General features: G+C 35.6%; 4 protein-coding genes, 1 long non-coding RNA gene and 1 other non-coding gene across 13 annotated transcripts in view; 5 read left to right on the plus strand and 1 right to left on the minus strand.

Moving 5' to 3' along the window:
- Positions 1–23878: 23878 nt before the first annotated feature.
- LOC107812767 (uncharacterized) lies at positions 23879–29092 on the plus strand. 5 transcript variants are annotated; one of them, XM_075247835.1, is made up of 6 exons: positions 23879–24041; positions 24990–25059; positions 26273–26370; positions 26813–28029; positions 28117–28631; positions 28730–29092. In XM_075247835.1, exons 3-6 carry the CDS (start codon positions 26352–26354, stop codon positions 28836–28838), a joined length of 1860 nt encoding a protein of 619 aa, XP_075103936.1. In that variant the 5' UTR covers positions 23879–24041; positions 24990–25059; positions 26273–26351; the 3' UTR covers positions 28839–29092. The 5 variants fall into 5 exon arrangements, with proteins under 5 accessions (XP_075103936.1, XP_075103937.1, XP_016493424.2 ...); XM_075247836.1 differs by having other exon boundaries at positions 23888–24041; positions 26886–28029; XM_016637938.2 differs by lacking the exon at positions 23879–24041 and adding an exon at positions 24321–24598 and having other exon boundaries at positions 26886–28029.
- A 16617-nt stretch (positions 29093–45709) lies between these two features.
- Positions 45710–47536, minus strand: LOC107812765 (uncharacterized). Its single transcript, XR_001654169.2, has 3 exons — positions 47328–47536; positions 46794–46857; positions 45710–45997 (listed from the first exon to the last, which is right to left on the minus strand). It is a non-coding gene; the product is annotated as an uncharacterized LOC107812765 (long non-coding RNA).
- Positions 47537–53139: 5603 nt separating this feature from the next.
- On the plus strand, positions 53140–54105 carry LOC142178030 (uncharacterized). Its single transcript, XM_075247349.1, has one exon. The coding sequence runs from the start codon at positions 53140–53142 to the stop codon at positions 54103–54105; it is 966 nt and encodes a 321-aa protein (XP_075103450.1).
- A 7399-nt stretch (positions 54106–61504) lies between these two features.
- Positions 61505–62925, plus strand: LOC107812766 (uncharacterized). Of its 2 annotated transcripts, none has more exons than XM_016637934.2 (4): positions 61505–61725; positions 61818–61882; positions 62008–62077; positions 62765–62925. In XM_016637934.2, exons 1-4 carry the CDS (start codon positions 61638–61640, stop codon positions 62920–62922), a joined length of 381 nt encoding a protein of 126 aa, XP_016493420.1. In that variant the 5' UTR covers positions 61505–61637; the 3' UTR covers positions 62923–62925. The 2 variants fall into 2 exon arrangements, with proteins under 2 accessions (XP_016493420.1, XP_016493421.1); XM_016637935.2 differs by having other exon boundaries at positions 61509–61725; positions 62011–62077.
- Positions 62926–65466: 2541 nt separating this feature from the next.
- On the plus strand, positions 65467–65539 carry TRNAV-UAC (transfer RNA valine (anticodon UAC)). Its single transcript has one exon. It is a non-coding gene; the product is annotated as a tRNA-Val (tRNA).
- A 742-nt stretch (positions 65540–66281) lies between these two features.
- The window catches only part of LOC107764887 (uncharacterized), a 7352-nt gene continuing 1544 nt past the window's right edge, over positions 66282–72089 (plus strand). For all 3 annotated transcript variants that reach the window (XM_016583470.2, XM_016583471.2, XM_016583472.2), the window contains exons 1-9: positions 66282–66784; positions 67794–67957; positions 68537–68759; positions 68834–68978; positions 69067–69273; positions 69706–69840; positions 70054–70182; positions 70871–71286; positions 71648–71864. In XM_016583470.2, the coding sequence (XP_016438956.1) occupies positions 66405–66784; positions 67794–67957; positions 68537–68759; positions 68834–68978; positions 69067–69273; positions 69706–69840; positions 70054–70182; positions 70871–71286; positions 71648–71864 (2016 nt within the window). In that variant the 5' untranslated portion in view covers positions 66282–66404. The remainder of the gene's footprint in view (positions 66785–67793; positions 67958–68536; positions 68760–68833; positions 68979–69066; positions 69274–69705; positions 69841–70053; positions 70183–70870; positions 71287–71647; positions 71865–72089) is intronic.

Below are 72089 nucleotides of genomic sequence, written 5' to 3' on the forward strand. Positions count from 1 at the left end.
CTACAGGCTTGCATTACCACCTAGTTTATTAGCGGTTTATCCGGTGTTCCATGTGTCTATGCTCCATAAATATCATGGTGATCTGTCCCATGTGTTAGATTTCAGCTCATTCCAATTGGACAAAGATTTGACTTACGAGGAGGAGCCGGTGGCTATTCTAGCCCAGGAGGTCCGACAATTGAGTTCTAAGAGTTATCCTTCAATTCGAGTGCAATGGAGAGGTCAGAAGGTAGAGACATCTACCTAGGAGTCCGAGTTGGACATGTGGAGTAAATATCCACACTTATTCACCAGCTCAGGTACTTTTTCTAACTTTGTTCGAGGATGAACGTTTGTTTTAGAGGTGGAGAATGTGATGACCCAAAATGTTATTTTTAAATTTAATAATTAATTATATGTTCTAAGACCTCGAAAGCACTATTTATCATTCCTCGACTTGCGTGCGCAGTCCGTATAATTTTTCGAAAAGCTTTTGTATGAAAAATAGATTAAAATGTGAAATAGAGCTTTAAAACTCAACCGAGTTGACTTTTATCAACATTTTTGAGCAAACCGACTCGGATCAGTGTTTTGACAGTTCCGGTAGGTCTGTATCCTGATTTGGGACTTGGGCATATGCCCAGAATCGAATTTCGAAATCCCTAGCCCGAGATATGGAATTTTGATGAAAAATTAAAAGTTTGAAAGCTTAATAATTTTTAAGAATTTACCGATATTGGATTTATTGACACCGGGTCCGTATTTTGGTTTCAGGGACCGGTATAGGTCCACTATAATATTTATGACTTATCTGCCGAATTTGGTGAGAAACAGAGTTGATTTGATGTGATTCGGACGTCCGGTTGTGAAAATATAAGTTTTAAAGTTTTCATGAAAATTTTATTCGATTTGGTGTTCAATTCGTGGTTCTAGATGTTATTTTGGCGATTTGATCACGCGAACAAATTCGTATGATATTTTAGGACTTGTGTGCATGTTTGGTTTATAGCTCTGAGGGCTCGGGTGAGTTTCTGATAGGTTACAGGATGATTTTGAACTTAGAAAATCTAGTTTTTGAGCTTTTGCTATCATCTGGTGCATTGTGCTTCGCGATCGCGAAGAGAAAATTGTGAGCCGTGAGTTTTACCTTTCGCGTTCGCGAAGGTAGGCACGCGATCACAGAAGGTTAACTCCCAGTGCACTGCGAACGCGAGGGCCAAGCTGCGATCACGAAGAAGGAATGAGGCAGAAGCTGAAGCACCAAACTTGTGCTACGCAATCGCATAAGCCAGTACGTGATCGCGTAAGGTTGAGAAAATGTTCTCTGTGATCGCATGGCCATTTACGCGATCGCGTAGAGTTAAAAATCTGGGCAGCCAAAAGGTACTTCGCGATCGCGAAGCCATTTCCGCGATCGCGAAGAGTAAAACAGACCTAGGCAAAAGTTGTTCTACACGATCGCAAACGAATTTCCGCGATCGCAATGAGTAAAACATTCGAGAAAACAGAACTTAAGTTCTCGAAAATGGGATTCGTCCCATTTTCAACCATTTCCTATTTTTGATCTCGGGTAAGGCGATTCTTGAGCGATTTTCACGGGAAAATATTGGGTAAGTGTTCCTTATCCTATATTGATTATTTTTCATGATTCCATACTCATTTATATCATGAATCCGTGAAATTTTGGGATAAAAATTAAATTTTTATAAAATCTTCCAAAAACGAAAATTTAAGATTTGAAGGTCCATTTGACATCGGAATTGGATAAATTTTGTATGGTTGGACTCGTCTCGGAGTGGGTATTTGGATTTCATAAGTTTTTCTGAGATTTGAGACGTGGGCCCCACTGTTAATTTTTAAAAGTGAATTTTGGATTTTATTCGAAAAATTAATAAATTCATATGGAATTAATTCCTATGATTCGTATTGAGTATATCGAATTATTTGTGAATAGATTTGACACTTTTGGAGCCGAATTCAAAAGAAAAAGTTGTGGTCGAGTAATTGATTGAAATTGCAAAGCGAGGTAAGTGTCGTGGTTAACCTTGACTTGAGGGAATAGAATCCTTAAACTATTTGTTATGTGAAATGCATGTGAATGACGTATAGGCGAGGTGACTGGTATTTATACATCGTCGAATTAATTATTTGCTTAATTACTTGAAAAATCATAAATCGTTTTAAATCATGAATTAATCGTTATAATAATTGCTTCTCTCCTATTCTTTGTCATATATTAATTCTTGAATTCATGTAATAATTGTTACATGCTATTTGATTTATGTGTCTTAATTGTTATTTGACATTTAACATATTAAATATTAAACTGCCTATTTTCTCCACGATTTTCACAAATAATTGCTAATTGCTATTGTTTGTTTATAAATAAATTATAATTATTGTGTGCCTTGATGCTTAATAGTTTCCCATTGGATGTGGTATTTATTGGAATAATTGTTATTACATTTATGAGTTATTTAAAATTATATTGGGGTAACGGATTGCACGCCACAACGGAAATAAAAGTATATATATATTGGGGGATCGGATTGCACGCCGCAACAGACTTATTTAAAAGTCTATATTGGAGGATCGGATTGCACGCCGCAACAGACTTATTTAAAAGTCTATATATATACTTGATTAAAATAAATATATTGGAGGATTGAAAATGAATATATTGTGGGAGCGGTTTGCACGCTGCAACGGTAATTAGTTATGACTGATGAGTTGGCTTCAACTATTATAAATGAGTTGTCTGATTTATTTCTATTATTTGTTATTGTTACTAATATTGCGTACAATTTATTAATGTAAGTGACCTGCCTTAGCTTCGTCACTACTTCATCGAGGTTAGGCTCAGTACTTACTAGTACATGGGATCGATTGTACTGATATTATACTCTGCACTTTTTGTGCAGATTTCGGAGTTGGTCCCAGCGGCGTACCATAGATTTGCTCGAATTTCAGCTATTAAAGGAGACTTGATGTATAACTGCATGGCGTCCGCAGTTCTGAAGTCCCCGTCTACTTTACTTTAGTTGTGTGTTTGTTTTTAGACAATTTTATTTTATTCATACCTTTATTTGTATTATTCTAGAAGTTCGTGCACTTGTGACACCAATTCTGAGATGGTATTTAGACATCGTTAATTGTATGGATTATTCACTATATTTCAGACCTTACTTTCGCATTTATTTCTATTATTATTAATGAATTTAAAAATTATTTTAAAATGGATAATATTATTCTAACATTAGCTTGTCTAGTAAGTGAAATATTAGGCGCTATCACGATATCGAAGGTGAAAATTTCGGGTCGGACACATATTTTGCTAAGCATAGGACAATGATTGTTTTTTTGCCTCAGAGTTTGAAGTGCTGATGTACAAGAGAAACTACCATCTGTACTAAGTTTCCAGATGGCTTGGTCTTTAGTATTGGGATCTCCCAAATCCACATATTGAATGTTTTCAATAATGTTTTGTGGGATTTCATTCTTTAGATTCAACATCCGAGTTATGACCCTTGATGAAATCCTTCACCTTAGTGTTTCCAGGCTTGTATGTGAGATTGACTAATGAGTTAATAGGTCCCTCATTAGTTCATTCACTCTCCAAAGAACATTGTCTTCTACTTTGTCTCTAATGGTCAACAAGCTTCTCCATTCATTAGAGTCTTTAGAACTTACTAGCTTGGCTACCATATTACTTCTAGGGCAGTACTTGGCAGCCATGAAATTAGTCCATAAGTTCTCCTCAACTTTGAGTCTCTACCATCTTTTAGCGAGGAAGGTATTACTAATGTCATGAATTCTTTTAAACCCTAGACCTCCCTCCTCAGTGGGGTAGCACATCTTGGCCCATGAACTCCAATGGTATTTGTTTTCCCTTCATTCTGTCCCCAAAAATTGTTCGTTAAGTATATCTCGATCTGGTTCATCACAGTAATAGGTGGAACCATAGCTGCTAACAAGTGGAGAGTCTGAGATTGAAGGATATGTTTTATGATCCAGGGGAGAGGAATCTACCTTACCATCCTCCTGCTTTGATTTTCTTCCTTTCGGAGTAGTAATTCTACCATTTTATTTTATGTGTTATTATAGTCAATCATTTTTTGTTGGTTACCATTTTCTCAATAAAAAATTTATATTATTAATTATGTTGACTTAGTGCTTTTTATATAATTCTCGAATACGTAAATTTTGTTTTAAGAAAACATGAAGAATTATGCTTGAATTTACAGTGAAAAATTAAATATTTTGACCTTCGTCGCCCAATACCAAATGAGATAAAGATTAATTAATCTAAGCTTCTACTTATATAGTTATATTACACCTATCTTTTTTGCTTCCATCTAATTAAGTTTTAAAATTTATACTCATCTTTTTTTTTTATATTTAAATATGTATGTAATTATGATGGTGGTTAGTTACCCATTAGTCGTCAAAGTTTCATAAATGTTCGATATCTCATATACAGCTAATCATTCTTCTTCTTTTATTCCAAGAGCTAATCTCATCTGATTAATCTGTCTTGTTCTTAGGGGGTGAAAATCATTTACACCCCCAAATTTACTCTAAAAATTAAACAATTCTCCAATTTTGAAAAATGCCAAATACTTATACGGCCCCTTAAACTTGGCTCCAATTTTCATTTAAACACTTCAACTAAGATTAGTACCTATTGTATACTTTAACTTAATATATTATGTACCTATTAAACACCTCATGACAGGTTGCACGATGTGTTATTTGCACTTAAGAGTTCGGCGTGTGAACAAGAAATGTTATATTTTTTCTGTTTTCTTCTAGACATTTTTTTTATTCTTTTTCTTTCTCCTTTATTTCTCATCGCTACCTCCATCCCTGAGTTGAATGCATGCCTACAGTTTTCGGCTGCTGATAACTGAGGAAACATGAAGAAAGGATCAAGATTCTTGAAGAAAAGGAAGTCGACGTCTACGAATATGAGTTTATCATATTCCTCCTAATTTCCTCTAGGGCCTTTCTATAGAACTTCTAATTATGGAAATAAAAATCTATTAAATGGTTTAATCAAATGCAGCTTCCAATTATTTTGATAGCAAGATATAGGAAAAGTAGCAGGCATGGAAAACGATACCAAAACACAAACCCAAAGATAAATTGTTCAAAAAATAGTTTATTTAAATTCCATCCAAAGATCTTATGCCTAAAAGAAGTGAATCAAATTAGGATAGCGGAAAATAAACTCAGCAATTTCAGAAAATAATCAAGCAAACTCGAGTAGATTTTGCAAAGAGAAACCCAGCAAGAAAAGCGCAGCAATTTCAAATATCAACTCTGTAAAATTGATCTGATTTTACACCGATAAAACTCAATAAGAAAAATCCAGCAATGTCAGACATCAAAAATATGAATTAATTTTGAAGCTACAAACATGGAGTTCAATCCAACAATTTCGCCGGCATCGAAATTCTCCGTCCAGATGTGGAATTTAACGGCGAAGATGTACAGCTACAAACATGGAGATTTTTCAACCAAGAAGACTACAACATGCTTTTTGTTTGGACATAGCTAGAGAGAGGTGAAAAAATATGAATGGGCAGGGAAGAAGCAAATAGCTTCATAAAGGAGAGGGGAAAAGAAATGGCTATCCGGAAAAGATGAGTTTGGTAGGTGGGTGGGGGAGTAAAGTTTTAAATATTTTTTTAAATATTTTCCAATTTGGATTATTTAACCTTAAATAAAGAAAAAAAAAAGGGGCACAACCACGTGTCACTCTTTAATTCGATGTTGCACCACATTATCTGAAAGTGAACACCACGCACTTACCTTTTTACACTGGGTGAGTGCGAGGTATTTAATAGGTACATATTGCATTAAGTTAAAATGTATAATAGGTATTGGCCTTAGTTAAAGTGTTTAAATAGAAATTGGTGCCAAGTTTAAGGGGCGGTATATGTATTTGGCCTTTGAAAAATTGTCGGTTTCATCCTTTCATTCTACACAATGTCTATTTCACCCTCGACATATCAACTCTCCATATATGTAATACCTTTTTATATTAATTAGATATTTTTTAATGCATGTATTTATTCAAAAGTTAAAAATTATTATGTGTTATTATATAATTTAATCTAATTTCACTAACATTATAAATAAAATAATCATCAAGAGGATTGTGGATAACGAGGCGCTCTACCTTTTATTATTATTATTATTATTATTATTATTATTATTATTATTATTATTATTATTATATAAATATTATTGTATACTAAAATGCATATAATGTATGTCGATGTATGCTTGTGATTTAAGATTCACTATTTTTATTATTTTCTATATGTATATTAGATTGATATCAGTAGATTTTTTATAAATTATAATTAAAGTTCATGTAAACTTTAAATAGATAATTTTTGCAAATTTATCAAAAAGAATTACCTCTATTTTTCGTCCATTATTTTTTTATTACCTATACGGTATAATTTATAAATTTTACTCTCTTTATTCTCAAGTTTTTAAATATATTGAGTTTTGATTGCTATTTATAAAATTACTACGAGTGAATTATTTATTAATATATTTTTTATTTTTCTCATTTATTTTATTATTGAAGGACATTAACTTATATGATTGACTACTGCTTCTCACTTTTTTTATGTTTCGAAAAAGCTTTTTTAATTTATCTATAGGTAAGTCAATAACATAAATTAAAATAAAAAATATCATATTATAATAAAGAATAAAAATAAGAGATAAAAATTCTAGAAGGTAAAATAGGCATTTTAAGAAGTACCTTTGATATAAGGAGCAGAATGATAATTGTTCAAAGCTGGAGGATGAGTTTGCTTTTTAAAGCAAACTTGAGGGATGTAATTGATTTTCACCCGTTCTTAGGCTATTAATTTTATTTTACATGTAAACTTTATTTTCAGGAAATAAACTACGTCAACAGCTAACAATTTGACCCTTGATTACCTATCATCTTTGCTATTTTTGGTACTAGCGAGCAGTAATTACAGAAAATAGGAGTTGCTTATAATTAATAGTTCTCTATAAATTTGATCTGATCCTGTATCATTTTAGGCCGATTCACACAAATGTCCCCTTTAATTAGGCCAGCATTTGGATTTTATCCCTATTTTTAAAAGTTGTGCAACTATAGCCATTGGGAAATCGCCCTTCTGGACAACGTTAAACTCCGCTCTAATATTTGCTCATATATTCATCAATCTTACATGCAAAATATTATTATTGTCTAATGTTTACAATAACTTATCAAATTTTAGATCATGGTCTAATGTTTTTAATAAGATTTTTAGTTTTTCGAAATCTTTGAAATTGTTTGTATTTACAAACGATGATTCATTCTTCTTCTTTGAGTATAGTACTAAATAGTCTATTTGGTTTTTATTGAAGTGTATACATTTATAAACTTAAGGGCAAATCTAAATACTCATAAGGCTAAGTGAGCAATGGATTCGTCACATTTCAAAGAAAATCAAGGGGGAAATGAAAACACAAATATTGATTTTCTTATTTGAAGTTCATATGCATACAATAAGAACTAAATTATAATAGCAATTGCTAAATTAAGTTGATAAGCTTCTTAATTTGTTCAATAACTATAAATCAGATATGCTATTCAATCAATCCATAATAATCAATATTACATCATATGAGATGTATCATCTCAATCAAATTATAATATAATAAGATAATTCCTATGCATTTCATGAACTTTAAGGGTAAGAGTTCACATAATAATTGTGCCTTTTGGATGGTGCAGAAGGAGGAATAGGAACACCTTTTGGTAGCATATTGAACCAATTACCTTTCAGAAATTCTTTCTTTTCATCATATAAGTTTTTCACAGGCTCTGAGAACATTCCAGAAGCTTCCTCTTTCGTCGTCGTCGTTGTCGCCATTGTTCTCACTGCAGCACCATAGCCAAGAACAAGAGAAAGGGTAAGAATCAAGCACATGAAATTCCATGAAAAATGAAAGGTTTTAGAATTAGTAGAATAAGCCATTGGAAGGTTTTTCTTTAAAATTCTGTGGGCTAAGTATGTATTTATTTTCTTAGTTGAAAAATATAAGGTTTAATTTTACGTAGGGGTATATATAGTGCATGTATATGTGCATGGAGAAGTGCAAGAGTTTAACTAATATGGAAGTAATTAAAAGATTTTGAGAAATATAGTTTTTGAGGTGAATCATACGGAAAGACTACATTGAATTTTGAATAATAAATTTAGCGGTTCTTAAAAAGAAAATTTTGATTTGGGATGATGATAATAGTTTATTCTATCTATATTTTAATAGTAAATTTATTTATATCAATCTAGAGGATATTCCTTGTACGTATGTGGGAGATGATGTGCAAGTTTGAAATATGTGTTTGTAGTTTGGAATTAGGGGAATTTACATTTTCTATGTTAACGGTGAAATTGGTTATTGTCAAATATGTACTAAGAATACATCTAAATTTACATGCTGAATGCTATGTTTTATTTAAAGATATTGCTAATATTGGAATTAAGCCTTGCATGGTACGCTTAAGTGCTAAGTGCGCTTTAATTTTATTGTGATTGTATGAGATGGAATCCATTAAATTTCAAGTACCAACTTGAATTTACTATTTTGCTGTTGTACGCTTTAAAATTGGGGAAAAACATTATCCAGTCACTACATAATTAAGTAGAAATAAGCTTTTATATTTAACATTAATGAAGACAATCAACACTTAAGCTCTAGGAAAAAGATTATACAGTTGCTTTGTTAACTCGGCAAACAAACTCTAACCGGAATTAGTTAAGACTTACTCCCTCCGTCTCATATTGTGTCGTGTTTCTCTTTTACACGCCCCTTAAAAAATATTAATTAGGAAAAGGATTAGACTATTCTACACTTATTTATGTCTTAAGATACAATCTCTCTTCATTGAATATTTATTCTATTTATGTGTTATCTCTATCTTCAAGAACAATTATTACTAAAGGTAAACAAGGGTAAAATAATCAATTTTGTCTTAAACTTCTAAAATGACAAATAATTTGAGACAAGTATTTTTAGTAACCATGACTATTAATATGAGACGGAGGGAGTACTAATTAAGATGCCAGGTAACTAAGGAGGGGCACTTGCACAATTAAAACCGAATGTATCATTAAATTAAACTGAATTAGACATTGTAATTCCTAGTTTTTATGAATTCTTTAGATGCACGAAAATACAGTACGGCGAATTAAATTTCAAATTGTCAAACAGTACTCATTACATAGTTCAAGGAGCGCTGTATGATATTTGCAATTTTGGCTAAAAAGTTAACTTTATAAGCAACTTTGTTTGGCTTTTAGCTGAGGATACAAATTAAACTTATTGTTGCTTTTGTCAGCTGCCTTCGAGAAGGATACCATCATTCTCTGCTACAATATCTATGTGCTATTGGTTTTCCAGTAAATAAATACGGAGTTAGGATTTAAAATTTATGGGTTCGATGTTACAATCCTTCAACGAATTGTTTAAGATACTTGCATCCAACACTGTGGCTCTGCCCCTGCCTCTAAATACATGTGATTCTCTTTTTAAGGAGGTTCTTAATCATTCAACCTAAAGTCCATTTAACTTTCCAGGGAATACAGGTTTTGGCCATTAATTACGGTGATTAGTACAAGAAATTACAGTGATCAGTACTTTCTAGTCGTTCTTCAGAATTCACCTGGTGTATTCATATCTCTACGAGTTAGTAAGTTTATTTTATCTATTCAAGGAGTACTCATTATATTACTGATTGCAGCGCCATGACTACTAATCTTTCAACTTAATTAACAAATTGAAAAACAGATTTCAATAATTAAAAAAATAATCAAGGAAAAAGTAACGATTAACACATAAAATCAATTGCAAACAAACATTTGTTGGCCAAATATAAAAGCGCAAATATTGATCGCTTTGTAATGTGCACAAGCAGTAATCCATATTGTTTGAGAAAGAGTTGCAGCTGAAATGAAAGAGATTTGGAGGTGTAGCAATGGCGGAAGTTTGAGAGAGGGAGAGTTAGCTGAAGAAGAAATGAAATCACTGTTCTATTGAACATAATAGTCGGTACATTTATACACCTAACTAGCCAACTAATTTAAGTTAAGCAACTAACTATTGGACAACTCACTAACAACTTTCACATAACAGAAAGACATGTGACTAATACATGTGCTATTTAATTTACATCACAATATGCCCCCTCAAGCTGGAGGGTATAGAATGTTAAGCACTCCAAGCTTGTCGAGTAGATGCACATGTTGAGCAGTTCCTAAGCCTTTGGTTAGCAAATCAGCCTGTTGCTCCTTTGTATTCACATGTATTGCTTGAACTACCCCTTCTTTGATCTTGTCTCTAATGAAATGGCAATGGATTTCTATGTGTTTTGTCTGTTTATGTAGTATGGGATTTGCTACAATCTGAATAGTAGACTTACTATCACTAAGGATTGTCACTGGTTGTGTAATCTTCACACCCAACTCTTTAAACAAACCAAGTAACCATATGATCTTAGCAGTTGCAGCAGCCATGCTTCTATGCTCAGCTTCAGCTAAGCTCCTTAACACAATTTTATGTTTCTTTGATTTCCAAGACACCGAGGAACTCCCAAACTTTATCACATAACCAGTAACTGACCTTCTTGTGTTGGGACATACTGCCTAGTCTGAATCATACCAGCATGTTAACTCCCCTGTGTGATCAAAAGCCATTAAGATTCCCTGTCATGGTTCACCCTTCAAGTACCTTACAACTCTAACTGCAGCATCTCAATGAGACTTCTTGGGTTTTTGCATGAACTGACTTAAGATTTGCACAACATAAATTATGCCAGGTCTTGTAATGGTGACGTACAGCAACTTGCTAACTAGACTTTAATAGGAACTGATGTCCTGCAATAGGGAATCATCCTTGACTCCATTTGCCTGATCATATTCCACTGAAGTGAGTTTTGCATTAGCCTCCAAGGGTGTGCAAGCAGGCTTAGCCCCACTTAACCCCATCTCTGAGATGAGCTGCAGTACATACTTCCTTTGGTTCAACAAAATGCTAGCCTTGGATCTTAGTACTTCAATTCCCAAGAAGTACTTAAGTTCTCCTAAGTCCTTGACTTTGAACTCCTGTTGTATGATATCCTTGTCATGTTTAATCAAGCTTGCACTGCTTCCTGTGATAAGAAAATAATCCACATAGACTAGGACAATCACTACTTCATCCTGGCTCCTCAGAGTGAATATAAGGAATAGTCATTATTGCTTTGAACAAAACCCGCACTTAGGAATGCTTCTGTTAACTTGATGTTCCACTGTCTTGAGGCTTGTTTAAGACCATATAAGGACTTCATTAACTTGCAAACTTTCCTGTCACCTTGTTAGCTAAATCCCTCAAGCAATTCTGTATAAACTTCCTCATACAAATCACCTTGCAAGAAGGCACTGTATACATCCAGTTGGAACAGGTTCCACCGTTTTGAAGCAATAAGTGCTATGATTGACCTCACGGTGACCATCTTTGCCACCAGAGAGAAAGTGTCATGATAGTCTAATCCTTCTCTTTGACTATACCCCTTTGTCACTAGCCTTACCTTATATCTATCTATGTCTCCATCTGCTTTATACTTAATCTTATATACCATTTTGAGCCTATTGTATTTTTACCCTCTGGTAAATCAACTATGCACTATTTTTGTTGTCTTCCAAAGCCTTTATCTCCTGCTTCATAGCCTCAATCTACCTACTGTCCTTGACAGATTCTTTGAAGGACTGTGGCTCAACCTGTTGAGAGAACTTAGCCAAATAACACTAATAATTGGAGGATGTTTTGTCATAAGACAAATAGTTTGAAATTGGATAATTGCAGGTAGCAGCTTTTTTGTAGTGATGTAATCTTTTATCCACAGTGGCTCCTAAGTCTGTCTTGAAGCTTTTCTGCATGTGTTTGGTGGTACATTTTCATTTTCTTCTTCAAGTGATTACTGCATTTCATTGTGCAACTCATTCTGAGCCTCTACATCCTGGAATTCTACATTAGGACTTTTGAGCTTTTGCATCCTGAAAACCTGCTACATCAGAACTATCAGAACATGCCCCCTCAACTTCATGTTGTATATCATCTTCAGCATCTATGTGATCTACACTTGCTATTATTTCTGGTAAGTTTGACCCACAAGGAGTACTACTGTAATTTGGTATCTTCATATGTAAAGGAGAAGACATAGGCAATTCAGATTCCTTGCTCATATTGGTGCTTCCTTTGGCAAAAGGAAACTCAGACTCACAGAAAACAACATCCCTGCTAGTAAAGAAATGTGTAGTTTGTAAATCTAGAAGTATATATCCCTTATGTGTTTCTGAGTATCCCATCAAAACTGTTGCTTTGGCTTTCTCAGCAAAATTGTCTCCCTTGGGCAGAGTTATTGCATAACACAGACTATAATCCACTTCTCTCTTTACCAATCCCCTTTGAGGCTCTTGTGAGCTTTGAGGCTGATAATAGGTTAAGCCTAAAATCGGGTACATAAAAGACATATTCACTATTTCTTTATCCAGCAAATGCGCACTACTATGTGTGATATCAGCCCTTCCCTCTGTAGGTAGATGTACTTTATCATTGTTAGATTCGTCTGTAGCTCTAGTGTTAGTTAATAACTCTAATTTAGAGGCAATATGATGAGTTGCTCCTGAGTCAACAATCCTTTCCTCTTCTTTTTGGTTGGAATTAGATATTAAGCAAGTAACATTACCTGCCATGTTAGCCTGGTGGTCACCAGAATCTTTGTTTAGTAAATTCAGAATTTGATTGTATTGTGCATCAGTGAAGTAGTATCGATTGTTCTTAGTGGTTTTATGTCCATGTACATCTACTTGAGAGCATGATCTAACATCTGCTTGGTTCACAACTGCAAGGGGTTCTCTTTTCCAATTATCTCCACCATGATTCTGATTCCCATTACCAGAATTTCTCCAGTTGTTAGAGTTTCATGCACCCTGCTTCTTCTTTGGAACAAAATCTAATTGATATCCAATGATTTTGTAACAATTCTCCTTGGTGTGACCTTTCATCTGGCAGTGCTCACATTGCAGAAATTGACTTTTGCCTCGAAATCCTTGTCCCCTGCCCGTTGCTTGCATAGCCAAGGAAGGATCACCTCTGTCAGTCACAACATTAGCACCCACACTCTACTGACTTTCATCTTGTACAATCAATGCATAGGCCCGATTTAGTGTTGGTACAGTTGTCTTCATGAGAATTGGTCTTATCGCCTGATCATAATGACTCATTTAATCTGCTGAGGAATTTCATAACTCGTTGTTGATGTAGTTTTTCCATATTTTTCTTAAACTTAGGGCATTCATAATTAGAGAAAGGGAATAACACATCATGCCCATGCCAAAGTTCCTTTAATTTTGTGAAATAGATTGAAATTGAGCTGGTTCCTTGTGAGAGGGTTGCAATTTCACGATGCAATTGAAACATTCTTACTCAATTGACCTTATCGAATCTCTCTCGTAGCTCTTCCCAAATGAGATGAGCATCTGATGCATACACAATGCCACCAAGAAGCTCCTCACATACATTATTCATGATCAATGACAAAATAATAGCATTACAGGTCTCCCATCGCTCCTGTAAATCAGCTATCTTGTAGGATTCTTTTTTGCATGTGCCGGTCACAAACCCTAGCTTCCTCTTCCCCAAAAATGCAATCCACATTGACCTACTCCATAACCCATAGTTTTCTGCCCCAGTGAGCTTTACCGAAATCGATACAGCGCTCGGAGTGTCTGAATAACCCAAAAACAGGGGATGTGTGTGGTTAATTGTATTCTCTCCCATTATCTTGTCAATATTAGTAATTGATCAAACAAAATTGAGAGATTTAGGCCAGCAATCAGTTTGAGTGTGTCACAGTGTGAGATTCTAGTATCTCCCGCTCTGATACCATGCTGAAATGCATGAGATTTGGAGGTGTAGCAATGGCGGAAGTTTGAGAGAGAGAGAGTTAGCTGAAGAATAAATGAAATCACTGATCTATTTAAGATAATAGTCGGTACATTTATACACCTAACTAGCCAACTAATTTAAGTTAAGCAACTAACTATTGGACAACTCACTAACAGCTATCACATAACAGAAAGACACGTGACTAATACATGTGCTATGATAAGTTATGTGTCCTGCTATACTTTGATGATCTGACAAACTTAATGTTAAGAACCAAACGGGGAACCTGTTCTACATCCTCTGAGTGCTCAAAGATCAACAAGTCTCAAGTCTGGGACATGCTCCAACTTTCAGAGTCCAAGAAACAACAGAGGGAACAGATCGACATCAGTTCCCTTGTTGACAGTACCAGTCAACTCTCCACAGCTGTAAAGTGACTGCAACTGTTCCTCTGCACGCACGCAATAGTGCAAACAGTGGAACAATCACTTTATGGGGAATGCCTTTGTACCAAACATACTTACATCATTCAAGTGATGTTACTTATGCAATATTAACATGAAGGAAAGGCAAAACAACACTTGCACACTCTAGATTTCATCAAGCTTTCTCTCAAGTGTATTGCCAACTTGCAAGTGACATTCAAGGCGTCAAGAACAAAGAGCAACATAACGAAGGACTAGTTTCCTGCATTGAGTCATCATATGTCCTTAGTTGTGTAGCATCTTTGTCAAAGCAATTTACTTGCAATTCCTACTTAGCTTAGTTAGAAGTATTGTGTAGGAAACCCTTGTAAAATCATAAACCATATTTTTGTGTCTTGGCTAGAGTTAGTCGAGTTTTAAGTCTTTGTAATAGAGTTATTACAAAGTGGCTTGTAATAGAGTTATTACAAGTTAGTGAGGGATTAAGAGGTTAATTCCTAGGTTACAACAGTTTGTAATATGAAGTTTGCTTAGTAGTGAAGTTGAAATCCTACAAGGGTAGGTCGTGGTTTTTAATCCCGTGAGTTGAGAGTTTTCCACATAAAACTCTACTGTGTCATTTACTTACTGTTGTGTGCATGCGTTCTTTGGAAACTGATAGAGAACCTGGTTCTCTATATAGTTTGGCGGACCCTTAGTTTCTATCAATTGGTATCAGAGAAGGTTCTTTCTATTAGGCTAACACCTAGAAAGGATCCTCATGGATACTTCACCAAACTTTGAAGAAGGTCAATCAACCTACAGACTACCACGATTTAATGGCCAATACTATGGATGGTGGAAGACAAGGATGCATGATTTTATCATGGCTTAAGACTTAGAACTTTGGGATGTCATATGCGATGGTCCTTTTATTCCTATGAAGACCATTGGAGAACCAGAAGTGTCAGTTCCCAAGACTAGGAAAGAAGACAACGATGCTGATAGAAAGGCTATAGAGAAGAACTTTCGAGCCAAAAAGATCCTCGTCTGTTGTATTAAACTAGACGAATACAACCGGATTTCTACCAAGGAGATCTGGGAAGCTCTCCAAACAGCACACGAAGGTACTACTCAAGTCAAACAGTCAAAGATTGATATGCTAACCACTGAGTATGAGCTATTCGGGATGAAAGACAATGAGTCCATTCAGGACATGCACACTCGCTTCACTTCTATCATCAATGAGCTTTATTCTCTGGGAGAAATCATTCCAAGAAATAAGCTTGTCAGAAAAATACTCAGCATATTACCTGGATCCTGGGAAAGTAAAGTAAATGCTACCACGGAGGCAAAGGACCTGCAGAAGCTGACCATTAATGAACTCATTGGCAATTTGAAAACTTATGAAGAAGAAGAAGAAGAAGAAGAAGAAGAAGAAGAAGAAGAAGAAGAAGAAGAAGAAGAAGAAGAAGAAGAAGAAGAAGAAGAAGAAGAAGAAGAAGAAGAAGAAGAAGAAGAAGAAGGACAATGAGAAAAGAGATCCTAAAAGGGAGAAGAACCCGGTCCTCAAGAGAAACAAAAATGACTCAAGTGGTGAGGATGCTGATATGGCTTAACTGACAAAGGGATTTCAGAAAATGGTTTGCAGAAATGGAGGTATTCCAAAAGGGGGAAGCTCTAGCAAGCCAAGAGGCTATGACCTATGTCATAAGTGTGGGAAGCCAGGAAATTTCATCAAGGATTGCCCCCTCCTCAAGCAAGATCAACACAAACACAACACAGACAAAGCAGTCAAGAGGAACCCGGTTCCTGACAAACGATTCAAGAGAAACGATGACGCTGAAAATGTTGTGAAGCAAGCTCTTGCTGCATGGGGAGACTCGTCCAGCAAATCTGGAGAGGATGATGAACAAGGTGACAGCTTCATAATGGCAGTAAAGAGTGAAGCAACTGAATATGACTTTATCTTTGCCTTGATGACAAAATCGGACGATGATGAAGGTGATGATGATGAGGTAAACTTTCTGGACGTTCAAAGAAATTTGAAGTCCTACTATCAGAAAAAGCTTATATCTTTGGCAAATATTTTAATTGATGCTTATCATAGTCTTATAAATGATAAAAATGCATTCACTGTGGAATTATGAGAAATAGAACATAAGAGGAATGATCTAGTGGTTGTCGTGGTCGATTCAAAAGAGACCATTGAGTGCTTAAAAATGATAAAGAAGCTCTAACTAAAAAGATTGCTAGCATAGAGCATGAGAGACGTTGGGCGTCACGTCCTCGCCAGTTTTGCAGCTCTCGTTGATAGTGTTCATGAGGTTTCCAGGGAAATCACTTATTATTTTTGTCCTTTCTCCTTGGTTACCTGCCATGTAGGTTTTGTACATACAAAGAAAGAAGATCTCGGGGTTTGTGAGGCGAGTGCGTTGCGTTAGCTGTAGATCTAGAGGAAACTATGAAATCCTCATAGACGACGCAAAATTATTTGACCAAAATATAGATCTTAGTTCAACTAATTAAATTTATACAAATGAGGGTTAATCTTAGTTAATAATAATATCCTAAAGATGAAATTCTCGGCACTGTGATAAATAGCACGTTGATCTGTTCCAAAAGCTATGATAGTGTACAATAGTTAATATTTAAGAATCCAAACAGAAGCAATATGGCATTAAATATTGGTGAACAACAATAAATGACATTTATGTAAATAGAACGAACGAGTCACCTGAGAAAGGATGAAATCAGTGGATGTTCTTTCTGATAATGATGAATGATGGACAAGTCTTTGAATATCTGAGTTATTCTCGGATCCAGTGAAAAAATGTGGACAAGAATCTTAGTGAAAATGTTATTTTTGTAGGCTTGCAATAAGATCGGATTCTCTCTTTAAAATCTAAGTATATTTTACATATGAATATCTCCCCCTCCTATCATTATGTCTCTTTTTATTTATAGGGAACATGTTCCTAAAAACCCTAATAGTTCAAGTGCAGAGAATATTCACTAGAATATACTCTTTAATGTCATATCTTGAAACTAGCCGTTATAACTCTGTCAAGGGTATTCGACCTCGGCCTCGATCTTTGACGACTCCCAGTGGCGGACGCACGTGGTGGCAAGCGGGTTCAACTGAACCCGCTTCATAAAAAATAATATTGTGTATATGTATAAATTAGGATTAAAACTATGTAAATTTTGTATAAATATTTTATTTGAACCCACTTGACAACTACTATTTTACGACTAAAGTTATGTACTTATAAGATTGAACCCGCTTGCATAAAATTTTGGGTCCGCCACTGACGACTCCTCGACTTCAGTCTCTGCTGACTCTTCTACCACGGCCTTCGTTGTTAATTAGATACCTTCGACCCGTGATGACCTGAGAATGTTTTAGTAATGCCATTTCGACTTAAAATATTGTAGAGATAAATTTTGACAATTTTGTTTTTGAAGAGAAAGCAACGTTTCATAGAATATTTGAAGTGGACGGATAGTAGTGTAACGCAGTTGCATAATTGGCCGACATGCAATTTGCTATGTGGCTAGAGCTATATAAGAAGTCCTTTTCTTGGTAAGCTTTTATCGTGGTCAATAATGCAATTTTTTGTCAAAATATATTGAACTATTTTGTAGGGTGGACTGTGGAGGAAAGAATAAAAACAAATATAGAGCACAAAGTTGGGGAGATAGCAGATATTGTCCATTGATGTCCAATTCAAACGGCAAATTGCATCATGTCTCTTAGGGTTGTCTCATGTCTGTGCATTATTAGGCAGAAAATTAATTACTCAGAGAAGAGTTCAGAAAAGAGAAAAAAGAACGAAATTGAATCTAATGATAAACGTAATATGAGAGTAACTTTCAATTTCATATTTAACCTTTGTTATACTATCCGGCTAAATTTACTCATATAGTTAGTAAACTTTTAAAATTTACCTTCAACCCTTAAGAGTTAAGGCAAACCTATAATTGATCACACTATGAAACCTTGAGTTCACTGGTTGAACAGAGTAATTTTTGAAACCTTCGAGATAAGAGTAGTTTTTAAAAGTTTGATAACGATAGGATAAATTTGGCCAGACAATATATCAATATGGGTAAATTTGGATAGATAATATAACAGTAGAGATAAATTTATAATGGAGATTAAATATTGATAATCACCAAAAGTAAAAAGGTAAAATTTTACCCATTTGCCAATAAACTTCGACATGCTTGCATCCTCTTCATTTTCCTAATTTATATTACCGTAATATATATCTTTTAAAAATTTTGTACACTCGTTAGAAGAGATATTAGTGAACATAGTCATAAGATTAATCGTCCTCTATAGAGCACTTAATCAACACTCCTATAACGAGAACAAAAAGGGTAAATTTCAGAGAAATGAATAAATGATACTAAATCGATTAATATTTGTGACAATGGGAGTATATTTTGTCATAGTCATATACGTATTATTTCAGCGATATGTTAAATAATAGTTGTCACTGTTATATATTAATGTCAAAGCCCTCATCATTGCTTTCATTTAGTTTTATTAAATATTTGATCCTAAACATGAACTTAATTTATTTTCTAGGATTTCAGTTTCAGCCACTTCATCTATGAGGTTTAGATCTCAATAAATGTCCTCTTCTCTTCTTTCTTTTACTTTCCCATTTACAGGCTTCCCCCAATCCTAAGAGAAACGAAAAATAGATTTTCTTTGAACTTTCTTATCTTAAGGAATTTGTATATAATTTTCTACTACGCCCACCTCCATTGCCCAAAAAAAAAAAGTTACACATTTGACCGTTTCGATAAAAAATAATTAAATCTTTAAGCCAATATACATATATTATATGGAGTACTAATTATATACAATATGTATATTTGAATTGTCGCCTGTTATTTTTTGAAACGACTATATAGTGTAGTTGTTTCAAAAAAAAATATCTATTGCATATGAAAGGAATTGTTTAGGTATACCTGCTAAAACCTTAACAAAAGACGTGTCTATGTTCCCAATAATTAATGATAACAGCAATTTCTACCAGTTGGAGATGATCACACATTTCTCCACTTGTTTATCCAAACAACTATAATAAATATCAAATGTATAAAATAAAAACAACAATAACAATAATAATTAGAATTTTATCAGCTTTAACTGCAAGGATAAATTGAGTACTAATTACACAAATTCCATATTTTGCATGAGAGAGGAATTAGTATTAATTGAAGGTCATCAATATCAAGCTTTGTCCGCTTAATACCTTCATATATATAAGTACCCTCTCAAGCAATCTTTATATCAAATTTTGTCTAAATTTATCTTCAGTTTTCCTTCATAACAATCATTTTACACAGTTCAATCTGATGTATTCATATGATTGTTTTTTTTCAAATTAAAATTACTTTTATGATTTTGATATATTTACTGTCACGCCTCTGTTTATTGTCATTTCTTGTTCATGTATTCTTTTTAGCAAAGACATTTCATAATTCCATCATACTTTATTCAAAAAATAAAATAATAATTAATCAATTATCATAGGTTAAACCTGATATTAAAAGTTTTTTACATTTCTATGCTTATAACTTAAAGCCAAGTGAAAAAGCTACTATTATTCACTCGAAAGCCCCAAAGGAGAAAGCTCAAGTAGAATAATGTCATAATACAAAGGCTCTCGTTATCATGTAACTCATCATTTACTTCCTTTTAGAAGATTTAATTTTTAAGGTTTTAATAATTAAACTTATTATATTTTTAAAGTTATGAGTTTGTATCTACTATTTTTAAAATTTTAATAAATTTTTACACGTAAAATTTTATTTTGTATCAAAAGTTATGAGTTCAATTGAATCCGTCACTGACACACTACATTCTCCTCTGATCCCTTTTACCTCTATAAAATCAAAAGAATGAAAATATTTTCTATTTCTTTTTTTCGTAGCCAGAAGAAAAAAGGTTTTTTTGTTATATATTGTCCTAATTTTGTATTTATAGAAAAAAAATTCTATATTCTAATTGGGGTCTCTTTCAAATGATAACATGCATGGAATCTTAAACGGTAAGGTATGGACTGGATCCCCGCGCACTATAGCAAAAACCTCGTGAAAATGACACGTGTGCGCCAAAATGATGGAGGAAGACTGTGACTGTAAAGAGCTGTCCCTCTATGTGGGCTTTTTCAATTCTACGGCCCGTGCACACCCCTAAATTGGGCCCAACACGATTCATTACACATTGGGATTTTTTTGGGAGGGGGCGATTTCGTATTTTGTTTTGTTTCTTACGCGATGTTTGGTACCGATATCGAGGTCTTGACTAATTTGAATTTGTGCGTGTAAGGTCATTCAAGGGGAAGCGCTTTTACTAAAAAAAATTCATTCACATGGCTCAACCTGAGACCGTTAATTAAAAATAAAGTGATCTTATTCATCTCATCACATACCTTGGTGGTGTAAGATTCAGTAAATTTTTCAACTTAACCAATGCAATATAAAATTACAAATATTAGGTTTGTATATTTAATCATATTTTTTAATATAGTACTTATGTTATATATACTGATATTGTAAATAATATTTAACTAGCATGATTATTTGATGAAATGATTGCTATTAAAAGTTACATATAATTGTGTTTTAATTGATTTAATTGCATTAATATTATTGGCATTACAAGTACATAGAACTTATATTTTGTTCCAGACACATGGCTAGGGTAAAGTTGAGCTAAATTTTGACAATATAAATTAAGAAATTTCGAAATTTGATATAGCATTGCAATGGAAACCTTATAACTTGTATATATCATTGAAATTTTTGTTAGTTTTTTGCTCAATCTACATTAGATAAAGCAGAAGTTAGTTATCTTTCAATCTTGGCCAAATAGTTACACGGCCCCTTAAACTTGGTTTCAGTTTTTATTTATTATTTAGACACTTTAACTAAGAGCGGTAACTATTAAACCCTCCAACACAAGCAAAAGTGTATCTATTAAACACAAGTGATGACATGGCATATTTGTGTGAGTTGCACCTAAATTAGGCGCATGAAATAATGTTCATCATTCCTTTTTCTTTTTTTATTTGTTTCAAAATATTTCTTTTTCCCCACATATACAACAGCCACCAACATTCACCGTGTAACTACCAGACCACCACCACTCTTCATCCATTACTGCCACCATTCACCATCATTCCCCAAAGATCGATCGGCCGCAAACATGTAGCATCCTATTAAAAAAAACACCATCTTCTTCCTCACCACATTTTACCACCACTCACCATAGTTCAAAGATAAAAGATTTTAAAGTTCGAATGCTATAATTTAAGAATCTGACACTCTTCAAAATTAACCTGCTTTATACCAGAAATTAGAGGCAAAATTACCACAATATTAAAGAAAACAGAGAGAAATCCAGCAAGAAAAACCCACAATTTCACCTACTCAGAAATCAAAATGGATTCTTTATATCAAAATCAAGCAATTTCAAAAGTGAAGAGGCATAATTTCGTGAATCACGGCATGCCCCACGAAATTGAAAAAAAAAATTGGAAACTCGAAAATAATACTGGCCGGTGAAGTCAAGCGAACCATTATTCCTCAAATAAGATCGATCGACTAGAAACGAAAAAAAATAGATTTATCTTTCAATATTTTCTCGTTTTCTCCTTAAAGAAAAAACAATCAAATATTATCGACTTGTGGTGGTCTCACAACAGTGGATATAGCAGGTTGTGGATTTTCTTGTTATTTTTGCTGGCCATGAAATTAGGTAGACATTTAAGATGGATTGCATAAGAAAGGGAGGACTTAAGAAATTGGGGGGAATAATAAGGAAGTGGAATCTTAACATATGATACTTTCTTGGGTGATGAAAGGTGGAGAGATATCAGGAAGAAGATGGGTGGGGTGCGGTTGGGGGACAGTTGCTGGGTGGAAAAATAATCTTTGTCCGTTTTTAGTTTAGTTTTTCCTTTTGTTGACGTGTCATTTTTTCATTGGTCTTATTAGCAGGGTCAACAACAAGTAGCATTCACGCACTTATGTATTTTTAGAGTTGTCAAATATGTGTTTAATAGGCACATATATGATGAAGTTAAAGTGTTTAATAGGTACTGACTCTAGTTAAAGTACCTAACTGAAAATTAAAGCCAAATTTAAGGACCGTCTAGGTATTTGGCGTTCAATCTTCATTATTATATTTCATATGATTGAAAGAACAACTTGCACAACCATTTTACATATTTGAACGTTAGGTTTTAAATGTCAACATGTGACAGATAGGTGTAATCGATCTCAAACTTTGACACTCTTTAATTAATTTGTTGAGGGAAAAAATTAATTATACGTACTGGGAAATAAAACAAAAATATGGCGTTGGTTTGATGAATTAACAAACATTCAGAGCAACAGAAGTGGTCACTCGATAGACATTTAATACAACTACCACCACATAAGAGTAAATGATTCAGAAAAGAAATCCCTAGAATAGAGAAAATAATATTATTATAAAGAGAAAAAATGTTAAGAATATTGGCTTGACCAAAATTGGAAAAGGAAGAGAAAATCACAAAAAGGAAATGAAGGACAACAATTAATTGAAGATTAGCTTACAAGTCATTAGTAAATCTTTTTTATATTTTTGAGCCCTCTCTTTCAGAAATAACTTTTACCACACAAAAGGTCGAGTCCGTATACACTTCACCCTTCTTAGACCTCATTTGTAATATCACATTGGGTATGTTATTGATAACTTGTTAATTTTAGAATCCGTCATATAAAGTGTTTAAGTGGAATATATCCGTTAAATTTTACATATTAATATAATTTAATTAGGTTATAGCATATTAAATTTTTTATTTTTGAAGTTACCATATATGAATGATTACGGACTTTTAGAGGTCGTTTGATATGATATATTATGAAAAATAATATATGTATTAGCCTTGTTATTATTAATCTCTTATTTGGTAGTTATACGCTTTATTCACTACTATATTTGTACATAGCAAACCATGTTATTAGTAATATTTTGATTTTAATACATGAATAAGCATGAATAAAGGTATAATTGTCATTTTAAAACTTTTAATACACCAAACAAAACTGCTGATAAAAAATAATCACAGCACAATCAACCCTAATATTACTAATACTATCTATTTAGCACTAATCTTATACACCCTACCAAACGATCCCTTATAGATCAATTTAATTTGATAGTTCACAAATTCTTTTATTTAGTTAATAAAAAAAATTAAATTGTGTTTAAATATTAAAAAAATAGTATTATTTTTTAGGATAAATTAAAAAAGAAAAAGTAGTTACACGAAAATTACTTTGTATGCAGCCAACCAAATATTAATTTTTAATGAAAATATAAGGGAAGACAAACAAAAATGTGAGAAATCCAAACCAAACAGCTTAAATCCAATTCACCTACCTTTTTGACCATCTCTTGTCCTTTTTCTCTCCATAAAAATAAAACAAAGTCAGCTCTTCCATTCTTCTCCACTTCATTTATATATCCCCCGATTCCATTGTCAGAACCCCCACCACCCCTCTCTGTTTTTTAGATTACAGTTTTTATTACGACAGTATTAGTTATGGATCTGATTCCTTTGATTTAATACTGCTCTGTCCCCGGAGTAGTGAATCGGCTGATCTGTTTTTCCGGTAACTCTGCCGCCCCTTTCGAATATATAAATATATATTCTTTTCTTTTTGTTTTTTTCTTTCCCTTTTCCCACTTTATGTATAGAGTGTACAACAATAATTAAATGCCTTTTTATAAGCTCCTCTTCGTGCTCTGCACCTTTATCAGTTATGACCACCACCAACTGTTCTCTCTTTTTCACGTACACCATCATGTAAGATAAGTATCCTTACATTAATTGCACACTGTATTTTTTCAGATATATATGTTTCTGTATACATATACATATACATATACATATAGAGAAAGAGTTGACCTTTTATGTAAACTTGGGGAGCTGTGTAACACAGCCTGTGTTAATATTTGCTGGCTTCCCACTCTCTCTGGCTTCCCACTCTCTCTTTTCATTCACGTTCATTGCGTTTTCTAACTTCACATACAGTTTCTCTCTTTCTATATTTCCTCAAAGAAGCAAATTAAAACGGCATGATCTTTGTCGTTTTATAAGTTGAGTGTATATTAATTGTCCGACTTTATCTCATCCCTATTCTTCTTCTTCACAACAAGACAAATTAAGGTTTTTTTTTTAGATTTTTCGAATTTGTTGTGTTTTTGGAGATTGTTTTTATAATCTTTGGATTGATCTGCTTATTTAGCTTGATTCTGCAATTGGGTTTTTTAATTTTCTTGGCAAAGATTTGATTTTTACTCCTATTTCATTATTCCTTAAGATTTTTTTTGAAGTACTAAGTTTTATTTCTATAATTTGATGAAATTTGCTACTTTTATATGTGTAAAATTTTGGGATTATTCTTCATATTTAGTTTGATTCTGCTGTTGGATTTTCAATTTCCATGGCAAAGATTGGATTTTTTTTCTCGGATTTCATGTTGTTTTTTTTTTAGTTTTTTGAAGTAGTAAGGTTGTGTTTAATCTGATGAAATTTGGTGCTTTTTAATGTTTTGCAGTGGAACCCAGAAGCAGAACTTTGTACTAAAGGGATAAAGAGGAAAATTCTTTTGATCCACTTTTAGCCAGGTAAAGTTTTATGCTAATCATTTGATTAAATAATTAAGATGTAATTCTTTTTTATGGATTATGAGATGAGATTGTGAATTTTCTTGGGATCCCATGACAACCTGTCAGAATGTATCATTGTGAAGAAATCTTTTTCTTTTTAATTTTTTTAACTTTTTATGAAGAGATTTTGTTATTAAACAATCAGAATATAGATCTAGTTAGAAATGATTATGTAATTTAGCTAAAGAACAAAATGGATGGTGGAGATTGATCTTTAATTATGTACTCATTTGAGCTTTGTACAAATTTTCAAAAGGGTGATCATTTCTTGTCTTTTTCTTCAAAAGTGGACAAAGTTAAGATTCCTGGTGGTTTTGGCAATTTAAACATAAATTCACTATTTTATTGACAGGAAAAAAAAATTAAATGAAAAGAAAGTCACAGAAAGATAAAATAAAGATGAGGTCTGACTTGCACTTTGTTTTATTTTAAATTATGGGCATCTTATGATTGAGATGATTTAGCACCTTTTGGTTTCTTTGAGTTTCTGGAAAAAGTGAGAATCCTATGTTGAAGAGAATGTTAACTTATGAGTAGCATACAAGTATGAGCCTTACCTGTTTTCTGGCCATGGGTTTGAACTGATTTTTTATTTAATTTGAACTTTCTTCTAGTTGTGTTTAATTATTTATCAATTCACCGTAAGCAAGTCCAGCGGCGAATTCAGGATTTATAGTTAGTGGGGTTCTATTCTTTATATATGTGCCAATATTTTCTTCACACACACATAGTTCATACTACATGCAGTGGGTTTTGTTGAACTCGTTGCGTCTGGTCTACATCCACCAATTAAAAAAAAAAGTCAACCCGCTATACTAAGCTTCCGCTATGCGTGGGGTCCGGAAAAAGGCTGGACCACAAGTATCTATTGTACGCAGCCTTACCGGCATTTCTACGAGAAACTATTTTCACGGCTTGAACTTGTGATCTCATGGTCACATGGCAGCAACTTTATCAGTTACGCTTAGGCTCCCCTTCTCTAGATCCACCACTAAACGGGTCATTAAACTTCAAAGGTTGATTTATATTGGATAGTGGTATCTCAAACCTGTTAAGTAATACTCTTCAAACTTCTGCTGGGCATGTGCTAAAATTTACTCTGATTCTGGGAAGTTGCAGGAGATTTCAGCCAATGTTCTTAAAAATAATCTTGAAATTTATATTGACACAGGTTTCGGAGTTGTGTTTCTTCCTGGCTACTTTGATGTTTGCTTCACAGCTTTTGAGAATTCTCCAGACTTTACCAGCTGATGCAAACCATGAAGTCTGGTGTGTACTCGAACTCCTCTTTCTTCTTTTTTGCTTTTGTGCTGCAGCTGCTTAAGCACTGCAGTTTTTTTTTGTAATTTTTAGTGTGTTTTGATAAATGAAGGGGAGCCTTGGCGTAACCGGTAAAATTGTTGCCATGTGACCAGGAGGTCACGGGTTCGAGCCGTGGAAACAGCCTCTTGTAGAAATGTAGGGCAAGACTGCGTACAATAGACTCTTATGGTCCGGCCCTTCCCCGACCCCGCGCATAGCGGGAGCTTAGTGCACCGGGCTACCCTTCCTGTTTTGACAAATAAGTATGAAGTAATTGAAATGTCAATGTTTTCTTATAGTACTCCTTTATTTCTAAGATATATTTACTTTGGGAGTTTTTTTGATAGTTTTTAATGTATTATTCCTACAAATCTTGATCCCTGCATTGAGAAGTTAAATTCGACTGCAGATAACCATCCTCTGTTTTGTGATTCAAACCTAGTCTCTGTGCATGATTCTAAAACATTTGAATGCAACAACAGCGTCCTTGACACAGCTGAAGAGAAGCCTAACATGAAAGGAAGTCAGAACGGGATATTAAGTCATTCGAACGGTTTCGAGGAGGAAGATTCTTTAGGTTTTCCAACAAAAGACTTTAAGAATACAAATGTCCATGACAATAGCGAAGACCCTTTGGCATGCGACAGAGAAGATGGGAATGAATTCTGGAAAGTTCCTGAACTTGATGACTCTATATTTTTTGATACCAACAATGAAATTAAGGTTTCAAGTGTGAGGGACGATCAAAATGGAGACATGTCGAAAGTAATCACTGACAAGAGAGGTGGAAATCCTTTTGCCTGTGACTTTCCCTTAAGTAACACAAATGAAATTGATGCTGCAAGTATGACGAATGATCAAAATGGAGGCTTGTCGAATATCATTCATGGCAAGAGGGGTGGAAATCCATTTGAATGTGATACAAAAGATCGAGATCAGCCATGGAATATTCCAGAATATGAGTGCTCCATGATTGTTGATTTCCTTGATCACAAAGAAAATAAAACCATAGACTCTGATTCGCCTTTTACCTCTCACTCAGAGTTGTTTGAGAACAACACAAATTTATATAGCGATAAAGGTGTCACTGATCATGATCTGCCTGAATTGACAGTTTGCTACAGAGAGAGTAACTTTAACATTGTTAAAGATATATGCATGGATGAAGGTGTACCTGCAGTGGATAAAGTTCTAATTGAAAGCTGGAAAGATGATCAACCTAGCACGTCCGTTTCTGTTGGTGCTGATGAAGACCAGCAGAGTAACACAAGGGAAAGTGTCGATGAGGGGTCACTCACTTCATCTGTATCGAAAGATTCATCTGTCGAAGACGCCAAGAATGTCGTTGCGAGTCATGATATAGAACAAGAGCAGGCTACTGGAGTACTCGTTCCAAATGGTTTCAATCCCTCCGCAGAAGATAAAGCCAACAAAAATGCTGATAAGGATTCTTATCTGGAGGATTTGATGATGATTTTTGGTTCAAAATGTACTGCAAATGGAAAAGTTACTAATGCAACAGAAAAGACATCATCTGCTAATAATGTGGTTCGTACGGAGGAATCCAACCTTAATTCCCAAAAAGCTAAATCTGATGGTGATCAATCTGCACTGCAACCTGATCAGGTTTGTTCCTATTAGCTTTACAGGTGTGTTCTTTGGCCACATTCTTTTGGTTGGTAATGTTTAAAGATTTAGTTTATTGAACTGCAGATGCCTTTGGAGCAAGCAACTTTGAAAAGCCAGACTGCAGTCTCTGCGTCTGATGAGATGGACAACAACGGTCCAACTTCCAACTTATTCCACAATAGCAAGAAGGAAACTGGAGCTAGTATTTTCGACTTCAACTCGACCAAGCCAGACTCCACAATAAGCAAGGAAAAAGATGTCGAAAACTTGCCTGAAGATTCTCTCATGTCAAAGGTCATCGTCGTTCACAAGGATGGGAATTCTGATGATCTTTCAGCTGCTAGTCAAGCTCATAACAGTGTGGACAATACTGCAGACAATGTTCAACAAAAATCCCAAAATGTGGCTAATCTTGAAGATAAACTCTCGGGTAATTTCCCACCAGGTGACCAAGGTCATTTTGCGGATGGAGAGGCAAGTTTTTCTGTAGTTCCTGCATCAGGTTCTATTACTTACTCAGGGCCTATATCGTATTCTGGGAGCATCTCTCTTCGATCAGATGCCAGCACAACCAGTGCCAGATCCTTTGCCTTCCCAGTGTAATGCTTTGCTACTTCTCATGCTTTAAGTTTCCTTTTCATTTCCAGTTAATCCTGATTAGTAACTTGTGATTAACATTTTCCCTTTCTTTTTGCAGTTTACAAAATGAATGGAATAGCAGTCCAATAAGAATGGCAAAGGCAGAAAGGAGGCGTTTACGGAAACAAAAGGGTTGGAAGCAGGGCCTTCTGTGTTGTAGATTCTAAAATTCTTTTTTTTAATTTATTCTATTTATAAGGTTCTTAGTTCAAAAATATACATAACCTTAAATGTCGAACATTTTGAGTATTGTAAGTATACATGTTGATATTCTCTTAGGGGGTGGCATGCTATTCTTGGTAGGTTTTACATGGCTTTAGAGTTTGTTTTATTAAACATGGAGGCTGCAGATGTAAAATCTTTTCTTGCATCTTTGTTTTCCTTATACAATCTATCCTATACTCATCTACTGTTCACATTATGAGAGTTCCTAGTATGTTAATTGTTGCAGATATACGTAGCTATTGTCGGTTATTGCTGTATTTGTTGTTAGTGGACTTACTCGCCGCGAATGTGAATTAGTTGTGCCAAACGGGATACGGATTGTTAAACTGAAAGAAAAGAGGTCTCTGCTTTTCTTTGGTTACTGCCAGAGATTCTTGTTGTTTGCAATTTTGGACATGTAATTCTTTACAAATATGGGCTTCTGATTTAGATCAAAGCTCACCTGTTGTAGTAAATGCCTGATTGAGCAAGGTCCTTGGCTAAATAAGTTTTGTCCTTTGACACTTTTGGTCAAGGCCCATTGTCTTGAGCACTAAAAACCGGGGCATTTGCATCTATACCCAGTTTTGGGGTCATAATTGAATTTATATCCACTTTGCACAAGACTTTGCAAGCCTACCCACTTTAGGATCAGTTCCAGACTTATCGTGTCTGGAGTTTAAAAACAATTAGTCTGAAGTGCAATGCATTTAAGGCCAATTAAGTCTAAAGTGCAAAAATTACACTTAAGATACACTTAAGGCCAAATAAGTCTGAAGTGCAACAAATGTTTTCATGCACTTAAGGTCAAATAGGTCTGAAGTGAAAAAATTGCACTTCAGATGCACTTAAGGCCAAATAGGTATGAAGTGAAAAAATTGCATTTCAGGTGCACTTATGGCCAAATAGGCCTGAAGTGAAAAAATTATACTTCAGATGCACTTAAAGCCAAATAGGTCTGAAGTACAACCAATGTTTTCATGCACTTAAAGTCACGTAGGTCTGAAGTGCAAATTGCCCAGAAACAGAAATTTGTTCTTCGAATTTCAACAATCCAATAAACGATTTAACACCTAAATCTACTCCAAATGAGCTCAAATTTGAAACATAACCTACAAATATCATAAAGAACAAACCTCAATCATCAATTTGTCAAAACAACAATAAATCTAACAAACTCATTTTATAGTTAAGAAGAAGAAACCCCAAGCAGTAGTAAAAAAATAAAGCTCCACGACAGCTCACCACCATAAAACACCATAAACTAACTTAAAATATGCTCACAAATACTATATGAATTCACTGTCACCTTTATTTCCATAGCAAAGACCGGATGAGGTGATTTCTAGAGTTGTGTTGTTACCCGCTTTTGGGAGACTACGAGGTAGCTACTATGTTGTCCGCAGTCCTTGAAGTTCTCTTTCTATTATTTCCTTTGTTATTGTTCTATTGTCCGGACAGTTGTATTAAAGATTTGGCTTTTGTATTATGATATTCAGTAGTGCTCATATACTCGTTGACATCATATCATTGGGATGGTTGTAGCAGTATTGTTGAGTTTTCAATAGTTATTTCACGATATTTTCATTGTTGAGTTTATTAAACCATGTTTATTCAAATTCATTGTTATTGTATGACTGTTGGATTGCCTAGCACGTAGTGTTAGGCGTCGTTGCGGTTCTAGTGAGAGTTGGGTTGTGACAAGTTGGAAGAAGAAGAAGGAGGAGGAGGAGGAGGAGGAGAAAGCCTGAAGTTATCTAAACTTTGCGTACTAGTTAAAAAATAATTCTAAATAATTAAAATGGGTACAAGTTAAATGGGGACGACCAAATAGGACACCTCATGCAATTTTCTCTATAAATATCCATTTTTATGTCACAGAGGAACAATTTAGTGATTTGAAAGTTGACAATGCCTTCAATTTAGAGTTAATTCCCTACATAGTCACCCAACTTGAGTATCCTACCAAAGTCACTTTGTTTGATTTGGGACAATAAGACCACTCAACTATGACTTTTTGACTCAAAAAATAAGAAATACCTATTTGGCATGCCATGTCATTAAATTTTTTTTTTTAAATAATACAATTTATTTTCCACAAACAATTATTTTTCTTTCCTTGCAAACATTGGTCTAGTTTTTTGTTTTTTGGTAATTAACTTTTCTTTATTTACCAAGTAAATATGTACAAGCAGATGAAAACTAAACTAGGTCAGATTTGGATAGACGACCCCAAACCTGTATCTTCATATCATTCTAATACTTCTATCACTATTGCTACGCTATACGACCTATAAATTTAAGGGTAAAAATTTAACTCAGTCATCTTCCTTCGTAGCCTAACACATGAGGCACCTCGACAATACACCTCCTGAATAATGTGCCTTACTATACTCATTATTGTTTTGCTTTTTCCTTGAAACATTCTCATATTCCTTTCTATCCATATAGCATAGATAATTGCTTCCAGCGCCATTCTGTAAATATGAGCCTCAACAGTTTTTCCTTCCCCCTGTTTTATATCCCATTCCTTCTCAACTTGTCATGCCATAGGCTGCCTAGCCAAACATTGCCAATGCAGAATCTTCTTCAATATAGCAGGTGAGACTGTACACTCAAAAAAACATTGGTGTAGTTAATATGATATTTTTGTAATGTATTTTACACTATTCTAAAAAGCATTACTGATTAGATAGAATCTTATAACTTTCGAAACTTAAATTGGATATTCAGATTAAAAATATTGATGATATATTTTTGCTTTATAATATAATAATAAGAAATTTTTAAATTTACTGCTTTATATGAAGATTTTAAATATCTTTACTTATAAGTTTACGATAATAATATATTTATAATTTTATAGACCGTTAAAATTATTCAATAAAAATAATTTTTATAATAATATCCTTCACCAGTATTTTTTTATGTGTTTTAAAAAATATTTATGCCCAAATACCTATGCGGCCCCTTAAACTTGGCTCCAGTTTTCATTTTAACACTTTAACTAAGACGAGTACCTATTGAATACTTAAACCTTATCTTACTTATACCTATTAAACACATTTTTATAACCCTCAACAGACTTCAAAGCGCGAAGCTACTTGCCATTGACCTAACAAATGACACCAATAAGAAAAAGACAAGTGAGCAGAGAAAAAGAAGAGTAAAAATTCTAGAAAGGAAAAAAGAGAAAGAGAAATGGGTTTCATTCCATCTGCTTAAACGCTGTGTATTGGGGAGAGTCTTCTATGGAATCTAATTTCTTTCAAGCTCTGCAGCAGATTGACGATGTATGAGATTGGTCCATTGACTAAAAAATAAATATCTGAAGACAAAAAATAATTTGAAGTTCAGGAAAAATTTGCAGAGCTTCATGGTCGAAAATTTCTCCATCGTCGTCTTCTTCGTCAATCTCATATTTCACCAATTTTCTTTGATCCAATTTCTGATCAATTTTAGTTATCTCATCAATTCAACCTTCTGAGTCAACTTGTTCTTCGTCTCTAAATTTTTAAATCTTCGTTTCATGTAAGGAGGGAAGGGAAAGGATCGAGGTTGGTGGTGGAAGTGGTGGGTAGGGAGGAGGAAGAAGGGGAAGGGTAGAGGGTGGAGGGTGGTGTGCGGAGAAAGAAGAACGAAGGAAAATGGTGGCACCAATGGCGGAGGAGCGGCAGTAATGGAGTTAATAAGGTGGTGTTATGGTTTCTTTAGAAAAAGGAGATTTTATTTAAATAAAAAAGAAGGAAAAATATAATTTCATATCCATTCACGCGCTTAAGAGTGGTGAAATACACATTTTTTTGCCATGTCAGCTATTGTATTTAATAGGCACAAGTAAGACAGGGTTTGAGTGTTCAATAGGTAGTGGCTTTAGTTAAAGTGTCAAAATGAAAACTGGAGCCAAGTTTAAAGGGCCGCATGGGTATTTGACCAATATTTATCTTCTAGTTAAAAAACGTTTGATCTTAATTTTTCAGTTCAAATTTAAGTAATTATAATTGCATATTTGAAAATAATATATATTTGATAAGACTATCTAAATTTCAAAATAATACATCATTTTAATGGGACTATCTAGTGAATCTTATTCTTAATATCTGTTGTTAAATATTTAGTTTTAAATTCAAATTTCAAACTTTGTCTTTCAATTATCAATATGATTGATTTTTACAATTCTTATTAACTTTATCCTAATTATTATTAGTTTTGTTCTAATTTTTCCATAAGTCCTTTTCTTAAAGCGCCACTTGGTTTAACAATATATACATATATATAGAGACATTTTAAATAATAAGTTCTCATAATAAACAAAGAAAATCTCTCTCTCTATATATATAGAGAGAGATATTTTCTTTATTTAATATAAGAACTTATTATTTAAAATTAGACCCATTTTCTTATCGGGTGGGTTAAATGGGTATAAGAGACATGAATTAAATGAGTTTTATTATTAATTTTTTTTTTAATATGACTGTAACGACCTGACCAGTCGTTTTGAGCTCTAGCGCGTCATTCAGCGGTTTGAGATCCTGAACAACTTCACTTCAGGTGTCATGACTTGTACGCGTGGTCGGAATTTAATTTCGGGAAGTTCAGAGTTGATTTGAAAAGAAAATTCTAATTTCGGAAGCCTTAAATTGGAGGAATTGACTAAAGTGTGATTTTTGAGTAGACGACCTCGGAATCGGGATTTGAAGGTTTCAACAGGTTCGTATGATGATTTTGGACTTGAGCGTATGTCCGGATCGGGCTTTAGATGACCCGGAAACGTTTCGACGCCTATTGTGGAAAGTTGGCATTTTGGAAGGATTTCATAAATTTGGGTTGAAGAGCATTTCAATGTTATCGATGTCCGATTGAGATTTCGAGGCTGGGAATAGCTCCGTATGGTGATTCTAGACTTAGGAGCACGTTCGGAAGTGGATTTGAAGGTCTGTAGGTCATTTTGGGGTCATTTGGGTAAAAGTTGGAAATTTGGATAATTTAAGAAGTTTGATCGGGAGTGGACTTTTGGATATCGGGGTCGGATTCCGATTCCGGAAGTTGGAGTAGGTCTATAATGTCGAATGTGACTTGTGTGCAAAATGTGAGGTTAATCGGACGTGATTTGATAGGTTTCGGCATCGATTGCAGAAGTTTGGAATTTCAAGTTCATTAAATTTGAATTGGAAGAGGATTCGTGATTTTCGATGTTGTTTGGCATGATTTAAAGGCTCGACTAAGTCCGCATTGTATTTTAGGACTTGTTGGTATAATTGGTTGAGGTCCCGAGGGCCTTGGGTGGATTTCGGATGGTTAACGGACTGAGTTTGGACTTGGAAGAAGTGCCGAGGCAGCTGATACCCGGTGCAATCGCACCTGCGTGAATAGGGCCGCAGGTGCGAGCCCGCAAGTGCGGCGATTGGGTCGCAGAAGTGACATTTGGACGAAGCTGGGATGGCTGCAGATGCGAGGAAAGCTCCGCAGAAGCGGAATGCGAGCTAGTAGCTGGAGTCGCAGAAACAGATGGTCTCCGTATGTGCGAGACCGCAGGGGCGCATTTGGCATCACAGGTGTGGAGCTGTGTTGGGCAGAGGGAATGCGTAGGTGCGAGGTTTTGGCCGCACCTGCGAGACCGCAGATGCGGTGAAGCGGCCACAGGTGTGAGAGTCGCTGGCAGAAGGGTTCTTTAAGAACGGGATTTGGCCCATTTTCTTCCATTTTTCTTTTGGTTGGGGCGATTTTGGAGAGTTTCAAAGGGAGGTTTCCATCAAGTAACACAAGGTAAGTGATTTTTATTTATTACAAGCTAAATACATGGTTTTTATATGGATTTAAACATGGAAATTAGTAAAAATTTGGGGTTTTGAAGAAAAACCTAGAAATTGGTATTCTTTGATTTTGATCACGAATTTGGGCATGAAATTGAGAATAAATTATATATTTGAGTTCGTAGTGCTATAAGTAGTGTTTGTCTTCAAAAAGTTTCGGAATCCGGGCACGTGGCCCCGAGGGTTGCTTTATCGGCTTTTCGAGCGGAGTTGGGCATTTGTCTAATTTGATTGGAGCGACGGGCATCAGTTTGAGGTGTTAGAGGGCTTTGGAGCTGGTTATGGAATTTCGGAGCGAGGTAAGTCTCTTGTCTAACTCTGTGAGGGGAAAATTACCCCTAGGTGTTATATATTGATGTGTGCTACTTGTTGTGCGGGCTACGTATGCGCGAGGTGATGAGAGCTCGTACGTAGCTACATTCATGTTATTGCCCTGGTAGGCTTAGGTTCACATCATGCTATAGCTGTATTATTTGAGCAGTCTCTCGCCTATTAAATTTCTCTGTTTTACATTACTACTTGAGACTAGACTTGTTATTGTAGAGACTTCACGAGTTCATGATTAGTCACCGAATAATTCTACTCCTCTTACGGCATGTTTTCGTGATTTATATACTTCATTGAAAGGTTTTTGTTAAAGAAATTATAACTCACACGTTTATTCGTGAGTGAGGTCAAGGACCCGTCAAAGCTTTTTACTCTATGGGATCGGGCCATTCACCTCGGCAGGAATTTGTATTTCACTCTTATGGGATCGGGTCGTTCGCCTCGGCAGGAATTTTTATTTCACTCTTATGGGATCGGGTCGTTCACCTCGGCAGAATTTATGTACCATACTTTCATGAGAGCGGGTCGTTCGCCTCGGCAGTTTAATAGATGTATCTATGGTTCGGGCCGTTCGACCCTCGGCAGTGCACATTTTAAATTCTTATGTTGGATTGGGTCGTACGCCTCGGCATTTCCTATATCATATCCTCATGGATTCGTGCATAATATTTGGCAAAAAGCCAGTATATCTGTGAGTTTTCCCGATTTGAGTTATGACGGTCTACCTGATGAGATCCACTATATATGTATATATATGCTCCGGTTAAGGAGGGAATTTCTATTGAAGAGCTTGAGTTCCTCGAAAAGAGGGAGATTTGTACCACGTGATTTATTACTTGTTTATCTTATTTATTTACTCCGCCTTATATTTACTTATCTCTTTATTGTACCTGATGTTATTGGACCACTAGTGAGTTTTTATGTCGACCCCTCGTCACTACTCCTCCGGAGTTAGGCTAGATACTTATTGGGTACACGTTGATTACGTACTCATGCTACACTTGCTACACATTTTTGTGCAGATACGTATGTGACTAGTGGCCTTGTGAGAGTAGAGGTGTGTATGCATGCGGGGACTTACGTGAGCTGCATTCCACATTACGACCCGCAGTTGGCAGAGTCTCCTTCAGAGTATTTATATTTCTCCTGCCCAAATTTGTATTCTGTACAGATGCTGTATTTTATTTTACATTTCTAGTTGATGCTCATGCACTTGTGACACCGGATTTTGGGGTAATTATGAGTTTGGTTGTATTGCAATTGTTAAAAATATTATCATTTACTCTGTAAATTCCATCTTCTACTATTTAATGAAAGGAAAAATATGATTTCAAAATATTAAAACGAAAACCAAATTGAGTATTTATTGTTGGCTCTCCTGACAGCGGTGTCTGGCGCCATCATGACCTTTAATGGATTTTGGGTCGTGACAATATGGTATTAGAGCGCTAGGTTCACTTAGGTCTCATGAGTCATGAGAGAGTCTAGTAGAGTCTTGCGTATTGGTACGAAGACGTATGTACTTATCTTCGAGAGGCTACAAGGATGTTAGGAGCACTTCCCTTCTTGATTCCTCATCGTGCGAATTGATTCTTTTGAGGCTTGCACCTTTATTTCTTTCCTATTCAATCTTATGCGACATGAAACACTTGTTATAGATTGGGAATCGGGGAATTGTTATGGTACGATAGAGGTGGTGCAGGATGTCTCTGCCTACGTGTTTGATTGGGCTATTATCGTCGCCTTACAGAAGGTCGTCTTGTCGTTTCAGCGTAGCATCAGTTTTTCCTATGGTTTTGAGATTTGGCATTGATTGTTATGATGATTCGTGCATTGTTATCGCACCGTATTTGTGTAATGGTAGGATGCATGTCTATGCGACGAGGCAGTGAATGACTTTAAAGGAGGTTTTACTCAGTACATGATTCAGAGGCTCAGTGTTTTATTTCTAGCGGAGGGAAGGCAATCGGACTATGAATGTTTGGGTTGATGGAGTAACGAGACTTGGTATTTTGAGCGCGGTTGAATTTTCATCTGTGATGTGGTGTCGTCGTCATTGATTTAATGTGTTAAGCTCGTCGGTGTTATGGTCTTCTCTAAATTGCCTTCGGAGTAGGGTGTTGTGAAATGGCGCCTGAGAGGCGGTTGTCAGAGATATCAAAGTGTAGCTATTTCAGAATCGAATTGGTACTTCTAGTATTGATGGCTCTAGAAAGATGATCTTCTAAGAGGTTTAGAGTTGGTGGCGACTCATGTGTTCGGATGTTACAGAGATGGATTCGGGTTTGGAGAAACAATTGGGCATCGAAGGACGAGGAAAGGACATGTGGGAGGTATCTTGCGGTTGTTGAATTGTTAGGCGGTCAAGTGTGAAAAGTAGAAGTCGAAGAGTTGCTTAAAGAAGAGGGTTTGACCAAAGTGGGAGAGTGGCAGAGTAGCATATGGGTTCTGTGGTAGGATAGCCACACGCCTTGAGAGAAGCTTAGGGCAATTTGGGAATCGTGATGGGCAGTGACTAGGACCATGGATTTTATTTGGATGCAACATGACTTCGAGTTTGGAATGCATTGTTGGACTTTTAGCTGATGTCAATGGGGAAGAAGGAACCTTGGCGGGTCCTAGGGTTATGTAATTGTAGCTTCAAGCTAAGTGGGAGAGCCTCACCGTCTATGATTGGATTGCGTAATTGTCAACTTGTGCGGTTTCTGGTTATCGGTGTATTGATGGGTTATTACGACTAAGGAAAGAAAACATCAGTGGTAACTTGGGCAAAGGATTTGAGGAATGTGTGCTATCTTTGGCCTTATCGGTTCATGTTCAGGTCTTGGGTAGACTCAGAGTTTATGCTTCGTGTGGATGTGATGTATAAGGAAAGGAATTCAGCTGGTTGCTTCTTCGAGAGGGTGTTCATGTGCTAGCAGGGCCTTGGAGTTTGATTATATTCGTGGACAAGTCAGAGTGGGTGACTCTCAACAATGGTCCTAGTAGGTTCAAAATTCAAGGCGCGGTGCCTAAGGATTTCGAGTTCGGAGTATTGTTAAGTAGCGAGTTTTGGCAGTGGATTATGAAAAAGGGGGGACTTGGAATGTTCTATGTTGTCTACAGTCTGCAGTGCAGCATCGGAGGAACGGGAGAAACTAACTTCGGATTCATGGAAGAATTATCTGAATAGGTGTACCAGTTGAAGATGTGAATATGCGCAAGGAGGGTATGAGATGGTTCATGGGTTTTGGAGACAACGTGGTCTCGTGAAATAAGGTCCCTCAGGGTGAGTGAGGATTTGGGTTCATGATATTTTGAATGGAGCTACTATTATTATTCCTAAGGCAAGTCCAGAGTAAATTTGAAGAAGTCAGATCGGTAAGCAATGGTTGAATTGGCATGATGGTGGCAATGATCAGTTCCTTCAGCGTGTTAAGCATACATGTGATTTGTGGACGTACGTGCGGGGCTTGACGGCCGTCGTAATTGATTTCATTCGGAGGCATTCGAGTATTATGGCCTGTTATGTGTAGATGGATCCCGGAAGAGTTATGGTAGTTTAGACTATTACTTGAGGTTTGTATTTTCTGCAGTTATGTGAATTCAGTCACGTGTTGCAATGGTTCTCTGAAATGAGTTAATTAAAAGGTTTCTAAATGATAAAGTGTTTATCCTATTAGTGGGTCAGGGGTTATTATGGGATTCTGGTACTTTCATGTATTGGCATGTTAGGTGCAGTGAGCGGCAGGGGAAATTGGAAGCTGAGGATCAAGGTCGCGGTTCGGTGTTGACAAGAATGTCATGAGCTCGGATAAGTAGGGAAAAATTCAGATGTTTGGAGTAAGCTGGTGTTGTCCTAAGCGTCACCTGAGATCGATGTCTTGTGTAAGAGGCTTCGTGTACTAATTTGCAGCTTCTTGATTTGCTTTACAATATTAGTGTGACCGGTAGTATGGATGTGCAGACTTGTTACCTGATGCGAAAGGTCGTGGAAGTGTATCCCACGGGAAGATTGTATAAGTGTGACATGTAGTCACTTGATTGATTAAAGATTTAAAACCAAGTATGGAGATTGTGGTACTATCGCTAATGTGAGAATTTATGCCTGAAGGGCGCTCGGTTCATTTGGTTGTGGAATTTGGAAGTTTGTTACGGATTTGACGGTTGTTCTTATGTGTTGTGGATAGGTCATTGTGGGTCCTTGAGAGGCTATTTAGCCAAGCATGGTATGATTAGAATCGGTTTGAGGTCCATGGACAGATCTAAATATGAATGTGGGCTCTATATCAGGCCGGATGTGCTCGTCTCAGCATAGCATTATTTTCGGAAGGGTCTTTGGGCCTTGGATGTTATTTTTGTCGTCAGCTATTCCGTGTAATCTATATTATACTAGGTGGGTTGTGAGGTGGTTTGTTTATTCGCACTCGTATTGAGGTCCCGTATGGTTTGTGGTATTATGTGAGCATGATGGCTCTCGAGATGCAAATCATATGTTGCACCTTAGTTGTGCTTGAGTTTTATAGCGTATGACACTACCTGTCTCCCCAGGATTTGTATTATGCACTTGGCGTGCTTATGGTTGATATTCGGGCATTTCGTGAGTATAAGCATTATGACTCGATGTGTGTTTTCTTTAGATTATTATGTGTGGATCGAGTGGCACGCCGCCACCGGTATATGGTTGGATCGGGTAGCACGCTGCCACGGATATGTTGTTTGGATCGGGTGGCACGCCGCCATGGGTATCATGGTTGGATCGGGTTGCATGCCGCAATGGTATCATGTGTGGATCGGGTTGCACGCCGCAACAGTGTGTTATTGAGTATAGTTTCCCACATCTATTATTGTGTGATTTGCTTCTCATATTCTGAGGAAGGTTCATGACATTTTTTCGGTTGTTTAAATTAGCTACGTGGGTTGAGTAGTTCTTTCCAGAGTTCGTTTCCTTATGTATCACATTCGGGGTTGTAGCTTGTTGGCACATTGTGGCATCATATGAGACTTTTGGCAGTGTCCGAGGTAGCTTATTTCCTGAGCAGCTTGTACTGGGTGAGACGAGATTATTGGACCTGGGATCAGTGCGATCAGATTTATATGAAGCATATTAAAGAGTAAGTATTATTATTCAGTCCAGAATGAGGTAATGGTTCTTGTCGGGAGAAGAGACTCCATAAATTGTGATTCGGCAGATGGTTATGAGTTATACAAGTCTTCTCTGTCGTGGCAGTGTTGCGAGAGTTAAAACAAGGCTTAATTGGTCGTGAGGTACACTACGGGCTTCGGGTCAATGGAAACTTTAGCTGTTGTGCTTTGGAAAGATTGCCTTAGGAAAATGAGTTATGCGGTGCATGGTAAGAATTCGGTAAAGGTATACAATCATGTGTTGGTACATCATGTAGTGATGGATACGGTGTTCGTATGTTGGAAACAGACCTGGTAGAAAATTTCAGATGTCGGAATTTGGCTCTAAGGCTTATTTGACCCAAAAAAAGGGGAAGGATTTTCAGGTTTGCTCAAGAAAATGTGCATAACTGAGTTGCGGTAGCAGGGGTAGGTGCACGAGGTGTTAAACGATGATTTCGGACAAACTCCACAGCAATTCTTACCACGTTCGAGGACGAACGTATGTTTAAGTGGGAGATAATGTAATGACCCGACCGGTCGTTTTGAGTTCTAGCGCGTTATTCAGTGGTTTGAGACCTTGATCAGCTTCACTTAAGGTATTATGACTTGTACGAGTAGTCGGAATTTAATTTCAGGAAGTTCAGAGTTGATTTGGAAAGAAAATTCTAATTTCGGAAGTCTTAAGTTGGAGGAATTGACTAAAGTGTGATTTTTTACTAGACGACCTCGGAATCGAGATTTGAAGGTTCCAACAGGTTCGTATGATGATTTTGGACTTGGGCATATGTCCGGATCAGGCTTTGGATGACCCGGGAATATTTCGGCGCCTATTGTGGAAACTTGACATTTTGGAAGGATTTCATAAATTTGGGTTGAAGATCATTTCAATGTTATCGATATCCGATTGGGATTTTGAGCTTGGGAATAGCTCCGTATGGTGATTCTGGACTTAGGGGCATGTCCGAAAGTGGATTTGGAGGTCCGTAGGTCATTTTGGGGTCATTTGGGCGAAAGTTGGAAATTTGGATAATTTTAAGAAGTTTGACCATGAGTGAACTTTTTGATATCGGGGTCCGATTCCGATTTCGTAAGTTGGAGTAGGTCCGTAATGTCGAATGTGACTTGTGTGCAAAATTTGAAGTCAATCAGACGTGATTTGATAGGTTTCGGCATCGATTGTAGAAGTTTGGAAATTCAAGTTCATTAAGTTTGAATTGGAAGAGGATTCGTGATTTCGATGTTATTTGGCGTGATTTGAAGGCTCAACTAAGTCCACATTATGTTTTAGAACTTGTTGGTATAATTGGTTGAGGTCCCGAGGGCCTCGGGTGGATTCCGGATAGTTAACGAACCGAGTTTGGACTTGGAAGAAGTGATGAGGCAGTTGATACCTGGTGCAATCGCACCTGCGTGAATAGGGCTGCAGGTGCGGTAATTGGGTCGCAGAAGTGACATTTGGACGGAGCTGGGATGGCCGCATATGCGAGGATGTTTCCGCATCTGCGAGCCCCCAGATACAAGGAAAGCTCCGCAGAAGCGGAATGCGAGCTGGTAGCTGGAGTCGCAGAAGCAGAAGGTCTCCGCGTATGCGAGACCGCAGGAGCGCGTTTGGCATCGCAGGTGCGGAGCTGTGCTGGGAAGAAGGCATGTGCAGGTGCGAGGTTTTGGCCACACCTGCGAGACCGTAGATACGGTGAAGCGGCTGCAGGTGCGGGAGTTGCTGGGCAGAAGGGTTCTTTAAGAACGGGGATTTGGCCCATTTTCTACCATTTTTCTTTTGGTTGGGGCGATTTTGGAGAGCTTCAAAGGGAGGTTTCCATCAAGCAATACAAGCTAAGTGATTTTCATTTATTACAAGCTAAATATATGGCTTTTATATGGATTTGAATATGAAAATTAGTAGAAATTTGGGGTTTTGAAGAAAAACATAGAAATTGGTATTCTTGGATTTTGATCACGAATTTGGGCATGAAATTGAGAATAAATTATATATTTGAGTTCGTATTGCTATGGGTAGTGTTTGTCTTTGAAAATTTTCAAAATCCGGACACGTGAGCCCGAGGGTTGCTTTATCGACTTTTCGAACGGAGTTGGAAATTTGTCTAAATTGATTTGTTATGAGTATTAGAGTATATTTTTACTGGTTTACACGTTATTTGACTAGTTTTGGAGCAACGGGCATCAGTTTGAGGTGTTAGAGGGCTTCGGAGCCGGTTATGAAATTTCGGAGCGAGGTAAGTCTCCTGTCTAACTCTTTGAGGGGAAAATTACCCGTAGGTGTTGTATATTGATGTGTACTACTTGTTATGGGGGCTACGTACGTGCGAGGTGACGAGCCTGTACGTAGCTACATTCATGTTATTGCCCGGGTAGGGTTAGGTTCACATCATGCTATAGCTGTGTTATTTGAGCAGTCTCTCGCCTATTAAATTCCTCTATTTTACATTACTACTTGAGACTAGACTTGTTATTGTAGAGACTTTACGAGTTCATGATTAGTCACCGAATAATTCTACTCTTCTTACGGCATATTTTCGTGGTATATATAAGTCATTGAAAGGTTTTTATTAAAGAAATTACAACTCACACGTTTATTCGTGAGTGGGGTCAAGGACCTTCAAAGCTTCTTACTCTTATGGGACCGGGCCGTTCGCCTTGGCAGAAATTTTTATTTCACTCTTATGGGATCGGGTCGTTTGCCTCGACAGGAATTTATATTTCACTCTTAAGGGATCGGGTCGTTCGCCTCGGCATGATTTATGTACCACACTCTTATGGGAGCGGGTCGTTCGCCTCGGCAGTTTAGTAGATGTATCTATGGTTCGGGTTGTTCGACCCTCGATAGTGCACAGTTTAAATTCTTATGTTGGATTGGGTCGTACGCCTCGGCATTTCCTATATCATATCCTCATGGATTCGTGCGTAATATTTGGCAAAAGGTCAGTACATTTGTGAGTTTTTTCGATTTGAGTTATGACGATCTACCTGATGAGATCCAATATATATGTATGTATATGCTCCGGTTAAAGAGGGAATTTCTAATGAAGAGCTTGAGTTCCTCGTAAAGAGGAGGGATTTGTACCACGTGATTTTTTACTTATTTACCTCATTTATTTACTCTGCCTCATATTTACTTATCTCTTTACTGTACCTGATGTTATTAGACCACTAGTGAGTGTCTATGTCGACCCCTCGTCACTACTCCTCCGGGGTTAGGCTAGATACTTACTGGGTACACGTTGATTACGTACGCATTCTACATTTGCTGCACATTTTTGTGCAGGTACGTATGTGGCTAGTGGCCTTGTGAGAGAAGAGGCGTGTATGCATACGGGGACTTACATGAGCTGCATTCCATATTACGACCCGCAGTCGGCAGAATCTCCTTCAGAGTATTTATATTTCTCCTGCCCAAATTTATATTATGGACAGATGTTGTATTTTATTTTACATTCCTACTTGATGCTCATGCACTTATGACACCAGATTTTGGGGTAATTATGAGTTGTGCTGTATTGAAATTGTTAAAAATATTATCATTTACTCTGTAAATTTCATCTTCTACTATTTAATGGAAGGAAAAATATGATTTCAAAATATTAAAACAAGAACCAAATTGAGTATTTATTGTTGGCTTGCCTGACAGCGGTGTCTGGCGCCATCACGACCTTTAATGGATTTTGGGTCGTGACAATGACATGGCGCCAAATAAGTGTTCTTTATTTTCTTAGTCAAAAAGGCAGTACTTGGGTGACTTTATTGTTCCAAACCAAACAAAAGTGATTTGATAGATATTCCCATAAGTTGGGTGACCATACAATGAATTAACTCCTTCAACTTATAGTATTACTGAGTTTAATTTCAGTGGCCTAATGACCTCCAAGTGGGCTTTATTTAATCCCCTGCAAATTGTGTGAAGAAGAAAGTATTAAATTCTTTCAGGGGGGTTGTTTTGCTAGCCTCAAGGTTTCACGTATTAATTTTGATGATAACAAACTAACATAATTATTAATTAAAGAACATTTACTTGTGGTAATCTTATTCTTGCACAGGTTTGTTCAAGGAAAAAGAAGTTGGTAAAGATCCAAAGAAATATGAGAAAGGGAATTTCATGTGAAGAATTTATGATCGAAAATATTATCAAGGCAGATTATTTTCTGAGATTTAATCTCCAGGCGTCATAGATGGAATAATATTTTAAAGTCAAATTTCAAATATTGAAGAAGAATATGCGGAAATAATGGAAGGAATATCTTGAAAGGAAAGTTGTTAAAATCATGGAGAAGATCTATTAATTTGTGGAAGAAAAATACTATATAAAAAAGATACTACAAGGCCAAGGAAGAATATATTTTCTATGGAAAGAAAATATATTATAGATGTAGTACAATCTATATTATGGAAGATTATTTTTCAAGATCAAGAAAGGAATATTTTCAATGTAATAGGAGTTCAAAAATACTACTATTATTTATGAAAAAATATTCTTACTACATTCCTTCTTTGGTATGGAAAAAGAATAATTTATGGAAATAAGTTTGAGTTCCATATAAAGAATGACTATTGCTCTTATGGAAATTCTTGAATATTGAATCAAGACTATAGAAGGTTGAAGAATGATGCACGTGGAGATGCAGCAGAAATTAATTATGAAATGCAAGGTTTTCTAAAGAAGATCAACCAAGATATTACATCCAAATAAAGAGAGAATATTCTACTACCATAAAAGGAAAAAGAGGTGCGGTGAATGAAGGATCAACAAATGGAATGTTGAAGAATTGTATTTCTGAATCAAGTTTCTATAGGCCTACGAAGAAAATTACTTATGATCAAATTGAGAGCTCATTAATGACTCAAGCACCAAGAAAAGAAAAAAGGAAAAGAATCCTCTACACAAGGATTCTCATGCTGGTACTCAACGAATATTTTACATATTCAATAAAGGAAAGTGGAGACAACCAAATACAAGAAGCCAAACAAGGAAAAGAAATCAATGTTGCAAATATGCCTATGGTATATCTACATTCAAAAGAGTGCCAAGTCAATATACTGTCCATATTCATATAAGTACTGGAGCTGCAATTTATGGAAACAAATAAAGGAGTAACGGTCAAATCCATTTGGGCTGTGCAATAGCTAGAACAAGTTGAAAGGGCTATAAATATACAAACTTTATGAAGGAAGAAAGTACACAGCTTTCTATACAATTGTCTACCCAACTACAAGTTATTTATTCTACTCTTAACAAGCATTGTAATTCACTTTTAGTAGATTTACTGTGTACACAAAAGAGTGAAGAGAGACAAAATTATTAGAGAGACAAAATTATTAGAGAGACAGTGTGTCCTTAGAGGTTGTGTCATTATTCATTTCGTTGGTAAGCGAGTGAAAACCAAAGAGTCGTTGTTGGTGAGCGAGTAAAAACCAACCTTTTGCATTGTTGGTGAGCGTATTAAAACCAACCCTTCTTCGTTGTTGGTGAGCGAGTGAAAACCAACCTTGTAAACGTTGGTGGTGAACGTTGAAAATCACACAAATTGTACTCAATTCATATTACAAAGAGCTAAAGAGATAACACCCTTGCAACCCAAGGAGATTGGAGTAGAATATCACATTAATTCCGAACCAGTAGGATACACTAAATCCATCTCAAAAATACGAAAAGAAAGTATAATACTAGTCACTAGTTTAGAATAATGAATGAATACTCGTGACGCTAATAAAAATGACCATGGAGCGATTCTAAGAGTTCAAAAGAAAAGAGACAATAGCAAATAGGTAACTCCTTGCCCTCGCGAAGCAATGTGGGGTTCACCAGGAACTGCCAACTCGTGTACTCTAATTAATGAAATCCTCCCTTGTGCCAATTGCTGTCTCTGGAAAACATAGCGGGGAATGAATCAATAGCTCAGTGAGCAATAACACTTAACCACAATCATTTTTAATTGGGGGCAAATCAGAAAATATGCTTGTATAATAATAATCAGAACTGTCATAAAAATAAAACGCCCTCTCAAAAATGGTAAATATAATCAGTTTATTTATATGCTTCCTGTAACAGAAATCAATTTAACAAATCGATAATAAACTCGCTAAATACTGTGTCATAAAAAATCTTTATATTTGGGAGATTTTCAAGAAAGGACCATGTAATCTGTATCACTGTGTGGACCCCTTCATAAAAGGAGTCAAATATAACTGTAGGTCCCTACTCGAGGGAAAACTGTAATTGTATGCTAGTTCTACCTTCCCACTAGCGAGGGCTATAACTGTAATCGGTAATTTGTAAATACAAGATGCATGAGGTCTAACGAACCCGTTGTTAGCTACGGGATCCTTCAAAGTCTCCTTCCATCTATACTTGTCTTTATAATCCGTCAATATTCATATGAAAATACTTTTAAAACAGTACAGGACATTTCAGTTCTTATCAAATCATGTAGTTTCATTCGGTAACAGTAATCATATTTCCGGTAACAGTAAAACATATCTAGTAACGGCGAGAATATTTATAACAACTGTGATCATCGCAAATAATTATTTCGGTATCATATTGAGTGAAGGACTTGTCCCACATACAAATTCAAACACGGGTAACAAATACTATTTTCAAAATGATGTATAAACCATACAAGTTATAAAAACACAAGTTGCGATAAGATTACTACTCACAATACTCGTGCCGAAATACAAAGCGTATCACTTCGAGCAGTCCGTACAACTTCTTTCGATCAATCTATATTATCAGAAACATGAGTTAAGTATCAACTTCATGAGTTAAGTATCAACTTCATGAACTACGACATAGTCGGGTTTTATTCTATCAAATGTCCTCCTGATTCCATTTGAAATAACCTCAATCAGGCTACCCATGACCCTATCAAACTATTCTCTGTAATTCTTTATTTCTCAGTTCATTAATCGAACATCAGTTAATAACTTTATCATAATAAAATATCCAATTTTAATGTTACCCATTATAAATAAGCACCATCTCAATTCCAATATCAGATTTAAAAAGCTAAACAATTCAAACTTAAACACTCTCAATAACTCTTCAAAATAGGTTATACCCTAATATGTGCATAGCTAAACCCAATTAAAGTTAAGTGCACATCATCTTTCTCGCTAGTATTTAGCTTCAGTTTCCAATGAAACCTTACATACTCGGGGAAACAACTCAAATAGAATCAAAGTAACATTAACCTGTATAAGCCGAGGTGTGGCAGTAGCTATGAGCTTCAAATCTGCTCCTTCTTTTGTCTTGTATGGTTTAATGACAAAACTTTATTCTTCTAAACATTCTTTCACGTTGCTGAAGTATTTTACCTTGGTTTTTAGTTGAGTTGTTGTCCAATATCTTGCTCCAGGTTAAGCTTTCCTCTCTTTTGCCTTTTGATTCTTTAATCTTGGAATATAACTCCCCCCAAATCCCTAACTCCCGTAATGTAATATTATAGTGGGCTCGGCCCATTAATTGCCCATAGTATTTTTCTTTTCTTTTTTGTCTCTTCTTTTATTTTATTAATTTAGCTAATGACTTAAAATGTCCATAGTTAAAAATGGGTCATTACACTACCCACTTTATGGCAACCAAAAGTTAATACTCTTGAATACGGAGATCTCGAGAAAGGTGATCTCGACAAACTATCATATGATGAACTTCGTAGAGACCTTATAACCTTTGAGCAAACCCATCTCAAAAAATATGGACATGAAGAGAAGAAAAAAAGTGTTGCCTCTAAATCAACTATTGCTAAGTCTGAAGGTGAAGACGAAGAAGAAGGAGACAAACATCAAGATGATATTGTATTATTTTTGTCACGACCCAAAAACCTAACATGTCGTGATGGAACCTATCGTGGAACTAGGCAAACCGACTCATACCAAAACAAACCGATATTTTCATTTCAAGGATAATTTCAAGTCTATTTAGCGTAAAAACCTTCGTAAAGGAGTTCAAATCAAAACAAAAATGCTGAAAAGAAAAATCCGACATCGGGGTGTCACTAGTCATGAGCATCTACTACAATCTGTCTAACAATATCAAGACTAACTCAGCCTGGAAAATAGCTAAATACAACTAAAGGAATATAAGAGGGAGAAAAGCAGGGCTGCGATCGTCAGGCAGCTACCTTGCTATCCCCGAGAAAATCTACAACCGGAATAGTCAACAGCCATTACCGTGTCCATCTAACCTGGATCTGCACACAAGGTGCTGGGAGTAACGTGAGTACGCCAACTCAGTAAGTAACAATAACAAATAAAGACTGAGCAGTAGTGACGAGCAACAAAGCATATAAAGTTCATATCATGAAATCTTAGTAAAATACAACATGCTAAAAAAAACAGTGTTTGAACCAAATCATCTCATTTAAACCCAGTTCCAGTAAAATTATAAATATCCCATCGGGCAACATTACTCATATACAGCCACTCGGGCAAACCTCACAATCACCCATACCTCTCGGGCATACCTCACAATCACTCATGCCACTCGGGCATACCTAACAATCACTCATGCCTCCCAGTCACTCAGCACTCGGCGCTCGGCACTCAAACTCAGTAGGTACCTACGCTCACTGGGGTGTGTACAGACTTCGGAGGGGCTCCTTCAGCCCAAGCGCTATAATCTGCACGGACAACTCACGTGTTATAATATCATATCAGAATCAGCACGGACAACTCACGTACCATAATAAGCCAATAAGGCCTGTTGCAGGCGGGCAACTCCGATCCATATAATAGTAATAATATATATAAAGCCAACATGGCCTGCTACAGCGTGCAGCCCGATCCCAAAAATATCCTCACAATTAGGCCCTCGGCCTCACTCTGTCATAAACCTCTCAAGCCACTAGGGCATTTCAGTGAAAACAGGGTATTCAACCCAAAACAACATTTATATGCATCAAAATCGAGTAATAAAAACTGAGTTATGCAATAAACAGGTATAACCATGATCGAGTATAGATTTTCAATCGAAAACAGTGAGAGGATAGTAAGAAAAGGCCCCTAAGGGTCCACACAGCACTGGCACAAGGCCCAAAATATGGCATTCAACCCAATTTACAGAAACTCTTTCTAAAACATATAAGTATCATTTAGTTTTAACAAAATATGCAACTTTACAGTTGCTACGGGACGGACCAAGTCACAATCCCCAACAGTGTACGCCCACATGCCCATCACCTAGCATGTGCGTCACTTCAAAATAGTAGAATGATACGAAATCCAAGGTTTCATACCCTCAGGACTAGATTTACAATCGTTACTTACCTCAAATCGATCAAGTCCCTACTTCGCGATGCTCTTGCCCCTCATTCGGCCTCTAAATGCTCTGAATCTATTCACAATCAATACAATACCATCAATAAATGCTAATGGAATGAATTCCACAAGAAAAACTATCAAATTAACCCAAAACTCAAAATTGGCTCAAATCCGACCCCCGGACCCATGTCTCGGAATCGGATAAAAGTCACAAATTACAAACACACATTCACTCATGAATCCAACCATACTAGTTTCACTCAAATCCGACTTCGAATTGACATTCAAATCCCAAGAATTCATTTTATGAAGTTTCTATAATTTTCCCCAAAATTTCACCTCAAAGTACTAATCAGATGATGAAATCATTGATATATTCATATATATTAACCAAATTCGAGTAAGAATCACTTACCCCGATGAATTTCTTGAAAAATCTATGGGTAACATTTGCCACAAACCGAGCTCCCTAGGTCCAAAATGTGAAATAATTCCCTAAACCCCGTTTATAAAGTGCACCTCTGGCCTCCCACTTCGCGGTCCGCGAAACTTTGAGCGCGGCCGTGCTTTTGGTGGCTCCACTGCCAGGCTTTAGTATTTTGGTCGTAACTTTCTATACAGATGTCCAAATAATGACTTCTTTACCTTTCTAGAAACTAGACACGAAGGGATACAACTTTCGTTTTTGAATCATCTCAAAATTGCTTGTATATCAAAAAATATAGGCTTCCGAAGTCGGACCAGCGTATCTGCAAAACTTTCAAGCGCGGTCCGCGAAATTCAGCTGTGGTCCGCAAAATTCGAAGCGCCTCCACGAAATGCTGCTGCGGTCCGCAAAATTTAAAGCACCAGAACCATACTTGAGTTCCGGAAATGCCCGGACTCGCTCAAAACTCACCCGAAACTCACCTGAGGCTCCCGGGACCTCAACCAAACATACCAACCAATCCTAAAATACCATACTAACTTAGTCGAACCTTCGAAATACTCAAAACAACATCAAAACACCAAATTACCCTCGGATTCAAGCCTAAGAACTTCTAAACTTCCAAATTCGACAACTGATGCTGAAACTAACCAAACTACGTCCGAATGACCTCAAATTTTGTACACACATCACAAATGACACTACAAACCTACTCCAACTTCCGGAATTCCATTCCGACCCCGATATCAAATTTTTCACTACCGACCAAAAATTGCCAAATTTCCAATTTCGCCAATTCAAGCCAAATTCTACCACGAACCTCCAAATTACATTTCGGACGCGCTCCTAAGTCCAAAATTACCTAACGAAGCTAATGGAACCATCAGAATTCCAATCCGAGGTCAAATGCTAAAAAGTCAAACTTGGTCAACTCTCCTAATTTAAAGCTTCAACAATGAAATTCTTTCATTCAATTCGATTCCGAAATACCTGCAAACCAAAACCGATGATTCACACAAGTCAAAGTACATCATACGTAGCTACTCATGGCATCAAACAACCGAGCAAAGTGCAAATATTCAAAACGAATGGTCGAGTCGTTACATCATCCCCCACTTAAACATAAGTTCATCCTCGAACGTGCCAGAGTTGTTCCAAAAGCCATCAAATCGCTGAGTTACTTCCCCATGCACATACCCGGGGGTGATCCCACGTCACCCTATCCCATACATGTTTGATAGCACATCATAACTGAAATTTCTCAATTCAACCTAGCCCACAAGCCTTCGAATCAAATTTCCAACATCCAAAATTTCCTATAAGATCAGAAGCTCGCATCTACATACCGTATAAGTCTGAACAAGCTGTACCAAAAGTTGTAACCATAACTCAAATACTCAAATTCAAATACCGCATAGCTCGAATGCTCGAAGCAATGATTTCTAATCACAGTATCAGCTCAAATCCACCCAGTGCCGGTAATAAATCTCATATCAGACAAAACCTCGTTCTAAAACCTTCGTACACTGCTGATGATGAAGAAACATACCGAATTCCTAACCATTCATTAGACCAATAGGTCATGGAGCTCCCGTTCATTCTACAAGAACTATAACTAATTTCAAAGCCGACTTCCAATATTATCCTCCCAATTATACCACAATCAAATCCGATAGCATCCATTCTAGGCCCATTGACCTCATCTCATCCAACACAACCACTCTAGTGACATGACATATCAATACAATCTAAAGCCACAACCCGTGCAATCTCTGCACCAGATAGCAACATTCCAAATGTACCCAATCGTAGCAATGACCCAAAGTGAAGAACCGTTCCACAAGCTCGACGGGTACCACCCGACGCAATGCTAAGAACCCATCACACACCGCAAAACCATAACACATGAATCTTACACAAAGGATCATATTTCCACATAACTCTGCTGCAATTCGCGACCATATCCAAATACGGGTACATATGAAACACCTCAAGCCACCCCTGCTAAAATCAATAACCATGCGCAATTCGACATCAAGTACCCCAAGTGCATTACCATAACCACAGAGAAGCAAACGACACCATGCCACACAAAACCCGAAAGAACATGACCAATACGCCATCAACCAAGCAATATCCAATATTATTCTCACTCAAATTTCGCTATAAGGCCACAATAGAACTGCACCATATGTGCATGTAACCAACAAATCACAACTCCTCGTAGTATAGAAGAGTAACTCACAAATTATTTCAGAACACGAATAAGCTTCACATCAACCAAATGGTACATCCTTCAACAATAGCAGTATAGAGCCAACCAATCCGGCTCGGTATAGAATACACATCCTAATAGGGCCTACCAATGGGCCCCAAATCAACTCTGATCAGCCACCAATAGATAAATAACCTCTGAAAGTCCACAATGACTGAATCATAACACATTCTATTATCTGGCTAGCTCCGGCCACAACTTCACAGTCCACAACCATGAAATAATCTGCTCTTGAGAATTCCCAATCTTCAATTCCATAGAACACATGAATCACCATATTTGATTTCACCTCCACCGCCCGAATGCCTAACACCTCTCTCATACACAATCATCCCACGAGAAAACTTTAAAAATTCTTCCGTGCCACCCGGCAAAAATTTGAATATTAGCAGTAGATCAACCGGGAGAGTGCCACAATACCAACAAAGTACCCATATATATCAAAACACACAGCCCCTTCTGAAATATACACTCTCATTAAGCCATACCAAATAGTAATATCATTTACCTAGTCATCTGAAACCGTCCATGTTGCCTAAGAATTTATGTCCTTCCCTTCAAAACTGAATTGTGACCTTGTACATGTAAATCCCTATGACCTTGTACATGTAAATCCTATTCCCGCACAACACACCACATCTATTATGCCATCATGTGACAAGCATGAGAATTCCATTATCAACTCTAAGTCACTAGCAAATTACATACCTTATTAGTCAGAAACCTCTTTCTTGTTTCTTTTATTGAGATTAGTATTTAATTGAATCGAAGTATTAACAGTATTGTGCACGCTGTCTCCGCATTAGTTGACTAGGTCTGAGGAGTAGTCGACTAGAAATTTAAAAAGGCTACAATTCACCCCCCTCCCCCCCGTACTTTCAATTGGTATCATAGTAGGTCTCACATTTTTACTTTTGCTTAATAGCAAGTGAGCAAAGATCATGTCAGCACACACAGTAATCAGAACCTTACTCTAAGAGGGGACTTCTACATTAAGACCACCATACTTCAACGGACAGTATTACACTCACTGAAAAGTTTGAATGAAAGCTTTCATCAAATCTTATGATGTCAAAGTATGGCGAGTCATCAAGAAGGGTGACTTTCCTCTCCTACAGTCTAAACCAGAAAAGAAACCAGAAGGACAGGTATCTACTGAAATCCTTAATATTGATGGTTATATTGATGAGCATATGGATATTGTGCATACAATTCAAAGGCAAAAAATCTATTATACAATGCTAATAAGCGGAGAAGAATTTGAGAAAATTTCAAGTTGTGACATAGTTAAAGAAATATGGGATAAACTGGAAGTTACCTATGAAGGTACCGGTAAAGTAAAAGAGACAAGGATAAACCTTCTGATTCGTGATTATGAGTTATTTCAAATGAAGAATGATGAATCCATTGAAGACATGTTTGGCCAATTTAGTAAAATAGTTGGAGATCTAAAATCCTTTGGAAGACCATATTCAAGTGGTGAGCAAGTCAGAAAAATTCTAAGAAGTCTACCCACTTTATGGCAACCAAAAGTTAATACTCTTGAATACAGAGATCTCGAAAAACTATTATATGATGAACTTCGTGGAGACCTTATAGCCTTTGAGCAAACCTATCTCAAAAATCATAGACATGAAGAGAAGAAAAAGAGTGTTGCCTCTAAATCAACTATTGCTGAGTCTGAAGGTGAAGACGAAGAAGAAGGAGACAAACATCAAGATGATATTGCATTATTTTCTAGAGTTGTCTCTAACACGACGCAAAGAAGCAAGAATAATAGAAGCGGTAAATCAAGTTCTAGAAAAGGTAATGAAATAAGTGAGCAGAAAAATAATGATAGAAAATGCTATGAATGCGGAAATTATGGTCACATCCAAGCCAACTGTCCAGAATTAAAAAAGAAACTATCCAAGGGAAATCGGAAGAGAAAATCTTCCACCGTAAGGAGTGATGAATATATGCCAGATAAAGATCATAGTGGAGCGGTCAACCTTTGTTTCATGGCATGAAGTGAAACAAGTGAGAAAAAAAATCTTTTGGTATCTAGAGTGATGAAGATATATCAAACAATAATCATGAGGAATCTACAAGAAACTGCTTCATGGCCCCAAGTGAAATAAGTGAGGTAAGATTGCATGACTGTGATAAATGTAATGAACTTTGAAATATTATAGAACATGCTTTAAAAGATATGAGAAAAATTCTTGATGAACTCAAGAAGACTAAACGGGAGAAGAAGAACTGGGAGACCCAACTTGAACAATATAACAAGTTGAAAATGGAAAAGGAAGAGTGGAATATTCTACTCGAAGGTTATCAGGTTGAAAATGACTTACTTCAAGAAGAAAATGCGGAACTTCGCAAACAAATGAATAGTTTGCACAAATCTTCCCGTCATCATTTTGATCGATCGAACAAGTGGGCTCATTTTCTTAATAACTTCAAGTTGACTGGCAAGGGATCTACGAGTAGACGCCCTACTTCAAACAAGTCGACTCAGAAAAGTTTTAAGTCGACTAAGGCACCTGCTGGTAAATACTCTACTTCTTTTGTTACATGTCACTACTGTAGTAATTTTGGACATAAGGTATTTGCATGTAATTATGCTAAAAGTCATGTTAGATCAAAAATTATTTGGAGACCTAAACAGTTACATATATCTCCAATTATACAAGCTACTAACCATGAAGGGCCCAAAAAGTTTTGGGTACCAAAAACAAACTAATTTGTTTTGCACGAATTCCTTAGTCCAGCCATAAAAAGGATCAAATATGTTTGCATATTGGCTGGTTGAGGCACATGCTTAAAGATGCTTCAAATTTCTTACATATTCAACAGAGGATGAAGGAAATACGACGTATGATCTAAAGAAGTGACTGGTATCACTAAGGTTTATTCAAGTTCTTCTCGTTGTATTAGTTGATACATATCCAGTTATTGGTTTAGTAAAGTATAGCCTAGTATATGCATATTAGTTACCTATATATACTTTGAGTCCACTAGCTACATCACATGTTATTGGCACATGAGTTGTCCGTGCAGATCCATATACTGATATTATTGGCATGTGAGTTGTCCGTGCGAGTCCAGATATTAATACTTTAGCACGTGAGTTGTCCGTACAGTTGATGTTAATGTGATCTCTAGGAGAGCTGGTTACCGTTATTAGATTCGTGTGTCTTGGTTCTACTATATATGATGAGCTTATAGCATTGCGGTTGCGGTGGTGCTTGTTGAACTTGCAATACAGTTTCTTCTTTTAGACATTTTCTATTTTTAGGTACATGGATTGCGCGGTTGTGGATTGAGTTATATTAGGGTGGCATGTATGTGGAATAGTTGTGTTTGATAATATAAGGTCATTGGACCTAGAATGGGTACTATCAGGTTTGATTACGGTATATTTGGGAGGATAATATCGGAAGTCGGCTTAGAAAGTGATTATGGTTCTAGTTGCGGTGAGAGAGCTCCATGACTTATTGATCTGATAAGTGGTTATGAGATTCCGTGTGTTTCTTTCATTATCGGCAGTGTACGAAGGTTTTGGGAATGAGGTTTTGTTTGATATGTGGTTTAATACTACTGCCAGGTTAGTTTTGAGTAGTTATTGTGATCGGGAATGGTGTTGCGAGTTGTGTAGTATGTTATATGATTATATCTAGGGTTATGGTTATGGCTTGAACAGCTTGTTCAAACTTATACAGTGTGTAGATGTGAGACTCGGGTCTTGTAAGAATTTTTGGATGTTGGAAATTTGGTTCTAAGTTTTACGAACTAAGGTTAAAATAATGATCTTCAATTATGTTGTGTTGTCAAGCTTATATGGAATAGGGCGGCGTGAGATCACCCACGAGTATGTGCATGGTAAGGTGGAATAGTGATTTGAAGGTTTAGAAACAACTCTTGGCACGTTCGAAGACGAACGTATGTTTAAGTGGGGAAGAATGTAACGACCTGACCACTCGTTTTGAGTTTTTATGCTCCTTTCAACTATTTAAAGTCTTGAATAGCTTCATATGTTGTATTATGACGTGTGTGAATCGTCGGTGTTGATTTTCAGGTGTTTCGGGAGTAGTTCGGAAGAATGAATTTCATGTTGGAAGCTTAAATGAAAAAGGATTGACCAAGTTTGACTATTTAGTATTTGACATCAAAACGAAGTTTTGAAGGTTTTGTTAGGTCCGGATGGTGATTTTGGACTCAGGCGTATGCCTGGAATTTCATTTAGATATTTCTAGAAGGTTTCGACACCAATTGACGAAAGTTGGAAACTTGAAGGTTTGGAATGTTCATAAGTTTGACCGAAAGTTGACTTTGATGATATCGGGCTTGGATTTCAATTCCGGAAAATTGAATAGCTTTGTTATGTCATTTACGATTTGTGTGCAACATTTGAGGTCATTCCGGATCGATTTGATATATTTCGGCACAAGACCTAACTTTGGACAAGAATATATACATATATATAAGGAGTTATGTGATAGACAACCTACCAAATGAAATATCTTTGAGTCTAGTTTCTAATGCTTCGAACCGTTCATCATTTGGACATTTTTACAAGAAGTTATGACCAAATTACCAAAGGCTAGCAGAGGAGTGAACTGCAGATGCGAAGCATCCGGGCTCGCATCTGAAAGAAGGGCTGGCAGTGAACTGCTGCCATAGCATCTGGGGCCGCGTCCGAAACCCAAAAATCTGGGCTTATATTCGGGGTTCATTTTTCCCACTTCATTTGGACGGATTTTTGGAGCTCTTCTCCACTCACTCAAGACCACCAACTCTTTTCTTCTTCAAGGTAAGCAATCCCCATTATCTTAGTATGAAATTCCATCATTTCTACACTAGTATTGATGAAATCTACACATACAATACTTAGATCTTCAAGAAATTTCTTCAAGAACGCAAATGAGGGTTTTGTAAGATTTCTTCCAAAAAGATAATCCTACACCCTTAGACTTACATGTACGGATTTATTATGGGAAGATGAGTATGAATTAAGTATTAGAACTCATGGTATGGTGATTAGAAGCCATAAATTTCCAATTTAAATACATAACCATGGTAGAGATTGAAAGGTGATTAATTGATGTAATTTTGTTGGTTGTGTGTGGATGAATGGTCACGCATGTGATGATTTAAAGTTATAAATTTTTGATAAATGGTGGTAGTTGGATGAACTAATTCCATGGTTAAGAGATGTAGAGATTTATGCACTCTAGGTGCTTGATAAAATGCCTAAATGACCTAAAATCTGAAAATTTTACTAATATTGATCCAATTGAATTATGTTGATGTAGATTGAAGTTGTAAGAATAGTTGGAGGTTTTAATATCACTAAAGAGCTGAATCAAGAAAGCTCGGTTTGTAGCGATTTTTGCCGAGGGATTTTCAAGGAAATATTCATCTGGATCTGAGCCATCCGGAGTTGGATAATCGCCGAAAAAGGCTTACCAGTGGATTGAGTTAACACGTTTTGAGGTAAGTAACACTTCTAAACTTGGAGTTGCGGGTATGAACCCTGATTATACGTGTTATGTGATTTGTTTGGAGGTGACGCACATGCTAGGTGACGGGCGTGTGGGCGTGCACCGTAGAAATTAAGACTCAGTCGATTCCGTAGAGCTGTGTAGTCAATTAACTTGTATTTTTTTAATGTATTTTTCATGTGTTAGAGAAACTGAACCGTGACTCATGTTAGAAATCATGCTTAGGCAAATGTGGTATTATTGGGACCCACTAAGGTCATTTCTGCTGTCGAATTATATGTTTAAACTGTAATTTCATACTCAGTCATATTCATTCATTACGTATCATATCTTAGTCTCTGTTGTTATTTATTGATACATCATATTATCATTTTGGGCTAGTTTCATGACATTGTGAGCCCGAGAGACTGGAGAGATTGATGACTGAGCGAGGCCGAGGGCCTGATTGTGAGGATATTATGGGATCGGGTTGCACGCCACAATATATTTTTATTTATTTATACCTGATAGCGTTTGGGCAGAAGGAGCCCCTTCGGAGTCTGCACCCCCACAGTGAGCGCAGTGGATATTATATTTGGGATGGAGTTCCCTAGGCATGGAGTTGCCATATATATTCACTTATGGGATGAAGTTCTCTGGGCATGGAGTTGCCTTATTTATTTATATTTGGGATGGATTTCCCTGGGCTGGATTGGCCCTGCACAGTACTAAGTGACTGAATGTCAGTTATTATGTATATATATTTGGGATGGATCTTCCCTGGTCTGGATTGGCCATATACAATACTGAGTGATTGAGTATTCTGAGAGTGTGAGTACATGAGTTCATCATTGAGATGCATTGCATTTGACATGCATACTGAGATGCAAGCGTAGAGATGCATTTCCTCTTGCTACCCGGTTTTTGGTGACATTCATGATTTCATATGTATATTGACATGTAGGCATAGAGATGTATTTCCCTCATGCTATCTAAAAAATGATACATCTTATTTATTGTTGAAAGGTTTTTGGAAAAAAATTACAGTTTTCAAATTTACTCATGTTTCAGTGATTTGGTTAAAAGAATTGAGTTTTACTGTCATACTTGAAAAGAAAATGTTTATTTTCCTAAATTGTATACGAGCTGAGCATTTTATTATTGAGTTATTACTTCTACTGCTTTAAATTGTATTGTTATGAGATGTTATTAGTTATTGGTGTGGACTCTGACCTTGGTACAAGCTCGTCGCTACTTTCAACCTAATGTCAGGTTTGTTACTTATTGAGTACATGGGGTCGGTTGTACTCATACTACACTTTTACACATTGCGCGCAGATTTTGGATGTTGATGCTGTTGTACACGGTGGGAGCTAGCATTGAATATGTACCTGCGATCAGTCACATATGCCTCTTGTTCTAGGTAGCTTTAGAATTTAAATTTGTTCATGTATATTTCAAACATATGACGTATTTTTATTTCACACCAGCTTTGTAAATTCTAATCTTAGAAGTTCATGATTTGTACTACCAGTCTTTGGGAGTATATTAGAGTCAGTTAAATATAAATTGAATCGGATTGTTGTTATTTGGCTTACCTAGCGGGTGAGGTTAAGTGCTACCACGACTAGTTGGATTTTGGGTCGTGACAAGAAGCCAAACACGGAAAAGAAATCAATGTTGCAAAGGTGCCTATGGTATATCCACCTTCAAAAGAGTGTCAAGTCAATATACTGTCCATATGCATACAAGTACTGTAGCTGCAAATTATGGAAATAAATAAAGGAGCAACGATCAAATTCCATTGGGCTATGCAATAGCCAGAACAAGTTGAAAGGGCTATAAATATACAAGTTCTATGAAGGAAGAAAGTATACAGCCTTCTATACAATTGTCTACCAAACTACAAATTCTTTATTCTACTCTTAACAAGCATTGTAATTCACTTTTAGTAGATTTACTGTATACACAAAAGAGTGAAGAGAGATAGAAAAATATTGGAGTGGTTGTGTGCCCTTAGAGGTTGTGTCATTATTCGTTTCTTTGGTGAGCGAGTGAAAATCAAAGAGTCATTGTTGGTGAGCGAGTAAAAACCAACCTTTTGCGTTGTTGGTGAGCGTGTTAAAACCAACCCTTGTTCGTTGTTGGTGAGCGAGTGAAAACCAACCTTGTAAACGTTGGTGGTGAACGTTAAAAATCACACAAGCTGTACTCAACTCATATTACAAAGAGCTAAAGAGACAACACCCTTGCAACCCAAGGGGACTGGAGTAAGATACCACATTGGTTCCGAACCAGTATAAAATTCTTGGTGTCATCTACCTTACTGATTTCATATTTTATTATAAGCAATTTCCATTTGTTGAGATTAGTATTTGATTGAATCGAAGTATTAACAGTATTGTGCATGCTGTCTCCGCATTAGTCGACTAGGTCTGAGGAGTAATCGACTAGAAATTTAAAAATACTACAATTCATCCCCTTCTTGTACTTTTATGTTTGGTATCAGAGATAAGGATAATAACCTTGAGCTAAATTTAATATAGATATCTTTTGAATGTCTTGATGGTGTAAAACATTATTTATACGGATGATGTATATCACTTAAACTCTTTCCAAAACGTAAATTATAAATTAAACGACAAAGGGCCAAATATACCCCTGTGCTTTCAAAAATGGTCTAAAAATATCCCTCGTTATACTATTGGGCTATATATACCTTCCCCGTCATACTTTGGAATAAATATACCCTTAATTTGGATGGAGTTCCACGTGGCAGTATCAGATGAAAACGACTATTTTTTTTTACCCGACCCATTTTAAAAAACCCACTACTCGACCCGTTTTAAAATTCAGTTTTTTAAAGCATATATTTTGTAAAAACTAGAATTTTGTTTTTGTAAAAACTGAAGAAAAAAAAAAGAATTTGTAAAATATATATTTTTAAGTCTTTTCAGTTTTTTTAAAGTATTTTTTTGTAAAAACTGAAAAAAAAGACTCTCCTAAAGCAGTGGACTACATATGCATTAGTTTTAAAAAAATTTAATTTTTACAAAAACAATACTTAAAAAAACTGAAAAAACTAAAAAATATATATTTTTAAAATTCCTTTTTTTTCAGTTTTACAAAAAAATATTTTTTTTAAAAATACTTTAAAAACTTAAAAATATATATTTTGTAAAAACTGGTAAAAAAAAGAAATTTGCAAAATATATATTTTTCAGTTTTTTCAGTTTTTAAAGTATTGTTTTTATAAAAACTGAAAAAAAATGATTTTGCAAAATATTTTTATTTTTTTAAAACTAATGCATATGTAGTCCACTGCTTTAGGAGAGTCTTTTTTTCTAGTTTTAATATTTTTTTTTTCAGTTTTTACAAAAAAAATACTTTAAAAAAAACTGAAAAAACTTAAAAATATATATTTTGCAAATTCTTTTTTTTTTTCACTTTTTACAAAATATATGCTTTAAAAAAACTGAATTTTAAAATGGGTCGGGTGGTGGTTTTTTTAAAAATAGATCGAGTAAAAAAAAGAAATGGGTCGTTTTCATCTCGTGCCGCCACGTGGCACTCCATCCAAAATAAGGGTATATTTGTTCCAAAGTATGACGGGAAGGGTATATATAGCCCAATAGTATAACGAAGGGTATTTTTAGACCATATTCAAAAATACAAGGGTATATTTGGCCCTTTGCTGTAAATTAAATTATCACGTTGAGTTTGCTAGACATACATAAGTGAAGAAATGCAATTTTGTCAGCATATAAAAACCTCTTCTTGTTACACGGATGAATGGTCCTACAAGGGTAGGATGTTAGGTAACACAAAATCAACCTAAATGGTGTGAAGGTTCCTAAAAAGGCAAAAACTCAAAAAATATGCATTTTTACACCTACTTTATTTTTTGGAACTCTGGGTTTTGTGCTTTGTGTATGTTTTCTTTCTCTCTTCTTTTTCCTTGGACTCTGGGCATTTTTACCTTCCGTACTTCCTTCTTTGACTGCTATAAATTGAAACTTTCGTTCCCAATAGAATGACACTTTCATTATCAGCCAGTTAACAAATTAACCATAAGAATGGAAATCATCCGAATCATATCTACTCTACTCATTTGTTTCACACTATTCATGTTATCTTCATTTTCATTTGCTACTCCACTGTTAGGTATTTCATCATTTTCTTTCTATCCCTTCATCTTTTTGTTTTTTTCCCACTTATATTTCATGCTAACTTCATTTTATTGTAATTTTTGGCAGATCACGAAATGAAGACGACTCTCTCTTCAAGTCCTAGAAAGCTGAAACTCAATGAACAGCCAAATGTAATGAGTTTACTTTTTGTTTTTCTTTCTATTCTTGAGTATTATAAGCTAGGAATCCCTTATTTTTCAGTATATAATTGTATTTTCTCATGTAAATGACATGTTGTTTAATTTTTTTCATAAAGCAGGTGAAAAGCAAGGGAGATCAAAAGCATTTGGTCCCATTCAATACTGCAAACCAAGTTTCATTACCAGGTAATGCGCATGCACCTATTTATTTATTTTTTTGTTTCGCTATATGATTAATGTGTTGCAGACATACAGAATATATGTTTATGTGTGTGTTTGTGTTTATATACATAGTATCAATTTAATCTTGTATGGTAACATTAACATTAACTGGTTTTCATGCATGACGTATATATGTTCATATCTAAGAGATAAATACAAGTTTCTTCCGTTAAAACTGAAAAGTACAGGACTAGCTTCATCATTTTCTTAATATATAATATGGCCTAAAAGTTTAATTTTTTGAAGGATCCTGTACTTTGACTAACTAACTAAGCTTTCCGTTGATATGCTGATATTCCATAATTTCATGCAGAATCTTAAAGTACGCAATTTATGTTTCGAATTGTCTACTTTTTAACTTCGCAGTTTAACTAGTTCGACGATTTGTCCACATTTTGACTAACAAATTTAATTAAAATACTACCTCTAGTTCATATTATTTTTTCTTAATGTTTTCTTTACGTTTCTTAAGAAAGACATTTATAATAGTCTTAATCATACAAGTATATACACATAAACTATCACTTATCTCTCCATAAACGTCTCATTTAATTTAAATTGCAGTACTAATTAGAACAGTAAAAAATAAAATCACTATATATATATGAGACAGGAGAATGTAACTAATTATCATGTTTCTGACTTGTCTAGGTAAAGAACATGAGCAAGAAGCTGCAAAAATGGTGAAAGCAAGAAAAGGAACAAGGCAAGAGTGGGTTGAAGGGAAAGACACTTCTGATTTCTTTACAATGGATTATCATTGGGTTAGAAGACGACGTCCCATACATAACAAGTCAATTCGCCCATGAAAACCGGCATCTTAATTAGGAAAATATTTTCGAATTTGTTTTATTTTATTATATATATATATATATATATATATATATATATATATATATATCAGTAGAAAAATATAGTTGTTGGGAATACAATTTTGACTAATTAGGAATATGAAGTGTATGTTTTGTTGTAATTAGGAGTTTATAAGAATATGAGGATTATGTCATGTCGTACCTTTGTTTATGGCCGACATTAAACCCTAACTTTTGCTACTAACAAGAAAAACTTTACCATTATTCCAAGGGGACAAATTTTGTTTATTTATTTGTACAATTTATAAAGGCAGTCAAATTAGTTTTTCTCAAACCCCAATATTTTGAGAATTGGTGTGTCACACATTACAAGTCATTTTTTTAATTTAATTTTCCTCGAAAGACAAGTTCTCCGTACATTAGGCGCATGAATGTAAGTATCTGGCCATGAGAGATGTTTAACTAATCCTTGAAAAATGCAAACTATGTCGACTATAAAATTTAGGTAATTTTTTGTTTTGACAGTTCCAACTTCCTAAGTTCTAAGTTTCCAATGCAAGTGGATGCAACTTTGCTTCTAGGGTTAATATTCTTTTCCCACACTAAACATGGTGAACAAAGCTTTTCGCATTCAAGTACGTTTGGAGAACCTACAAGCGTGTGATATAGACAACCTGCAAGATAGTTACACACTTTATCATTGCTCCAGTCCCCTCCCTCTTTCAAGATTGTTACACACTTGTATTCAGCTCATGGAAAATTTAAATTAATATGCTTGAGCTAGAAAGTATAAAAGCAAGACAATAAGTTAGTTTGCTAAGTATTTAGAGAACAGAAAAAATATATGTTTCTTAATCTATATAATGGCAGAATTGTTCGTTGGTTGGCAAAAGGTTTGGAGTGATGGAGAAAAACCAACTGGTCTCCTCTAGTTCAGAGTCAGAGCCGAAACTTTAACTATTCTTTGTTTAATTAATATTATTTGATATATATATATATATATATATATATATATATATATATATATATATATATATATATATATATATATACTGTTTACATAAATAATTACTAGATTCATCGGAACCCGTAGATAAGGGTGTACATGGACCGAGTTGGTTCGGGTTTTATCAAAATCAAACCAAACCCATTATATCGGTTTGGATTGGTTCAGTTTTGTCGGAATTTTTGGATTTTTCGGATTTTTTTGTTACATGAATATTATTCCAATCTTGCTTTATTAAAGTTATAGAAACTTTTTTGATAAGTGAATATATGTTTACTAAAGGTTAAAAAAAATTAACAAACACATAATCTATTAAAGTATTCTTATGGGAGAATTTACTTTAGTAACACATAATAGTTTATTTTTCTTAATCTGTCTAACAATAATTTTTGGTTGATGTATGCTTTCAAGGTTAATCGAATTTAATAATTAAACATAAAAATTAATATGAAACCTAAATAATGATATGTTCTATGTAATTTTAGATTATCGAAATACCACTTCAAATTCGAAAAAGATATAACAAATTTTGACATATGAATATGAAAGAACAAAGAGATATTCTATACAATCCATTATTTAAAGTAAATAAAATTAATGCACTTTATAGTTCTATTAGATATTACATCCCATGAGAAGATCTCAAATATTTTTAGACATCTTTTAAACAAAATTCTATATAAAGTCTTAAAAGTATATATAAAAAATTATATATTTATATGTCGGTTTGGTTCAGATTTTTTACTCAATACCAACCAAATCAAACCAAACCTAGTCGAATTTTTTAATCTATTTAATTTGACTTTTCGGTTTGGTGCAATTTTTCCGATTCGGTTTGAACACCCGCCCGTAGATGGGCTTCTAGCCCGCCCATGCTCTAGTCTTTTTAATAGCTTTATTTTGCATATTAATAGATTGATCGATGAGCTTCCAATGAAGTACTAATATTTATCGAGAGTATGATCACTTAAGTTAAATTGTAACACAATTTATTTGCATATGAACTTCTTCTGTTCTATTAACTTCTTGAATTATAGTCCTTTCCCTCAATATCATGATTGTATTGATCAAACCGGATCATGAGTTCATAGAAAGCCGTGTAAAGAGTAGAACAAACCGAAAATGTTAATATTTGTTGCAATTCAAGCTATTCTTATGAGTTATTTATGTGGCTTCCTATTAGATTTTATTGACATCCTAATCCTAAATCTTTTGAGCCGAGTTCTAATAACAATAGATGCACATAATAATAATATGATTTTTTTTGGATGACTTGAGACACGTATGGTTTAGATTTTAAAGAAACAGAAGATGAACAAATATTGGCATGGATGATCAGTTTGGGATCTAGTGATAATCTTTTTCCATTTTGCGACTTTTATCAAGAAACAACTACATTATAAAGTATATGTTTTGTGACAATTCCTATAATTCTCATCTAATAATACTATAACTTTCATTCTCTTTTCTTCTTAGATGAATTTTATATATATATATATATATATAAAAAACAAATCACTTTGCTTTCTCAACAAGTTGCTGTGGTGTAGTGGTTATCACGTCAGTCTTACACACTGAAGGTCCCCAGTTCGATCCTGGGCAGCAACATATTATTTTCTGGTTGTTTTTTAGTTTAAATAAATCATTTCTAAAAATATGTAATTACAATTTAATATTGGATAAAATATAAGATTGGTCGGTAAAAAATATATATTTAGTCGACTATTTTTTTTGGAGCGGCTATATTTTTTAAATATAGATTAGACCAAAAAAACTTCTTACATCTTTTTATTAGCATGTCATTTGCTTCAACTCACTCAATATGTGAAACTTTGTTATAAAAATTACTGAGAGATATGTATATACATTTCTCCTAAGTTGCTTTCCTCATAGAAAAATAGTTAACTAAGTCCAAAAACGTTTTTCTATAACGCCTAAAAGAGTAAAAGAGTGTAAATTGGGTAAATAATTTCCAAAAATATATATTTGGGATATTCAATTTTTTCAATAGAGAAATTAAACTTGAAAGAGTAATAATAGTTTCTTCTTCTGCTTCCTTTAGGATTTAAGTTATGAATCCTAATAGTGAATTGTAACAAAATACTAGGTTCGTTATCATTTTAATTAGATTATCAATAATGTTTATAAAGAAATTTATCTATAATTATTATATAAATTATTTTTACATTGTAGTACATAAAATTTTAAATCTATCTTTTATTAATCTTCCCCTTATAAGACTTCGAGCTATTTCTTTTTCCAACAAAATAAGGGTTAATTTTTTTCTTTGAGGCTAAATTAAAAAAACAAAACAAACACATTTTTTGAAATAGCAATTTCAAAACTCAAAAGGGAACAAATTGAAACACTCCAAAAACTACAAGGACCAACTTGACATTTACTCTGCAAAACTCCCTTGCCTAGCCGCCGGTGAGTTCCATTCGCCGGAACCACCGCCACCTCCGCCATTAACATGGCTTCCTCAGCCTTCATCTCAATCAAAAAGACCAAAGTACCCTTTTCTCTAACCTTATTCTCCATCGCTAAAAAATCTTCCCTTTTCTCTACACTCTGCAAGAAGCATCACCATCACCAAACTAGTACTACTACTACTCCACCAGTGGCAAAGAAAGTGCCTTTTACAGTTTCTGCACATGGGGTTACGTGGAATGATCCTTACCGTTGGATGAACAAAACCAACGACCCAGATTTTATCAACTACCTTCAGCAAGAAAATTCATATGCTCAGAGTTTCATGAAGGATACTGAGGAAATGCAAAAGGGTTTGTTTTCTGAGATGATTAGTAGAATGCCTTCCAAGATTTCTACCCCACCTGAACTATGGGGTCCTTGGTATGTCTATAAAAACTTAGCTTCTTTCACTTTGTTCATATCCATGCTTTGATATAAAAATGTGGAAAAAATATTTGAATTGAATATTCTTTTAAATTGTTGGAACAATTCAAATAATACAGTAGTTTGAAATGTTAAAGAAAAAAGCAGATAACTTGTGTGAAAATAAAGCAAATTAGAGTTAGATATTAATATGATTTGAGAGTAAAAGTTTGAACATTTTATTCACTTCTATCAAAAAATGTTTCCACTTTTGTTTACTTCGAAAACTTCGCCCGTTTGAGTTTGCTTGTATTGCTGGTTTCAAGCTCGGATAAAATGAGGAGGGTTCCGTTAGGTTGACGTCCATCCTTAAGTATGGAGTATTGAAATATCATGGACCCAAATGGTGCATTTATGATAATGGGGATTGATACAGCCGACCGAACTAGCTTTGGATTGAGGCATAATATTTTTTTTTTGTTTCTTTGAAAAATAATGTCCTGCATTTGCTCATTCAGTAAATACAAAAGGATTCAAAATGTTAACTTTTTCGCAAGGTCAAAGTAAGACTATCAATTTGAAGTAGAAGAAAGGAGTCATACTTTTGGTAGAAGCTAGAAAAGAAATCAAGTTGACCAAAACGAGACAAAGTGTTTATTATTTTTCTATATGAATCTACAAAAAATTGCACATCTACATTTAAGTTCGTGTAAAGCCTATTCCACGCCATACAGTCTACATTAGATCCGTAATTGCTTAAATGCTGGGTTGTGTTGTAGAAAAAGACTATTCTGATTAAGAGTTTGTGTAACTGTTACGTGAACTACGGAGTTGTTAAAATATGTTTTGAACGATTGTACTGAATGGTCTTAAGAATTGACAAGGGCATTTTGTCATATGTTCTCAATGTTACAGGCTGCATTGCTTTGGTATGTCAAATGGTTTGGAATTCTGTTTTGAGAATCTACTTGCTATAAATTGTCTTTCTTGTTGGTTGACTCTTTGTATGTTTCTGGGGTGTTAACAGGTTATACTACCAGTACATTCCAGAAGGGAAGGAGTTTCCGTTATTATGTAGGAAATTGGCTGCTGAGAGCAAAGGTTGGATGAAGACTGTATCCAATTATGTGATTGGAGTTTCTAAGAAGGAACAAGTACTGCTTGACTGGAATGAAATTGCGGAAAGATATGGTATATCATTCTCATATTATTCTTTTAACAAGCCTCTTTTTGCTCTTCTTGTTTCTTTAGCAAGCACTTGTTATATCAATTTTGCCTCCTTGTGCATTTTTGTGCATTCGTTTCATTTTCTTCCCATCGATTTCTTCGTTTTTTCCTTTTGTGAAATTGGAAGATATTCTATGATTCCAAGATGTCAAAGGTCCTACTCAAACACTTTGGCTAAGAGAAAACGTAAACTTTTGTACTAGGATTGTATAAGATAGCTCTAAATCTTCACTTCCTATCATTTTGGTATGTCATTAAAGCAGGCTCAGAGCTGTTTCCCGTTTGTTGAGTATGATTGAAGGACAATATAAATTATTGACGGGCATGCACATGTTAGTTTAAGGAATGAATTCACTCTAAAAGCCTATCCATATCATCATATTGAGGTTTACAGGATAATAAAGAGTTAAAATACTAAGAGAAATGACGGAGAATATTCTTATAGGTTTCACGATATGCGTTCAGATCATGTCATTGTTTTAGGTTTTGTAAGTTTTAAAGAAAGTGTTTCCATTATATTTTAATTTGTTCTTGTTTTCATAGGATATGTTCATGTGGGTACATGTCGAGTGTCTCCAGACCACAATTATCTTGCTTACACAGTTGATGTTACTGGTAGTGAGCAGTTTGTGCTTCAGATTAAGGATCTGCGAAATGACTGCGTTCTGCCAACCCTCGGAGTTGAAGGGGTTGTTAGCGTGGAATGGGCTCAAGATTCTTGTACTTTCTTCTATACGTTATCCGACCAGAACCAACGCCCTTACAGGCAATTCTCTGTACTATAATTACTATTTAAATTGGATATCCGGATGTGTTATTACTTTACCATTATGTGGCCAGGGTACATTGCATAAAGCTGGGATCAGATTCTGTCCATGATGTCCCATTGTTTGTAGAAAATGATTCCAGTTTTTGTGTGGATATAGCAAGTACAAAGGATGGGAAGTTTATTACTGTGAATTCTAATTCAAGAACTTCATCTGAGGCAAGAAAAATTACCTTTATCACGGCATAGATACTTCTTTGTATTGGTGAGGAAGTAGTCTTTGATTCTCTTCATTGTCTTATTGCAGGTTTATGTCATCAATGCAACCAATCTGCAGACTGGAATTCAAAGATTTTGTAAGCGTGTGTCTGGTGTACAGTATTTTCTTGAACATCATCATGGATTTTTCTATGTTCTCACAAATTATCGTAATGTTGGTGAGGAATCACCTTCTAGTGGAGAGTATTATTTGGCTAGATGCCCTGTTGAGAACTTGCAGTCAACCAGTTTGCAGGTATATCGTCTTCCTTCAAATATTGATTCTTTAAGGGGCTGCTGATGATGATAAAACATTTATGCACGCATGAATATAAAGCTTTCAAATTGTTCTCCAAAAGCATTCTATCTATTGGATACTTATTTTTGACTTTTCTTTCAAATGGCTTTTAAGTTGATGAAGGATTTGTACTTTTGCTTTTGTACCTCACTCTAGCTAGTCGTTTTGGTTTTGATACGAGGTTACATGCTCGTTATCTGCCAGCACAGTTATGATATGTTGGTTATTTGGCTGCCTAATAAATATTTCACATAGTATTTGCTGTCAGCTTGATTGCCTAACTCCTCTACCTGGGCAAGTGCAAAATTGGAGTTGCATAAACACCTACTTGATTCAAAAACATTTATTTTCAGTTTTTGGTTTTTTATCGTCTGTAAGCTTTGTTTGCAGAATGTTATAGTACCCAGTGGAGACATTTTCATCCAAGATATGGACATGTTTAATGAACATCTGGTGCTTTTTCTCAACAAAGAGGGTTCCTCATTGATATGTTCTGTTGATATGCAAACAATCATCAATTGTGAGGTATAATCTTAAAACTTAAATTAGTCGTGATTGTTTGAATGTGGAAGGCTAAATTAGTAAAATCAGTTTCTGAGTTTGTATTAAACTTATCTCCTATTCCTCAGTTTCTTTTCCTTGCTAGGTCGAAGGAGGAAGCATAATCATCTCTTAATTATCGTTACATGTGTAAAGTTGACCAATACCAATGTTTCTTACTATCTTCCTGTTGCGCAGGACCAAATGATGATTGATGAACTTAACCCATGGTTCTTTCCTCTTCCCTCTGATATGTGTGCAATAGCTCCAGGATCAAATCATGATTTCACACGATATATATACCGCGCTGTTGTTTCTTCCCCAGTGGTAATATTGTCAATATTCTTCAAATGATCTGCATCCTATTGATTGTTGTACCGTTGCTTTACAATTTTATTCTTGTATCTCGATTAAATAACATTGTAGATTGATAATCTTGTCTTCATATTACTCCACTTTGAGGTATTCTCTCTTTATTCCATGGAAAATTTAGCGCAAATCTCTGTTATTTATCTCTTTAATATCTCAAATGCTAACATCATGCTGTATGGTATGAAAATTCAGCTTTCCCTAGATAAATCATTCCACTAAATTGTTTTTTTTTCTTTGGAGAAAACCAACAATTACACTTCAATCCCAAACTAGTGGGTTAAAGGAGTCAGCAAGTACCATGAAAATTTTGAAATTTCCATTAGAAATAAACAGATTTGAGTTCTAATTGAGTATAAAATTCCTAGAATCCCAGTTCTTATGGTCCTGTTCTCCTCATTAAAAATCTCTCAGTTGAAGTCTATAATAACAATTTGATAAGAAAATGAAAATAAGAGGAAACTAAAAGGGAAACCTTAAAAAGAGGAAAAAAGGGTAGAGGAAACTAAAAGGAAATTGCGATAGGAACTTTTATGGTTGACATACACCTTTCCTCCCTTTTCCTGTCAAACTTAGACTTCTCTACCTACTGTGATACGTCCAAGCACCATTATGTGTTTCTCAATGTTTCTCTTTTGGAATACAGATGCCTGATGTTATTGTTGACTATGATATGTCAAGAAGAACGTTCGCTGTCATTCATCAAGAAGAAGTAATTAATTTGTCCCACGATACCAAGTACTGGTCAAACAATGAAGAGAGAAGCAGAAATGAGCTTCTGAGCATCCCTTTAAAGAAGGAAATATACACTCAGAATAATGAAGTACAGAGATGGAGTGATTTTGCTGAAATTTATTTCTGTGAAGAGAAAGAAGTGATATCGCATGATGGTGCAAGGGTTCCTATAACTATTCTATTCTCTCGTAAAGCACATAAGAAGGGTCAGTCTCCTGGGCTTCTACATGGGTATGGAGCATACGGGGAAGTGTTAGATAAAAGCTGGTGTGGGGACCGCCTGAGCTTACTTGATCGTGGTTGGGTGATTGCATTTGCTGATGTAAGGTACAATCCTCTTTTATTTTAAGTTGGGTTTTAGTATTCGGCAATGCAATGGAAAGAAGAAGAAAGAGGGAAACAAGAAAAGAAAAGGAATCTACTGGAAACTGTTGAACCATTACTTATCCATCCACAAACTCTAGTGATGAGAAGAAAAAACAGAAGTTCTTACACTCTAGCTTGGTCACTCTCTAGTTGAGTTCCATTTGTTGCTGTCAGTTTCTCTCTTTTACAAATGCATGTAATAGTGCAATGATATAAGCGACCAAATTAACAAGATACTTTACTGCACGGGGTCTGGAAAGCAATATCATTGCCTGTGATTTCTTGAAACAAAATAGTTAAGTGACATATTTTACCTATGCAGGGGTGGTGGTGGTCCAGATCCTTCGTGGCACAAATCTGGGAGTGGAATGAGCAAGTTGAACTCTGTAAATGATTTCATATCATGTGGCAATTACCTTGTCAGTGAGGGTTATGTTCATAAACATCGGCTCGGAGCTGTTGGTGTAAGTGCAGGAAGTCTTCTTGTTGCGGCAGCAATTAACATGCACCCTGAACTTTTTCAAGCTGCAATTTTGAAGGTAAAGCACCAATTTGGGAATCCTTTAGTGTTCTTTCATGTTCCTTTACATTCATTGAATTGGATTCGTAATGCATATTATGGTTTGATTTGGATGTTTTTATGTGTTTGCAAAATGATATTAATACCTCAGGGTTGCTTTTTGGAAACTCAACTATGATGCACTGGGATGGTAGAAGTGTGTTATTTTTTGTTTGGCGCTGATGTGTTGTAGCTGCTCATGCAT

This window comes from Nicotiana tabacum, chromosome 24 (genome assembly GCF_000715075.1).
Source record: "Nicotiana tabacum cultivar K326 chromosome 24, ASM71507v2, whole genome shotgun sequence".
Classification (NCBI taxonomy): domain Eukaryota; kingdom Viridiplantae; phylum Streptophyta; class Magnoliopsida; order Solanales; family Solanaceae; genus Nicotiana; species Nicotiana tabacum.

Bases quoted from the DNA above. Each gene is read 5' to 3' on its own strand.
- LOC107812767 (XM_075247835.1), top strand. The intron at 28,030-28,116 runs GTTTGTTCCTAT...ATTGAACTGCAG, and splicing joins CTGCACTGCAACCTGATCAG to ATGCCTTTGGAGCAAGCAAC. The intron at 28,632-28,729 runs GTAATGCTTTGC...TTCTTTTTGCAG, and splicing joins AGATCCTTTGCCTTCCCAGT to TTTACAAAATGAATGGAATA.
- LOC142178030 (XM_075247349.1), top strand. From the start codon at position 53,140: ATGAAAGCTTTCATCAAATCTTATGATGTCAAAGTATGGCGAGTCATC.
- LOC107812766 (XM_016637934.2), top strand. From the start codon at position 61,638: ATGGAAATCATCCGAATCATATCTACTCTACTCATTTGTTTCACACTA. The intron at 61,883-62,007 runs GTAATGAGTTTA...TTTTTCATAAAG, and splicing joins AACTCAATGAACAGCCAAAT to CAGGTGAAAAGCAAGGGAGA. The intron at 62,078-62,764 runs GTAATGCGCATG...TGACTTGTCTAG, and splicing joins AAACCAAGTTTCATTACCAG to GTAAAGAACATGAGCAAGAA.